The 72,089-nt window shown below is 42.0% G+C and overlaps 1 protein-coding gene across 6 annotated transcripts; it reads left to right on the plus strand.

Annotated features, from left to right (window-relative positions):
- Positions 1-2,583: 2,583 nt before the first annotated feature.
- On the plus strand, positions 2,584-53,261 carry CD47 (CD47 molecule). 6 transcript variants are annotated; one of them, XM_083498722.1, is made up of 11 exons: positions 2,584-3,587; positions 7,550-7,903; positions 17,205-17,294; positions 26,288-26,389; positions 29,522-29,614; positions 30,402-30,497; positions 34,558-34,650; positions 38,088-38,119; positions 45,453-45,477; positions 46,118-46,149; positions 49,601-53,261. In XM_083498722.1, the coding sequence occupies exons 1-10, from the start codon at positions 3,539-3,541 to the stop codon at positions 46,141-46,143; spliced, it is 960 nt and encodes a 319-aa protein (XP_083354848.1). In that variant the 5' UTR covers positions 2,584-3,538; the 3' UTR covers positions 46,144-46,149; positions 49,601-53,261. The 6 variants fall into 6 exon arrangements, with proteins under 6 accessions (XP_083354848.1, XP_083354847.1, XP_083354845.1 ...); XM_083498721.1 differs by having other exon boundaries at positions 46,118-46,145; XM_083498719.1 differs by lacking the exon at positions 46,118-46,149 and having other exon boundaries at positions 45,453-45,481.
- Positions 53,262-72,089: the final 18,828 nt, after the last annotated feature.

Genomic DNA, 72,089 nt, shown 5'->3' on the forward strand with positions numbered 1-72,089 from the left:
GTTTTTAACCTCCCTTTCTATTTGAAAGATCACCAAAGCTTACAGTAGTGATGATGATGATCATGATCATGATCATGATCATGATGATAGGTTATGAAACATGATAAAACTACCAACAAACCAAACAATCAATAGAGACCAAAGTACAGTAGCAGATTGCCTAGTAAAACAGCAGCAGAAATATTGGTCTATAAATATGGCATTCCACAACTGTGGCACTGTGACTAAAAAGGCTGTCTTGGAAAATGATACACCAGTGGCATTTAACTCCTAAGTTAGCAAAAATGTATAGGACAAGTTCAAATACTTGCTGGAAATGTAAAGAAAAAGAAGGTACCTTTGATCATATGTGGTGCACTTGTAAGGTAATAAAAGCCTTCTGGGAAAGGATATATAATGAAATGAAAAAGAAAGCTTAAAATAACTTTTGTTATGAAACCAGAAGCCTTTTTTATTAGGAATTACATGAAGCGACATACCAAAGGACCAGAAGAGACTTTTTATGTACGGAACAACAGCCACGTGGATGCTACTAGCCCAGAGATGGAAAGAAGACAAAAGTCCCTACCAGAGCAGATTGGCAAACTAAGCTGATGGACTATGCCAAAATGGCAAAACTGATTGGAAAAGTCAGAAAACAAGAGAACATTTTTTTTTATATTAAAGAATGGGAGGGGATATAAGTTACAGTACTTAAGTGACCATTGTAAGCAGATGGAAACAAGAGTAGGATTTTGATTCACTTGTAGTGTAAAAATTATTATGGACAATGTGGTTTGATAGAAATTTTGGAGTAGGGATGAATATGCAGTTGTAGATGTTTAAATTGAGACTCCATGGGGGGATGGGGGGAAGTCCTGAGATTCAGAGAATCTCTTTATTTAGATATGTATTATTTTGTTTATTTACATGTTGTATTTGCAAAACCAATAAAAACAATTTCACGGGGGGGGGGTTAAAAGGCTGTCTTGGACCCACCTACTATACCTTGGGGCAGGGGGACAGGATGGGACATGGGACAAAGCTTCTGATATCAATCTGAGTTTTTGGGAAAGTGCGTATTGGAAAAGGCAATCCTTATCATGACTGTTTCAGGCTTTAAAAGCCCAAACCAATGCATGGAATGGACTCCAAAACAAACTGAATCTAACGAAGGTTGAACAATATTGGGTGTACGTCAGTGAGGATAGGGAAGCTGTGGCCCTCCAAATTTTGTATGTACTATGGGTTGCCCTCTCCCTGATCTCCAGCTGGGGCTGATGGGAGTTGGAGTACCACAATGTCCAGATGACTGCACTATCTAGATGACTGCAATGTCTAGATGCCCTTCCCATTCCTGGCATGCAGGGAACTCCTGTTTGTATTATGGCAGTTACATTCTGAACCGGTAGAAGTTTCTGAGCACTCTTCCGAGTGAGCCCCATGTGGAACATAATGCAGTACTCTTTTTTAAGATGTCACCGTGACATGAATTACAGTGGCCAGCTTCGTCTTCTCCAGGAGGGGCGAGGCAGGAATATCAGCTCTCCGGGAAGAGGGATTGAAAACTCTGAGAACTGTAGCTCTCTGAAGGGAATAGGGGTCTCCTGACAACTCTAACCCTTAAGCAGACTGCCGTTCCCAGGATTCATTCAGTTCCCAGGACACATGGATGTCTCCAGTGATATAAAAGTTGCGTTAAATGATGCACTTTGATGCAGATGTTGCAAGAACGAGCTGGGTATACCTGCCCTGGCATTGCCCACCCCTTGACGCACCCCGTTTTTGCCCTTTCCACCGGAATAACTTCCATTAGTTATGCTTGAAAGGGCAGCCAGAGTGTTCCTGGCTGGAAGGGTTGGGAAAGAAGATAGCTTAGCAATGACTATATCGTGCAGTGTAATTAGATTTGTCTCTGTGTACTTAATTTACATTTTATGTTATGGCTGCAAAATGTCATTTGTGCGCTTTTGTAAAATACCCTGGAATTATATGGTTCCCCACCCCCACTTGTTACGAGAACGGGGCTTAAATGTTAGAACGGCCTGAAACTTGTGCGGTGCAGCAGATGACCAACAGTCTCCACGTGGCTGAGTAGCATCTAAATGAGCCCTAATTCAGCCTTGTAAATGAATGCACAGAAGTTACAAGCCTGCTGGGGGGCGGGCGGGTAGAGGAGCAGGAGACAGCGCTGCCCCTCCTTCAGCAGTCTGCCGCATGTCCAGGCTGAGCAAAGAGGATTCCCTCCTCTAGCAGCCAAATAGGTTTCTGTGGCACAGAGCATAGATGGAATTTGCCCTTCGCGCCCCAGTCCTCCCATCTGCCTATCTGCAATTCCATGCTCTCCCCTTCCTACCTACCAAGGCTACTAAGTAAGTGCCTAAATGCAAGGCTGCCTTAATGGACTGAAAATGGTGTGCTTGTGTTATATGACAGTAACAATGTATCTAGGGAAAGGGACAATAAAGAACACAAATATCCCCATTATTTTGGTTCTGATGTTCCGCAGCACAACCTGGTTGTTTTCAATAGGGGGGAAAAAGTATTTGTCAACGGGCGTAATAATTCCCCACATTTAACTTCAAACGTTTCAAAAGCGTTGATTTAATTAAACTTTATTGATGATGATGGAGTCACAAGGCAGCAGGCAAAGCAAAGGTAGGCGAATTGGATGCGAGATTTAAAAGCTCTCATATTCAATCTTAATTTCCCAGGGAATGATACAGAGCGTTATTAGGATCGGGCCACTGAAGGTCCAGAAGACGGGAAAACCTTTTATCAGCATATAGGCTTCACGCAACTTTTTCCCCCCAGTGTTGAAAACGCTCGGCAGTCCTTCCCGCGCAGGCAAGGCAAGAGGCAGCGCCTCGACCAAGGCGATCTCCGCAAGCTGCGCGGAACAGCGCCCGTTCCCATCTCGCCCCAGGCTGCATCCACATAAGACGGGCGAGGCGGTATCCTTGACGGCGCCCGCCTCGCGCAAGTTTCCGTGTGACTCAGAATTCCTCCTCGCTTCCTCGCCAGTTGCTCGGCGTTGACTCCGAAGCTGGCGCGCGGCTCGGCGCGCTAGAACCGCCCAGGACTCCGCCAACCGCCGGCTGGGAGACTCGGGAGAGCGATCGTTAGCAGCGTCGGCTCCGAGGCGGACCCACCGGACTCACCCCCACCCCAAAAATCAACCCCGTCTGGGCAGCAGGTCCCGCTCGCCCTGGTCGCCTCCGAGCCGAAAGGGAGAAGGAATTTGGGGAGGAGCGCGCGGCAAGCACCGGGCTCGGCTTCGCCTCTGTGGGGCCGCGGGCGCGGAGGGCTTCCGCTCTCCCCCGCCTCCGCCTTCCCCTCCCGCGGCGGAGAGCGAAAGCAAAAGCCGCGTGTGGCCCCGCCCCGCGCGCTGCGGCTGGAGGGAGCAGCGGAAGCTCGTCAGGCTGCGGGTTGGGCGACTCCGGGTCCCCGCTCCGGCTCCTCCGGCGCCCCCGCCCGCTCCCTCCTTCGGCTCGCCAGGAAGAAGCAGTGCGGCGGAGAGAGCGGCGGCGGCGGCGGCTTGCCCACCCCGAGGCTGGACATGTGGGCGCTGAGCGTGTGTTGGGTGCTGCTGGGCACTCTGGGCGCCGGTGAGTTGCCTTGGCTCTTTCTCTCTCTCCCCTCCCCCCCCTCCGCCCTCCCGCCAACCCTCCGCGGGGCGTTTAACCGCCCGGACGACTTTCGCCCCTCGCGTCAGAACGCGGGAGCTTCGCCCTGCGCTTTTTGCGCTTCGCAGGTGGAGCAGGTTCGGAGTAGTGGCGGCGGCGCAGTTCTCTCTCTCTCTCTCTCTCTCTCTCTCTCTCTCTCTCTCTCTCTCTCTCCGCCCTCAGGCCCCAGGGCAGGCAGGGGGTTGGGAGGGGGTGGGGGGGTCGAGGAGGGACCACCCAGGTGCGCGGCTGGCTGTTCTTGGCAGGTGGGAGCCCGCGCCGTCCTTGGCGAGGGAGCCGCTGCTGGTCCCACCAAAGTGCGCAATGACGGGCAGGGCTTCGCTTTGCGCCACGTCCCCTCCCTTCGAGCGAGCCCGCTGTTTAGGCGGGCGCTGGGGTTGATGCGCGCTGGGATTGGCTTCCCCCCTTCCCGACGCCTGACGCTTTCCATAAGCTCCGCTTCAGGATTCCTGCTGCTCGGAGCGTGCGGGGAAGCGGAGCCGACAGCAGGCTCTCGTATGTGCGTGTGTGAATGGGACTACGAGGTGGGAACTGGGGCGCTGGCAAGCCTGGCACTTGCCGTGCCTGGAACCAGGCGGGAGACGTGGAGGGAATGTCCCTTTCCCCTCTCCCCTCCCTCCGCCTGCTGGTTTCCGAGAAGCGGTGCTTCCGTGGCTGCTCTTAGGAGGGCCGGGCTCCCGCTCGCGTTTTCGCACCTCATCATCACCGGCGATGGCTGCTGCCCTTGAAAGTACCCACCTAAACGGCTGTGGCAACGGGTAATCCGTCTCCCTCTGTGTGGCTGCTGTTCCCTGAAAACTTCGGAGGACATGTGCACAGCAGTTAAGCACAGCTGTCGAACTGGAACGGGGATCCCGTGTGGAGAGAGGGGGATGGAGTGGGATATGGGGGGAGAGCATTCCTTCCCCCTGGGCTGCTTCCTTCTCAACATGCAGAAGTAATCTGCAGAATAATCCATGCTGGGCCTTTGTCGCAGCCAGTTAATGGGGTGGGGTTAACCACATGCCTTGGCAAGCAGCACACAAAAGTTACCAGCCTGCAAGAAGAAACATCTTTTTTTACTAGCCTATTGGGGGCTAGCAGAAGAGGGGCACAGAGAGCTATCTCTTTAGCACCATCCCACTGCATTTCTGTTCTGGGCGCAGAAGAGGGCCTGGCCTGCTCACTCACCAAATGGTATTCTGTGCACGGTACTTGACTGTAAAGCAGTTCCTTATTGCCTGTGGTTTCCTCCTCGTATCCTGTGGTTTCCACGCTGCTGGAGTTTGTGAGCCTGCCTCCAATCTCTTGTCCGTGAATTCCAGAGGTCACAGGCATTGGGTGAAGGAAACTCTGCTGTTGAGCCTATAGCTTTGGTGACCCTTCAGAGGACCCACATCTGTTGGTCTGCAAGCTTTCCAAGTTGCTGGGTTACGCAGGCAGTGCAAGTGCTCAAGTTACACAACATGTGCCGCTGTCAGCCACCTACAGGTTTAATAAATTATATGCATCAACCTTTCGGCTCAAGCACGTAAGCGGTCTGTAGTGTGTGAGAGAGTTAAAGTGGGAGTTTTGAAGAGGAACAGAAAAGGCTAAGCTGGGTTGCATAGAAGATGGGGACTAGGCTAGTTCAACATAAAGACCTAAAAGTTAATGATATCAAAATTGAAATCTGTAAACAACTAGTGGACCTGCTTTTCAGACAGCAGGTAGGACACCTTCAAATCATGTCAGCTTTCTGTGGGCAAAAATTTCCTACTCTGTTACAGGATGTAGCAGTGCCCACCAACTTGGATGACTTTTAAAGGATTAGGCAAATTCATGGAGGATAAGGGTTTATGTTCTGCTTTCACTGCTGGAGGTAGTATTCCTCTATATACCAGCTGCTGAGAATCATCGGTGTGGAGAGTGTTCTTGCTTTTGAGTCATGTAGGCTTCCCACTGGCATCTGGTTGGCCACTGTGACAATAGGATGTTGGACTAGATAGGCCTTCGGTCTGATCCAGCAGGCTCTTATGTTCTGACCAAGTGGTCTTGTCAACATTAAATACGAGAAAAGAAAATTAACAGAGCAACTTTGTCTATGCAGCTATGCCAAGAGACCCTTGCACTGGTGTATTTCCTGCATGAATTAAACTGCATCCTAATGGGTCCTGCCTGCAAAGGGGGGGGGCAGCCCTTTCATTGACTCATGTGGGGTCAATTTTAGTTGCACTTGAAGGTTTGGTGGTGTAAATTACACTAAGCTTTGTGCGTGGGACTAGGGAATTTGGATGCAGAGTAACTTTGCTAATTCATTTCTTTGCCCTGACATGCTCATTGCATACATTGGACATACCCCTTCTTTGCCCTTTTCACCAGCAACAACTTCCAGCATGGTTTTCTCTTAGCCAGTGCTAATAGTTATGTTTGGATAAATCATAAATGCTGCTTTAAGGTCAGCTCAGCCAGGAGTGGGAGGTATTCCACAACCCAACCTTGCTCAGGAAGAATGATTGGAGATTAGAAGTGCACCACCTGAGTATTTTTTGTGAGTATTCCCAATGTCTTTCTTCCAATGACCAAGGAATGGTGCTTTTAAGAGTTTTCAAATGCTGGCAGTTGAAGGGAAATCTCAAAATAATGCTTTTAATCTGGTCCAAGATTCTTACTATCTGTAAAGGCGAGAAGGGGTTTAGGCTGCAGCCCTGTCTACTCAGAAGTAAATCCACTTGAGTTTGATTAGCGTTGTTGTTGCTGCTGCTGCTGTTGAGTCATTTAGTCATGTCCGACTCTTTGTGACCCCATGGACCAGAGCACTCCAGGCACTCCTGTCCTCCACTGCCTCCCGCAGTTTGGTCAAACTCATGCTGGTAGCTTCAAGAACACTGTCCAACCATCTCGTCCTCTGTCGTCCCCGTCTCCTTGTGCCACCAACCTTTCCCAACATCAGGGGCTTTTCCAGGAAGTCTTCTCTTCTCATGAGGTGGCCAAAGTATTGGAGCCTCAGCTTCAGGATCTGTCCTTCCAGTGAACACTCAGGGCTGATTTCCTTAAGAAGGGATACGTTTGATCTTCTTGCAGTCCATGGGACTCTCAAGAGTCTCCTCCAGCACCATAATTCAAAAGCATCAATTCTTTGGCGATCAGCCTTCTTTATGGTCCAGCTCTCACTTCCATACATCACTACTTTACTCCTGGGGTAAATGGGTTTAGGACTGCAGACTTACTTTCAAAACAACTCTCTTCTGGGGAATTAGAATTATTTGAAACCAGGTGAGGCCTGTGACAGTACTATAGCCTTGGGGGGTCTCAATAGTTTAAAAACCATTGTAAGCCACAAGATGATGCTCAGGCCTATGAAGTGCCAATAAGTCTTTGAGTAGCTAATAAATTGACACATAGAATTGTAAATCTCTGAAGTGTAGAAGCTTTGTGAAACTATAGGACAGCAAACTTATATTGTCTGATATTGGTAAAACAGAGATGTTCCTAAGCTGAATATTTTAGAAACTCTTGCCTGTTTAGGCCCCACCTTCTCTCTGATATGATTAAGATGGCTTGACAACAGTACTGGCACAAAGCAATCACAACAAATAATTGGGAGTATGGGGGGGATTATCCCAAACATTGGAATATCAAATAATGCAGAGGAAAAACTGATAGCTGGCTTGTTTTCCCTTTCTGTGCTGCTGTTACCTGATGTTCTTCTGAGGCAGCATTAGTGATGGAGTAATTAACAAAAGTTTCCACAATTTTGGCTAATAGTGGCACAGTACATCCAGAACTGTTCTTAAGTGGCCCTCATTCTATGAGTTTGTACGGGGGTAGTCCTCAGCAGAATATACCTTCTAAAAGTTATCAACACTAGCATGGACTTAATTCTTTCTGTTCAAATAAGTAACAGTTGTTTTTCCTTCTTGCAGGTTCTGCCCAGTTGATGTTTAAGAAGATTCACAATGTTTCCTTTGATGTCTGTAATACAACCGAAATTATCATACCGTGCATAGTTACTAATCTACAAAGGTTCAAGAGAGATGAAATGTTTTTGAATTGGAAAATAGATGGGAAAGAGTTTTTTACTTATGATGGCTATGAGAACAGGTATTTCAAAAACAATACTTTTTTGAGTGTAGATCTACTGGATATATTGAACCTAACTGCTGGTGTTGCATCAATCAAGATGTCTCTAAAGGAAGCCGTTCCTGGAAACTACACGTGTATAGTAGTAGAAAGAAACAGAGAAGGAGAGCATGTAATTGAACTTCGATATGGTACACGTAAGTTATTTGTCTTGTTTTTCTCTGTTATGTATCAAGACTGGTGCTTTTAAAGGTCCATGTATAATTTATCTGGATTCTTGGGTGAATGACAAAGTAGCCAGGGGTCCACACATTTTAGTTTAGTAGCCAGCTAGAATTGGTGCTGACAATGGAGTCTTTCCCTCCCCTGAGACTTCTGTGGCTGCTAGAGGAGGGCAGGGTGGGGCTCTCTGTTGAGCTTTACAATGGGCAGTGTGCCCAGTGTGGCTTCTCATGCTGTGTCTTGCAGACAGAAGTCTCGTGTTGCACTGAGTTTTGGTGAATGTGTTTCGGCTTGCTCAGCACAGCACAAGAAACGTTCCACCAAATCCTCTATGATTTGGGAAGAGCTTTGCTGGAGGTTGGAGAATCTGTTTCTTGGTGTTCTGCTTCCTAGAGGGCCAGGATTATTTGTAGCTGGCAAGCAAGTTTGTTGGGGTGCAAGAAGCCATGTTGGCAGGTAGGTGACAGCGGATTTATCTGAGATGGTAATGTTTCAGGCATGCTTGAAGAGCTCCAAAAGGGTCTCCTCAAACTCGATGAATGGGCAATGGAATGGAAAATTACAGTGGTAATAAAGTACCATATTTTTTCGTCTATAAGATGCCCCCATGTATAAGATGCCCCCTATTTTGGGGGGCTCAGATTTAAGAAAATGGGGGGAGATGGCTCCATGTATAAGACACCCCCTAATTTTTGACATTATTTTTAAGGAAAAAAACCTAGTCTTATACACGGAAAAATATGGTAAGTGATTTTAATTTTATTTTTTGTCTGTGGCACAATGCCATTACAAAACATGGGATTAATGCAAGTACCTACAACCACAGATTGGTAGCAAATCTGAAGCTGTGCTAGGACAAACACCAGGGAAGCAGGCATAAAACAAAGCACTAATAATATATAACACTAATAATCATCAGTACAAACTGAGGTTAGGAGCAACATCAGAATACCATTGTCACTGGTCCTCTTTGCCACTTATCAGGAGGGGCAAGAATGTAGTGATGTCAGGGCTGTGCAGTCACACCAGTGGAACCAATCCAGTGCTCCTGCTGCTATGTCAATTCAGGCCTGACCTTGCCTTCACTTTACCTCTCCCCATTCATGTAAACTAGTGATGACCCTGCCAGGAGACTGTTTCCTCTTCCCGGCCAGGGGAGCCACTCCTGCTTGCATCTTGATTTTAGACAGTTTTCTTTTATCCTTGTGAATTGCACAGTGTATTTAAAGTACCTGCAGCCTTTGTTTCGTTACCAAAATCCAATGCGGCTCATAAAACGCAGCCAGTCTGAAAACCACAAAACCAAACAGTGCAGCAGGTTAAGGTGGCTGCAATAAAATATCATAAACCTTTTCTCCACAAGAAGGCAGCATGCACTGGGTTGCAGAGTCCCAATTTTCCCATATGAGGTTTGTAAACAGCACAGTGGATGGCAAAATAAGGAAGGGACAATATGTATCTCCTTGTAAAGTTGGGCTGGATGGAGGAGAGGTTTCAACCCCTCCCCCTCCCTGGCACCATGATTAAGATGAGCATTGTCCCTCTGTCATTCATTGGATGTTCAGTGTGGTAAGTGGAGGAGAGTCAAGCAAGCAATAGGCAAGGTGGCAGTGCCCACTTTTGGCAATGCTTGCTTCTGGTGGTGATACATCATTCAGGCTGAAGAGGCTTAGGCTGCTGGTTTGCATTCATGGTGGCTAGAATGGTATTTTCTCCCACACCGGGCTACCCCTTCCCTATACAATATAGTAGGTGAATCTTAAGAGGTATCCAGAGCAGTGTCTGGTTCTTTTTGTTGGATGAGCTTCAGCTGGTATGTCTCAAGGATGTGGGAAAGGTGCTTGGATCAATGCAGGTGGCTACATGTGTCCTGGGCCCTTCACATTGGCAGCTGTGGGATATGCTAGGTTGGCAAGAGCCAATAAAGTGAAGCCCAATCCGGGTAACACTGAAGCACTGTTAGCAGGTGGTTCCTTTGACTGGGTAGGTGGAATTTAAGCTGTTCTAGATGAAGTTGCGGGGGACATGGGTGGTGCTGTGGGTTAAACCACAGAACCTAGGACTTGCCGATCAGAAGGTCAGAGTTGGTCATGACTGGACCTAATGGTCAGGGGTCTGTTTACCTTTTAGATGAAGTTGCAGTCCCTACACCACAGTAGGTATTCAGTTCGGGGATACTTCTGGATCCACTACCATCACTAGAGGCACAAATTGTGCAGAGTGCCTTCATCATCTTTAGTTGGTGTCCCAGCTGTGACCCTATCTGGACAAGGATAGCCTAGCTTCTGTTGTCTACGCTCTGGTAATCTCTAGGTTAGGTTGCTGCAATGCGTGATATGTGGGTCTTCCTTGAAGACAGTTTGGAAACACCAGCTAATAGAGAGTTCAGGAACTGGATTGTTGACTGGAAGTAGGAGGTTTGATTGTATAATTGTACTGGCTGCCAGTTCATTTCCAGACTTAATTCAAAGTGCTATTTTTGTGCAGCTCAGGACCTCAATATCTTAGGCACTGGTTTGTCCCATGTAAACCTACCTGAACCCTATGTTCATCACCTGTGTATTCCTTCCAGTGGAGGTGTGCAGGGTTGCAGCATGAGATGGGGCCTTCTCGGCTGTGGCTCCCTGACTGGAATGTTCCTTTTAGAGAGATGTGCCTCACACTATCACTATTAGTTTTCTGTGCCAGGTGAAGATGTTCCTATTCACTCAGACATTTTGCTCTTAGTTGGTGCTTATCTTCTAGTTTTTAGTAAGTGAAAAATAAAATGAATAAAATAATCCTCACCATCTGTTTCCAGAGGCAGAATTTTAATGAATTTAGTTAGGCACCCAGTTTGAGACAAGCCATAGATATGCAGGGTGGGGGGGGGGGAATCCTCTTAAGCAGGGATGGAGGGCCTTGTTCTGTCCATTTGTTTACCTGGCAAACTGACCTAATTTTTAGCTCCTGTACAAGGATTGGAGCATAATTATTTTTCAGATTATCCACTTCTCGGAATTGTGCAGTACAATTTTTGCCTCAAAAAAGTACACAAATCCATTATAAAATGTATATTTTAGAATAAAATATGTTTAGAAATGTGTATGTTGAGATAAAATTTGTATTTAAATGTTTTTAAATGCAAACTTTCATACAGTTTTGTGGCTTTCTAAATAGAAAAGTCATAGGTTTACGTGGAAACTGGACAGAATGGATTTTTGAATGAATGGGTGTGAAATTGTCAGAGACTGGAAGTAGATTAATCACTACTTCTTAGGAGACTATGTAACTTTGCTAAATCAACAAGGCAAACTAATAGCATCCAGTATGAAGTAGAGTGAGGCAGAATATGGACAGTCTTTCTTCCTCTGGGAAACACAACTCAAATAATGATGAAAGAGGCTTTCATAGGCTAGTCTGTGAGGAACAGCCTAGCTGTACCAGGTGTGGGCAGGATGTCCTCCCAAATCAAAGTAGAACGAAGGCTTATGTTAAGTCTAATTTCATTTTTGTTGGAGTTGGAGATCAACCTGCTTAGGGATGTACTGTAGCAATGTCCCTTGACACCCTGAGTTGGGCAGCCACATTTGGACAAGAATACAATAGTCTGATGAAGAGCCTTTGTGCTGAGAGTGGAATTAGCAGAGGTAGAAATGTCAGACACCCAGGAAGCAGCCTTACAAAACACCTTCAACAGGTGCAATTGAGTCCAAACTCTTTGATACTGGAAAAGGGCCTCTCTGAGTGAGACCACATCCATCAGCCTCAGCCAGCATGGTCAGGGGTTATGAGAGCCATATTCCAACAAAATTTGGAGGCCTTCATGTTGGCTACCCCTGAAATACACAGGACTTGGCTAGTTGAATCAGTGGCCTCACTCGGTGTAAGGCAGTTTGATTATGCCCTTATGCTTATTCATTTCATATAATTTATGTACTGCTTGATTTTTTAAAAAACAGCAATCTCAATGCAGTTTGCAAAACAACAACAACCCAACAACAATAAAATTACCAGGAGAAGACTATTGAAAATAGCTAACCAAATCATAAATCAGATTAAAGCACATATAAACATTCTGCATGTCTGGGTAGCCTTGTATAAACAAAAATGTTTATCAGGTGCCGAAAGGAGTGCACTGGATGCATCTGCCAGATGTGAGTAGGCAGGGAGTTCCAAATGGTGGGTACTGCCACACTAAAAGGCTGATTTCTTACAAATGCGGAGTGAGCCTTATGGGGCACCTTATCAGTGCCAGTTCTGCAGATCTAAGCAGTTGAGTGGACATAATAAATAGGGTGTGGCATTCTTGCAGATAAACTTATCCTAAGTTGTGAAGGGTGTTCTATACTACTACTAATAATGCCTTGAACTTGGCTCAAGAACAAATTGGGGACCAGTGCAGGTCTCTGAATGCAGGTGTTATATTCTGGCAGCGTCAGTCTCACTCCCATCAGCAACCATCCTGCAGCATTTTGTGCTAACTGTAGCTTACAGGTCGAGCACAAGGGAAAGCCCCTCATCAATACAGACTGAAACATGTAGAGTGTTGGGTCCTTTCAGTGGGGGGGGGGGAATGCTCAGACAACACAGAAACTAGACATATCCTAAAATAGATTTTTTTTTAAAAAAGAGCCAAGGACCATACAAGATGGAATGCCATGATAGGCCATGTATTGGGAGAGAAGTTTCATCAGATTTCTTACCCACCTTTAGCCATAAGGTCCTTGGGTGCCCCTGGTGGGATACAGTGGTTTTTAACAAAAATGCTTGTTTGTTTGTTATTAAATTTCTATACTGTCCTTTATCCGAGGATTCCACAGGGCATCTTGCAATATAGAAACTCAAAAATGCAAGACATAGTGACAGATGAAACAATGACACCCACACAATTATAAAACCATTCCCACTATAAAACAAGTTAAGTTGTTCCAACTGAAGCAGGGCATTATAAATCCAATAAGAGAGGTGGGTACTATAAAACAAAATACTTCAGTCATCAAAGGCCAATATAAAGAGAGATGTCTTCAGCGCATGGCGAAAGTTGTTTGATGAAAATACTAGACATGCATGCCTCTGTGGAAAGCGAGTCCCACAAATTAGGGGCCACCGCAGAAAAGGCCCTCTCGGGTTGTCATTCCTCACACTTCTGAGGGTAGCGAGGTACAATGTATCTTGTCTGTATTGAGCTAATGTAGCAGCAGGAGCTTTACTCCTATGTATATGTACATCTTTCTTGTCCATGGATATTGCTGTTTTGGCTACAGGTGCAATGCAACTTGAACTGGAATTAAAATACAGGTTGATTGTTCTTTTGGTTCTTGAGTTTTAAAATGTGTTTATCATTCAATTCTAACGGAATTAATCAGGCAGAATTATGCACATTTGTAGAACTATGGGATTTGAGATTATCGCTTGTGGTAAATGTCTTGATGAGCGTTGAAATTGATGTAGAAATGTATATTCCTTTTCCCCACCCCCCTTTGTTTAATTTTCTTTATTGTTGAAACGTTTCCACTTCCAGTTCTTGACAACAAAATTGTCCTTATTCTCAGAAGTGATTTTCCTGAATCTTAAACAAAACGTACCTTTAAAATGTAATTGTAAAAGCTGCCCAAGCTCACAAAGGAAGCGCGATGCCACCTTCTGGTTAGAAAGGAAATGGCGATGATGCACGGGGGCATTCCTGAAAGCATGCTACACCAAGAATTTCAAGTATGCTCAAGTAATGGCAACTCAGAATTCTAATAGTTTTGTAATCAATTCTGGAAATTGAATTGACTCTAAAAGTCAATTTACATTTGGCCTGCAGCTTGTTTATAACTATTAGTTGAATTTTGGGATTTTGTTATTCAAGAATTCTGTGTAAGAAATGGTTAGATCAAATTATCCTACTCTGAACACACAGCGTTATTTCATTCGTAGATGGTCTGTAATTGCCTGCATTTGTATAATGTAGCTATATGAAGTGCAGAAGGATAAGCAATTTTAGCTGACTAACATGATAGCTCAATTTACCTTTAACAATTGACAGTGTTGTGTCACTGTATGTTTCGAGAGGAAACTGGAGCCACGATTCAGTTCTGACACCTATTTGGGGGCAGAGAAAGACCCTTCAGTGCTCCTTAACTGCAGAGTAACTAGCCATGAGCACTGAAGCATTTTTATACTAGTGGGGTCCTAGATGCCTGTAACAGTGACTCATACCTGGCCATTGGGCATGATGGCTGGGGCTGGTGGGAGCTGGAGTCCATCAATATCTGAATGGCCACAGGTTCCCCACCACTGCTGTAGATTCTCCTGGACTCTATGGTTTGTTTTTATTTATTATGAGTGTTTATTAAATTTGCATGCTGCCCTTCATCCGAAAATCACAGGTCGGTTTGCGACATAAAAATACAAAATGAGAACACAAAACACATAATAATAATAAAAACAACAACAAACCAGTAATGCCCACCCTTCCACAAACAAATCAGCCAAGAGAGACATTTCCCCTGCAGTAGCAGTGCCTCAAGTGCCATTTCTTCTGCTACTATTCCTAATGAATTCTGTACAGTGGGTTTTTTAAAGAAAACCAAATGGAAGCAGCAACACTGCTACCACCAGTAAATATTTTAGTGGGTTGCCCAGCCACTCAAAGCCTTTACAGGCTGGTTCTGGGTCCCAGGCAGCTTGTTCCCCATCTGTATTCTGAACTGCTAATTTGGATGGAATTGCTAATTCTTCTTTCAAATGTTTTTTGATGTAGCCTAGTGCAACTAAATTGCCAGCATGAACTGATAAGAATGAAGAACTGTCTTTTCAGCTGGGTCTTCTTAATTTTGAAAAAAATATGTAGCTAGATTTCTTTTAATAAAGTAAACTCAAGGTGGCTCCCAAAAAAGTTCATTAAAGACCTAAAGCACAGTAGAAGCAGTTCAATTACCAGAATGAGTTGCATTCAGTACAAAACCCCAAGGGGAATCCAACATAAAAACAAGGAGATTTAAATTTAAAACTCATATTAAAAACTTGCCAAAATCAAAAGGTCTTGACAGCTTGCCTTGAGCTTCAGAGATAGGGAACAAACCAAGTCTTTTTAAAGAGGGAGTTCCACAAGTTGCTGGATGCTAAAGTAGAATAGGCCATGTCTCACACTCAAGCCAGTTGTACTTCTGAATGTGGTGGGATGCATTGTTTGACCTTGAATGTTGAATGCAGTGGGCATACAGGATCGTATGGCAGGATGCCAGGGATGCCTTGGTCTCAGATCTGCAGAGGCAGATTCTTTTGGAGGTAGCTCTATGTAGCGTGTGCTACAGTAATCCAGTCTGGGCGTGGCCAAGGCATGTATGTCACTGGCTAATCTGCTTTATCCAGGAAGGGACATAAGCGATACACCCCCTGCCATAGTGCTCCTAGCAATAGCTGCTACCTTAGTGTTGAGGAACAAGGCTGGGTCCACAAGCTCTCCCAGCCTTGTGACCTTATCATTCCAAGGGATGCAAGAAGATGACAAATCTCTATTCCCAGATCATGCAGATGTGTAGAACAGACTTCTCTACAGATGTGTTACAGACCTTTCCATATTCTCCACTTCATGTATTGTTGATAAAGGCCTCTGCAAGAACATTCATTTTGCGGCCCTTAATGAGCTGTAGACCTTTTGTCTGTATGATTACACTCTTTCCACCAGTTCCTTTGCATAATTTTGGATGTTTCATGTTCCCGCTTTTCCATGTTTGTTTACTCTTGCAACTTAGAATCATAGAATAGAATCATAGAATCATAGAGTTGGAAGAGACCACAAGGGCCATCGAGTCCAACCCCCTGCCAAGCAGGAAACTTGCAAGTGCTAGTTCAGTTCTGTTGTGGCCTTTAAAGTAGATGGAATCATAGAACTGTAGAGTTGAAAGGAATCCCGAGGATCATCTAGTCCAACCCTCTGCAACGCTGGAATCTTTTGCCCAATGTGGGGTTCAAACCCATGACCCTGATGTTAAGAGTCAGGCTCTACTGACTGAGCTAGCTTAGATGTTGTTCTCTCTTTTTTTGTCACTGCCGGTTCTTCAGTTTAGATAGACAGATAGATGGATGTATGGATGGATGGATGGATGGATGGATTTAGCCTTTGAATTGCGCTTAATGGCTTTGCTGTGGGACCTGGCTTGTACTAAGAATTTAATGCCACAAATAGCACTGTTCATAACTAGTGAGTAGCTGACAAGCTGCTGAAGTGTACAAGCTGAATCTGCTCCTGGGCATGATCAGTTTGTTCCATTCAAGAAGTTTGATTCTTTCCTGCTTACATGCATGGCCAGATTTATTCCATTTGAAGGAAGTAGTCATCACGATCTGGCAATAGCAGTTGTAGAAGTTAGGTCATGTTGCGCTCCTTCAATCGTCATTGTGTTTCTGCTCAGTATTCTTGCGTTTCAAGGAATGGCCTGATCAGAAGTAATTTTTTTTTTAAGTAAGCATGCCAAAGGCTAAAATCCATTGCAGTGTTTTTTATCTAGGGTTTTGCTTTTCTTAGCCAAATAGCTTTTCTTGGCTTTGCAGAGGAAATGTGATATTATTTTTAGATTATGAAGTTCAATGTAAACTACCATGGTAGTATAGATTCTGTAAGTATTTGGGATGGATAAGAAGCCACTGTGGTACAACTTGTTCTGAGTCTCAATTTGTTAGTATATTGATCCAGATTTAGGCATGAATTAATTGACTTTGTGGTAGACATGAGATCAAAGAAGAATAAAAGTAACAAGTTCCTGATAACTTTTTAATAGCATCTTAAACGTGTTTCAATTTCCTTTGATAATAGCATACTTGAAGGCAATCAACAATTAAACATTCATATTTTTTAATGTGTGTGCACATATTTAATAACTTTACTCAGTTGTACTAGTGGATGGCATATAAAGATTTTTGATGTAACCTATCAATAGTCTGTTCCATGTCAAGGACTTTTGGAATGTCAAAATGAAACTAGAGAATAGTTTTCTAATGCTAAGCCTGTCCCCCTGGAAATGAGCCAATCTGTTGAGATGGAGAAGCTGTTACATTTAAGATACTGGGTGTAGGGAGGGATGCTCAAGGGAGAACAGTAAAAATACACAATTCTATCATTTTATGAAAATGAAACTTAGAAAGATGACAGTTTGGACTGTGAGTATTTGGTTCCTCCTGTGGTCTCCAAAGTAAACCCCAGAGCTAATGTCGGGTCAGTATATTAATTAATACAATAAGACTTGCTTGTTTTGTGTTGCTAAATCAAACTAAAATTTGTATTTTTTTACTATATTTTTCTTATAGCATTTTGGTTTCGACCAGTGGAAAGTTTCTTAGTCATTGGTGCAGCCATATTGGCGGTAGCATTGTTTTTGCTACAGGTTGGCTATGTTGGTAAGTACTAAATTCTTTATTCCTTACCAATGCTGAATAGTATTTTATCGTAAAATGCTTTGCATGTGCCCAACAATGGAGTAAAAAGAAGTAGTAGTTAATGCATTATGTTAAAAATAAATGTGTAAGATTTCATAGTATGAGCAGTTTAAGTAGCTTATAACATTTTCCATTCTTGGAAAATTACCAGGAATAAAAGATTCCATTGTAATTAATTTCAAGTCTGATGCCCTTTAATATGTGAGTTCCGTTGATGGTGATCAGTACCTTTTTCTGATGATCTGCTGTAGAAAGGAAACTTGTGGTTATCGATGACTGCTTGTTCAACATCTTAGCAGTACAGTGAACACAGAACACACTTTGCTTCTTTCTAGAAGGATTATTATTTTGTAAAAAAAGAAAGCTAGCTCCGAGTCTGGGGGTCCTACCACCTGTTGACCCAATACCCCAGTCTCAGTGGGCCTGGCTAGACTTGGAACGTTGGAATGGCTTTAGCTTGAGGAACTGGTTTGGCAACCTTTCTGTCCCACCTCCACTCTTCATTGGGGTATTGGCTCTGTGAGCAAGAAATAGCTGACTGCTCCTCCCTTTCTTGATGTTCCTCAACTTGACCATTTAATTTTGGGGGAGTTATTTCCTATGTCTGCCTACAAATCAGTCCTACTGTGAACAACTGGATTGAAAAATAATCTGAAAATAGGTACTTGCACAGCTCATACCCCAACTGCATCTTGCTAGGAGACTTCCTAGACTGGTGTCTCGTTCATCACTACAGGAAACAGGATGCAGTACTTGATCGGCCTTTGATCTGACCTAGCAGGGCTCCTGTTGTATTCTTAGTGCTTGAACTGTACAGCTGCGGATAACATTTCAGTAAAGGCTTAAGCAGCACTAGCAAAATGCAGGGTGTGACATGGAGGTGCCGGGAGATTTGGGATCTTTCAGACATGTTGAGGGGAGTCAGGGGAACAGAAAATTCATAGCAACCATGTGCTAGACATCTAACCTCAGAACTTAGCATTTCATGTTATTGAAATATGAATATAACAGGATTATTCCAGTGACAAATACGAGCCAGAACAGTGTTGTTGTTGTTTAATTGAATCCCAAGAGAAGTGCGGAAGCAACAATAGATACGGTGTCGCTGATTGCATACAGCCACAAATTCTGGTTTTGTAATCCTTGCAAGTGACACTACCCAACAAAATGCCCTATGCAAGTAACGGTCAGCTAGGTGGAGATACAGAAGACTGACAACAAACGCCCACGCGCCACTTCATGCACCACTCGCCCTAAAACAAATAGTAACACAGTGATGCCTCAGAGTGGTATCATTGCGTAAGTTCGCCTGGAGGTTTGAGGTAGACTATTCTCAACATGTGGGTGACACCCAGCTCTGTTTCTACTCCACATCTAGTTTAGGTGAAGCAGAGGAAATGCTTAAATCCAGTGCCTCGCTGTGCTAGTGGGCTGGATAAGGGCCAACAAATTGAAGCTCAGTCCAGAAAAGACTGAGGTGTTCATCTTGTGGTTGACTGGGTTGCACTCTGCTGAAGGATTATGTTTGCAGTCAGTTGTTTCTCATTGATTCATCACTGTCAAGCACTAGTTGTTTGGTGCTACAGAATGCTTAGACCGGTGTTGTCTAGACAGAGATAGCCTTGCTCTGGTGATTTCCTGGTTGAACAACTGTAGTACTTGGCGCTGCTTTTGAAGGTACTGCTGCTAGTTTACTAACTGGGACTGGGTACCATGATCACATCATGCCCTTGCTGCTTTAGTTGCACTGACTGGGGCTCTGCTGTGCTGAAATCTGTCTTCCATTCTTCAAAAACAACCACCACCACCCCCGCAAAACCAACCCCTACCACTGTGAAATAGGCTTCTAGGGTGCTTACTTTTTTGCTGCATTTCTGGGGTGATTTAGAGTTTCTTAATAATTTTGGTGGGAATAGGGTTGAGTGTACCTTATTGTTGTGAGTTGCTTTTTTAGGAAGTGCAGTCACCTGGTGAGGTTGCAGAATGCAGACCACTGGGGAGACTTGTAGGATGAAAGTAAGCATGCTCACAAACCTCAGCTGCCACTGTGAAAATAAGGAAAGTGCAACAGAACTCTTGTACCATGCCTATTTCCCCCCTTTGATTTTTGAATGCAGTTTATTTTCTTATTAATTGCTATAGAATAGGTTTGGTTTTTAGTTTGGTTTTCTTAAAGGAGGAGATATTTTCAGCACTTGACTAATCTCTAGCTCCAACTAAAAGGACAAAACCAGCAATTAGATGAAAACCTTTCTTTCTGCATGGGATAATTGAAGCATGGCCTGCCTCTGCATACACCTTCCTATGCCTTGCAACCAAAGGGCTTCTGTGGGTGCCCTACCATCAGAGGCAAGGGAGATAGCTACCAGGAACAGGGCTTTCTCAGTGGTGGCTCCCAGTTATGAAAAATTTTCACAAGAGAAGCTTCCTTGACATTGACTTCATTATCATTTGGGTACCAATCAAAGCCTTTTAATCCTTTGTGGGCTCCATGACTGTTTTTCTTCTGTTTATTGGTGTAAAATTAGAGCAACCTCTTTAGTAAGTAAATAATCAAAGTTTATCGCTCAGGGCTTGTGCAGACACACATACATAACAGTATACATAGCTCAAGACCAAGAACAGAGCATCAGAATACATGGTACATTGCCATGGTAGGCTAGTTACAAGATTTCCCTCACAAAAACACAGCAGTATAGATTAACGCGTGATCTCCAGAGATCGTCAATCACTTTTGCTTCCCCATGGGCTATTTTTAAAAATTGGCAGTCCTGTATGACATTTAAAAATCTGTAGCATCCAATAAAAATGGAGTGATGCTTAAAGGGGTGTTACTTCTTTCCTAGCAAGCATTCTTGCTGAATATGGCAGACTGTCTCTGATTGAACAAAGGCCTTAGAAGTAGATCTGGTTACTCCACCATTCTAGGCAATAATTTATGCTGTACTGATTACTGTACTGAGTTGTCCGAATAAACCCACACCAATGCTCCATATAGCATCTGGGGAAATAATTTACCCTTGTAGAGCTCTATTAAAGGACAAGAAGAAGCTCTTTGATATAAAGCTTCAAAGTTGCTGTAAAGAGAAGGTTACAGGATGGGGGGGAGAGAGATTTAACTGAAAGAACTGAATTAAAGACATAGATAGAGTTGCAGCTTTAATAGTTTTCCCCCCTCAGTTATTCAAACTTACTTTAGCTAAATTGTATTTTTACACTGAGTCCTATTTTAAACTGCTGTGAGAATTTTAATGAATACCCATACTAAATAATAGATTAGTATCATTCGGTGTCCAGTAAAGTAACTTTTGGCATGGGGAGACAGCCAAGGCCGATCATCATTCCCAGATGGTGGAATACATTTTCCGTGAAGTGAAAACTTACTGAACAGCCATATAATAAGGCTCTCTTTCTGTATCTGACCTGCTTGGCAGGGGGTTGGACTCGATGGCCCTTGTGGTCTATTCCAACTCTATGATTCTATGACCTTACGAGCTCATTTTATAGTGTCCATTAATATGTTTCTCTGAATGAGCCAACGTTCCCCCACAGGCATTTAGTATGGAATTGCCATGCTTCATTCACTCAGTGTTACAGAGCATCCACACAGCACCATCATTCATTCATTGTCATCCTGGATTTTCCTTGGGTTCATACGGAGTACTTGAATGGAAGGAGTACTTGAAACTTCACAGATGTATTTACCTTTAATGCACTCTTCAGTCTTTTCTAAAGGGTGCAGTTTTTCCATGACAGACAGGATAACTGACCCATGCACACCTTGGCACACCATTATTATAACATTTGTGTTGAGCACCATTTTTGACGTCATTTCTAAAACCCACCTTAAAAAAAAAAGTGAAAGAGAAATATTCCTATCACCCCCATACTGCTGTGGAATTATTGCAGTAGAGTGCTGCAGCACTATAGCTGTATTATAGCTAATAAATTAGCATTACAGTGGTACCTCGCAAGACGAAAAACGTGCAAGACGAAAGAGTTTTCCGTTTTTTGAGTCGTTCAGCAAGACGAATTTCCCTATGGGCTTGCTTTGCAAGACGAAAGGTCTTGCGAGTTCTTGCGAGTTTGTTTCCTTTTTCTTAAAGCCCCTAAGCCGTTAATAGCCACTAAGCCGCTAAGCCGCTAATAGCCGCTAAGCCGCTAATAGCCGCTAAGCCGCTAAACCACTAATAGCCGTGCTTCGCAAGATGAAGAGACTCACGGAACGGATTAATTTCGTCTTGCGAGGCACCACTGTATAGCATTATGGTGCTTATAATGCTATACCTCTTTTTCATTAAAATATTTATGTATGAGTGTATGCATTCATGTATATGGGTTTGTGATCATTAAATGATCAGTTTTAAGAAATGAATGGGAGTCATATAATGGCATCCAACACAATGGTTAAACTAAATGAGTGCTGAAGTCCCCACACATAGCAACTGGGTCATGCCCACTGGTGCACAAAGAACATAGCAGGATGAACATAGGAAGAAAAGAAAAAGGCATAGTTGCAGGAACCCAAGTAACAAGAAAATAGATGTGATTACTGAAACATAAGCATGTGCAAGTGTGTGTGTGTGTGTGTGTATCAGATACAAAATATGAGTTATCCAATCAATGCCTGCTGCATAAACAGCAGTGAAGTTGTTGTTTTGTAGTTGTTAATTCAGTTTATATACTGCTCTTTATCAAAAGATACCAGGGCAGTGCACAACATTAAGAACACATTATGGAGCAGCAATAATAAAAGTATAATAAAAAGCATAACAAAAAGTATAAAAAATGATAATAACAGCAACCTCCCCAACCCTGCTTTAACAGGCCATAGATTATTTAATGTCTAAAGGCCTGGGTAAAGAGGAATGTTTTTGCCTGTTGCCTAAAGACATGTGGTGATGGCACCAGGCAAACCTTTCTGGGGAGAGCATTCCACAGCCAGGGAGCCACTACAGAAAAGGCCCATTCTCATGTTGCCACCCTCTGGACCAATCAGGGAGGTGAGACATAGAGAAGGACCTCCAATAACAAGTACAGGGTCCAGGTCAATTTGTATGGGGAGAGGTGATCCTCAAGGTGTTGAAGTTCTGAGCCTGAGCCATGCAAGGCCTTATAGGCTTTGCAGGGCCAGGAAACTAATTAGAAGCCAGTGCAGTTGGAGCAGGATTGGTGTTATATGTATGCTCAAACATACATATGTTCTGTTGAGCATTCTGCTCATTGAATTTTGCACCAGCTGAAGTTTCCGAACCTTCTTCAGAGGCATAGCTGTCAACTTTTCCCTTTTCTTGGAAGGGAAACGTTTGACAGCTATGGTCAGAGGCAGCCCCGTGTATATTGCATTGCAGTAATCCATCCTAGAGGTTACCAGAGCGTAGGCCACAGAAGTTAGGCTATTCAGATAGGGGTGTAGCTGGGCCACCAGCTGACAGAAGGCACTCTGTGCCACCAAGGCCACCTGGGCCTCAAAATGACAGTATTGGATCCACAAGCACCCCAAGCTACTTAAGGATAAAATGGAGTATAACCCCTTCAAGAGCAGGCAGTCTTCTACCTATCCAGTCTAGCGAACCACCCACTAACAGTGCCTCAGTATTATTTGAATTGAACTTCAGTTTATTGGCTCTCATCCAGTCCATTATCAAGGGAAGACCAAAAAATTCAGAATTTTCTCTTGTTTTGTGCTTCTTCAGAAACCAGTTGAAGAAATATTTGTGGATGGCAGCCATTTATCCTCTTATTCTTTCTTTCCAGACCCCCCCCCCGACATACTTTATTCCTATACATTGAGATTCTGCTACATGCATTTGAATCAATCCTAGAGGGTTGTTACTCCAAGAATGAAGAGCCCAAGTGAAGGGTTTTCAGTTCATAGGCAATGCATGGCCTGCTGCTGCTACTGCTGCTTATCTGGGGAACCCCTCCTTTTTTGCTATGCACATAGAAAAAAATGCAACATTGTACTCCTAATAATGTGGAAAGTCGATTGTAATTCTTTTTGTGGCTTACAAAAGAAGAGCAATGATTGGGTAGTGCTAGTATCCATCTGTTTGTCAGTTGCCTGTCTCTTTTATTTGCAGGATTTAATAGGTAATATTTTCGTTCAGTTTGCTTCTGAAAATTCCACATGCCCTTGGTACATAATGTCGAAGCACTTGAGAGAACGCAAATTGTTATTTATAATACTGTGTAATTTAAAATGTCATTCATAGGCCAGTGCCTGTTGCAGTGGGCATTGTGAACATTGAGGGAGTTTGCAATGCTAGATGTGGATCTTCAAAGCTTACTAATCACTTTGGATACAGTATATATTATTAAGCTAAAAACAGTCCCATTGTGCTGGAGAGTACTTACATCTGTGTGATGTAATGTTTCTTGGGGATGCTAACCCAATGCCTGTAGGCATTATTTCATGGCACGCTGATTAAGTAAACATTCGACAGAGTAGCAAAACAGAGCATTTCCAATTTATTGCTGTGCTGCAGAGGTAAACTGTAAGACAGCTACTGCTTTAATGTATCAGAAAACATGAGTATAGTGAGAGGTGATTACTGATAGCTGTTCAGCTTTTAAATGCTGCTCTTTAGAATTCTACTTGCAATGTTTCTTTCTCTCTCACACATACTTTTTAAAACACGGAAATCATGCTGTGCCTTTTTTTTTTACCACGTGCAACATCTACAAAGATGATTCTGGAACAGAGAAACGTACCTGGCAGTTTGTTAACAGTGCCTAGGGCAGAAGAGAGCACAGCTGGTGTTACTGAGCGTACAATTTTTCTAACTTCTTTTCTTTGGAAGGCTCCCAAAGTGCTGTATAAACCTATGAACCATCAGTCTTTGAAGCAAACCACTTCTGTAACTTCGCTAATTTAACTGGGTGTCTTTAAAAAAAAGAAAAGGAAGAAGACTGGCATGTTCTGTTGAATAGGAAGGAAGAATTTAGGATCTGATCTGTCTCACACATGAAACTAACAGCAGATGAATTGAACTCTATGCAGAGCACTTCTGATTTGAAATAGAATCTCGGAGAATACAGCAACATGTAGACAGAGCTGTAGATTTTACTTGTGGCCAGTATTGTATGGTACAGGTGGAGTGTTTGCTGCTGGGAGGAAGAGGAGTGCAGGAACGCAGCATCTCTGAAGTGGCCTCCTATTAACACGACAGAAAGTAGTAATGGGGGCAGGAAGTCTTGGAGCGCATAGTTGCAGTTGTCCCTTTGATATTGCCAGTTTGAGTCGCTCAGAGTTTTACAGGTTGTGTAGATGATTGTTACAGATTTCACACAGCCGATCCTGAATCTGCTATTGTGTGAACCTTGAGTGGAGGAGTTGGAATTTTTGTTTCAGTTAGAAGTGTAGGATGAATAATGTGTGCCAGTAGTAGAAAGGGGCAGGCAAACCATTTGAAATTAACACAGAGGCATCTAAAGCAAATGAGAATGTTCATAGCAGGACATAAATATATGGCGGCAGCATGGAGGGGAGTAGTGTTCACATGGAGGCAGCTATTCTTTTCAACATATTCTCATAGAGCGATGGAAAGCCATCGCCCCACTTGCACGTGTGTTCAAAGCGTGTAGCAACAAAGAGACCAGGCTTTAAGGAATCCAACTATCCCTAATTGGATGCAATAACAGAAGCCAACATTTCTGTCAGGGGACTGCTATCGGAACAGGGAAGGGAGGCAGAGGGGCAGTTGGGATACAGGGAACCTCCAAAAATCTTGCAAAGCAGTTCCTCTTCCTGCAGTGGGGAAAGCCACACCTCCAGTGGGGAAGAGGGGAAGGGACCAGAGGATGCTGCTGGGAGCCCCAGCGCCACACCCCATCAGTCTGAGGGTGGGAAAGGCCACACCTCCAGGGTAAAGGGGGGGAAAGGGCTAGAGGATGCTGCTGGGAGCCTCAGCCCTGCTCCTTGCCAAGCCGGCCAGGAGGGAAGCATGCCTTTACCGTAGCCCACCTTGCGCAGAGGTGTGAAACGCAAAGAAGGAAGGAAAAGGCTGGGGACGACTAAGCTCTTATGCTGGGGGAAGACCCGGAAACGACCACTCCCGGATTCTGCTAGTGACTGAGGCAGACATGAACTTGTGGTTCTGCACTGTAAATAGTTTTGCACCGAAATAAAACCTGCAAAAGACAGGTCAGAGTCCTGACTGCTTACTCACGAGCAACCACCATTGCCATACGACAATTTCCACAAGCCTAAAAATACATTTTACAAGCTCTTAGAATTGCAGATACCATTTCCGCGATCCTCGTCTTCCGCTTCCGGTCTTGCCTCTTTAAAAGCCTTTGGTGGAATGCAACCAGTTTGCACTAGGCACATCATTCCCATTTGGCAAATACATATGTGGATGCTTTAGATTATGCATAAGTGTACAAATAAGCACCGTAGTAAATTCTGAAGTGCAGATGCTCTTTATGACAACTCCCACAGCCCGCCTCTTATAAGACTATTTTACAAATAGTCTCATTATTTTCTGGGAAATTGATTGGTCATAAAAAGGGTCTTTTTCAGAACAATGGTGGTATTTAGCCCTTAGTCATGCAAGCTAGTGTAACTTACCTTTCTTCTGATTAGCTTACTTGGTGGGTTTCTCTTTGGGAGAAGCTGATTTATTTGGCATGCAGAAGATTGGCAGGTAGCACCCCAGAAGATAATCACCTCTGTTGTGAAGTAGGTGGTAGTGCCTCATCCTTGCCTGTCCCTGCTTCACTGCACCTTGTAAGTGTGGTATGGAATAATTACAGCAGCATAAACATGTTTATGTAGTTTTATTTATAATCACCGCTGTCCAAAATCACTTGACGAAACGTTCAGCATTTATATTCTGTTGATGCTTTTTATTCCAGTAGATCATAGAATCAGATGAAATGTAAAAGCAGCATATTTGCGTTTAAGTACGTTAGTGTTTAAATTCTCGTCCCCTTTTCATTTTTACTTAAAGCTGTGAAGTTTGAGATGAGTCTCCTTAAGAAGATCAGCTTTGGTCTTGTAGCACTAATAGTCATGATTATCGTTGTGCCTGGTGCTGCTCTTTTGGTCAAAGGTAAGTGTCAAAAATTAATATCATTACTACTTTCCATCCTTCAGTCTGAAGGTTCCAAGGGTTGTACAAGATTAAATATCACAGAACCATAAAACAATAATACAGTGGTACCTTGGTTCTCGAACTCAATCCGTTCTGGAAGTCTGTTCAACTTCCAAAACGTCTGCAAACCAAGGCGCGGCTTCTGATTGGTCAAAAATTAAAATTTAAAATTCGGCTTTGTAATTCGGAATTTATGTGATATGATTTAATTTGATGTGATTGGCCTGTTAATAAAAATTATTTTTCTTAAAAAAAAAAGTTTGCAAACCAAGGCGCAGCTTCTGATTGGTCCCAGAAACAATGCCAACAGCCGAAACAGACGTTCGGCTTCCAAAAAGCGTTTGCAAATCAGAACACTTACTTCTGGGTTTGCAGCATACGGGAGTTGATTTATTTGGGAGCCAAGTTGTTCGGGAACCAGGGTACCGCTGTATAGTCCAAACAGAAAAAAACAAAAATCAGAAATGGCAAAGCAATCATGCATCCAGGACCTCTCAGCCTGCAACTTAGGCCTGGGGAGACAAGTATGTCTTCAGATGACATTTAGGGGAGAAACAAACCTCTGTGGGGAGGGAATTCCACATCCGTAGTGTGCCACATTACTCTGCCATGATCTATGGATATCAGTGGTACCATGAGCAAGTCATTCAGATCTTAAAGCATGGGCTGACCAGTAACAAGGGAGCTGGTCCTTCAGATAGATGGTTATTAAGTAGAGCTAGAGCTTTGTCTACCAGTGGGTGCACCTCAGATTGGTTCCAGTAGCAGGCAGATAGCCAGTGCAGATTCTGGAGGACAGGTACAGGGTGAGTCCTTTAAAAGAGGCCCCGTGGATACAGAGTACACATGTTCCATGGGGCCTCTTTTAGAAGACTCATGATGCCACTTTGCAACATCTGTCAGTATCCTGGCTGCCATGCTGTATACCACCTGCAGCTTCTGGACCACTTTTAAGGGCAGCACCACATGGGGCATGTTGCAGTAGTCTATTGGAGAGGTTGCCACAGCTGGTGAACCAGCCAGATCTGGACATAACCACTGAAGCTACTTGGGCATCAGTAGAGCTCCTTCAAGCTTTGCAGAAGGTTTTATATGGGAGATGAGAAACCTGTTCAATTAAGGAAAAGGGGAAGTTATTACCTTCTGCACAGGGAAAGGAAAGGAAGCTTGTAGGCCTCAGATGCACACTTAATCTAATTATTATTATTATTATTATTATTTAATTAATTTATACCCCGCCTATCTTGCTGGGTTTCCCCAGCCACTCTGGGTGGCTTCCAACTGAATATTAAAAACACTATACAGCATCAAACATTAAAAAACTTCCCTAAACACGGCTGCCTTCAGATGTCTTTTAAAAGTAAGATAGTTGCTTATTGCCTTGACATCTGCTGGGAGGGTGTTCCACAGGGCAGGCGCCACTACCAAGAAGGCCCTCTGCCTGGTTCCCTGTAACCTCGCAGCCAGGGAACTGCCAGAAGGCCCTCGGCGCTGGACCTTAGTGTCCGGGCTGAACAATGGCACACATTCCTACCCCTCCTCCAGATTTTGTTAATGCTAGGAAATAGTTCTCTCCAATTCACAGCTCATACCAAGTAGAAGTGAGAGAGACAGTTTAACCTAATAGCACCTAGATTTGTATGCACAGGGCCAGCAACACTGGTTCATTTTCTGGTGCTCTACTTGGATCTGATTTAACTTGTTTGTTTGACTTTTATTTACTAAATTAAAGGGGGGGGGACTTACTAATTGTATGTGTTGTATAAATATTTTTTCTAGTAGCCAAATATTTAAATCAAAGTATTCGGTTAGCTAAAAAAGTTAATAAAGCATACTTATTGTAGTTTAAATGCTACTTTCAAACAAGCCCAAAGCTTCATTTTGTTTTATTTAACACATGACAGTTCAATAGCATGCTCTTAATAAAAGTAAAACATAAATGCATCAAAATTGCTAACAGACTAATTTTAGCATGCCCAAAGAGCTGTGAATTGGAGAGAACAAAATCGGGGGGAGGGGCAGAATTGTGTGCCACTCTCAAACTTGAACAATCTGTGACTATACCAGATTGTGAACCGTGAGCCTAATTCTCTAAGCGATGCTTTTCTGCAACCCCTTTTAATTTCCGTGCGGGATTTCAAGGACAGGCTTTTTATTGTTTGCATGCACTCACCTTCTTCCTATTGTTAATCCTTTTCTTGTTCAGTATAAATTAGTCATGTCAGAAATAGCTAGGTGTGGTAAGATGACTGAGTACAGTGGCCTTAGTTTGTTTCTGCTTTGATTTCAGATGTGGGGGGTATTTGGCCACCTAAATGTTGCTGAACTACAGCTCTCATCGTCCCCGGGCACTGGACATAACTTGCTTTGAATGATGAGAGTTATAATTTAGCAACACCTGGAGAACAAAAAGGTTCCCCACACCTGCTGTATTTCTTTTGCTGTGCAAGCACTGTGTGTAAAAGAATATGAGTTAAGCTAAGCGGCTGAGAGGGGGCATCACATGTTCCAAGAAAGGCCTGCAATCTCCATTGACAAAGTTGGTAACAGTTAGAATCTTAATCTGAATGTTAGCTTTTCAAGTAAAAGAGCACCTTCTTTCTTATTTAGTAGTCTTGATATGAATACTTTTGTTATGTGAATAGCTTGGGTGGTTCTGGAGTGCTGTTTATTACATCCTGTTATGGAAACAGTTCTAGTTTCCTCTTGCAGAGGGCATTTAAGTAGGTCACCTTCATAATTTTCTGCCTCATTTAGGATATGGTAAACACTGTTACTTTAAAGGGGTAGGACTCTTGTGATTGTATCACTTAATTTTTATTTTCCTTGAGGCTGTCCAGTCCAGTACTGTTCCTTTCTCAAGAACTAGTAATAAATGGTGTATTCCAAGAATACAATGGGTAAAATAATATATATTTATTTGGGGCACAAATGTGTTGGGGTGTTCTTTTCGTCTAAACCAATAGCTTTATGGGTTGCAGGATTTAAGAGCAAGGGGTAACGTAGAGTCTAGATCAAAGTAACACTTGTCTTGCTTTTCCTGAATAGTAACTGTTCTTTTCTTTTTTTATTTCATTTGGCTTCTTGCAGAGGGCTTTACATTAGCATCTCAATTTGGTCTTGGCTTAGTTGTACTCCCTACTATCCTTTTGGTGCCACCTCTCTTCTTTGTGTTTCAATCAGGTGAGAATCTGTTACTTTACTAACTCATGAACTTGTTTTCATAATCCATTGTGGTGTGGGGAGAGGAAGCAGAAAGGGAAGAACCCCTTAGATTTGTAGGGTTGTAGATCTTTTTAACAATGCTAGCTCCAGCCCTGTATTGGAGAACCTCTGGGAGAAATTTTAGCATTACAGTCGTACCTCGGAATTCAAACGGAATCTGTTCCAGAAGTCTGTTTGACTTCGTTCGGAAACAAAGGTGCGGCTTCCGATTGGCTGCAGGAGCCAAAATGTTCGAGTCACAAGGCGTTCCTCAACCAAGGTACGACTGTATTGAGGTGTAGCGTGTGTCTGCGTTGTGGCATTTCACTGCAGATGCTGGAGAGATCAAACTTTTGCTTCCTCCTTTGCCATTCACAGAAGTGTGGTGTTACTTGAAGCCAGTAGATAAGTTGGCCTCATCTGCCAATGTTCCCTGACAGAGACAAGAAGCTAAGCTGCAAATATTGTTTAACTTGGTAAAGATAAGTGGATGAATCCAATACTCTGATTAGCTCCGATATAAACATGTGTGCACCTAAGTGCGGAAAGTTAGCTGGATCGAGGAATGCAGCTACTTGTCTTTGGTATATCATTTCTGTTTCAATATACAGCGTTGTATGTACTGTGATGTAATAAGATACATGTAGAACACGTTTACACTGGTTTCAGTTGCATTTCAGAAGGTGTTTACTTTGTTCCATTTTTCACTTATGTATCTTTTTGGTTTTGCCATTCTTTTCTCAATAACGTATGATTATTTCCCCAGTTTTCGAGAAGCCACCGCTCTTTGCAATTATTCTGATAATTCTGAAAGCGCTTGGATATTTAATTGCTGTGGCAGGTATGGCTACAAGTTTGCCAGGTGAGCAATGTATTTTATTAAAATTCTTTACATTTTTTGTTCTCTAGAAATGATTTACCCTTTATACTATCAAGGGGAATCAGCTTGCTAGCACACTTAACAAATATCCTACAAAGCAGCTTGTCTGCATTATGAAATGCACAAAGGGTTTGTGAAATCCACACAGGGTTTTATAGAACAGGGATCTATGAGGACTTGGAACTACTATTTTATCTCTTGAACAAACAATTGCCTGAAGGTTGTTACCTTCTAATTAGAATGACTATGCCATGTACTGCTGCATTTTGTAAGTAGGATCTAAAGGGTTTGCATTAAATTGTTAACTTTGTAATACTGCATATCCTAAAGATTCACTCAGAGCTACTGCTGACCTTTTTTTAAATTGTTTTAATTTGTGCCCACAATCTTAGTGTGTGTGGTGTGTTTGTGCACCCGCCTGCGCGCGCACGCACACACACATAGTTTTCACTTACTGCAGCAGAGAAAATTGTGAAGATAAATCTTTTCACATTTAGATGCATTTCTTTTTTTAAAAAAATATATTTATTACTTTTATAGATTGCAAAAAAAGAGAAAAAAGCAAGAAAGGGGAAAAAAACAAAAGAAAAAACAAAGGAGAAAAACAACAAGAAAAAACAATACAATACAATATATAAACAATACAAAACACAACCTAAACTCAAAACTAAACACCTTAAACTAGGCTAAACAAACCCCACTCCCTATCCTTAACCATGAATAGAACAAAATAAAAACAATTTAAAAACATACATTGTCTCTTTTCCATACTCTATTTTTCATTTCCTTGTTTCCGCGACCTCCTCACACCTCCCTTTTTGTGTTCCACTTCTATAAATTGTTTCAGCAAATCCTTTCCATCTTTCTCCATTTTCTGTGATATTGTAAATAACGTATTTTTTTAAACCTTATTTTCCATTAAAACTAAGATACTTATATGTACTTAACTCCTTATAACATTTCTGTTAAGCCCATAAAAAATAAGAAAAAAAAATCATTCCACCATTTTTCTATCACTCATTAGTTTTACCAGAAGTCTATATATAAACTTTAAATTTTCCAATCTTCTTCCACCATCTCCTCTCCCAGGTTTCGGATTCTGCCAGTCCTTTCCGTCAATTCCATAAAGTCCATCAACCTGGCGATCTTATGTCCGAGGCTCTTAACTCTTTTCTAAGTCCCTTCTGCAGATCTTCTTCATTTGCTTTAATGCTAAAGAGCAAATCTCAGGGAAACTCCAGCCTGTCCAACCTTTTCTTCCTTCTGAACAGATCAACTAAATTTCCATAGTTAAAGCTACAGTCCATGAAGTATTTCCGGATATATTTCAAAATTCCTCCAATTCCAAAGGCCCCCAAAACTTCAATCTCCTCCAGGCCTAAGTCCATGTCCCAAAAGTCAGTTAATCCCTGCATAAAAGGCTCTTTCCAACTTTACTTCTTTAATCCAAGCCGGGATCCATTCCTCGGAGTCTGACTTTTCCTAGATTCAATCATAGAAGGCCTCAACTTATAATCCTCAAATTGCTTCTGAAAAACCACAGATCTCACTTGTATTATTTTATGTTCAACAACAGCAGCATTCTCCTTCTCCTCCTTCTCCTCCACCATTTGTCCTGCCAAAATGGGTTCCTGTACCAAGTCCTGAATTATTTCTATATTAGTGTTCGCTTTTTGACTCAAGTTGATCACTTTCTGTTCCAAATTATCAACTTTGAAAGTCATGTCATCCATCTTCTTATGAAGCTGTCCCAGCGAACCGCTTATCTTGCATAAAACAGTCACAATGGCCTCTCCTGTCAACATTTTTAAATAGTCCAAGGTCGCTCTCTGGTTCTCAGACTCCTTATCTGCCACTGGAAATCCCCCAGTTATATCCTGTAACAGTTTCAAAAGCTCCCTCTAGAGGGAAACAGTCTCCACTTGTATCAATTCTTTCAAGCGCAACTCAGGCATTAAAGATAAATTTTCAGTTACTTTTCCTCTTCTTTAAACGCAGAAGGGGACAATGGAAACAGTATCTTACTCTTATTTAGCTAGCTGTCAAATCCGTTCTGTCAAAAGCACTCTCTCCAAACGTCATCTGGCAGCCCGTTCCCAGGTTCAGAGCAGTGGTAATTTAATTTCTTCACTCTCTCCTGCAGGCTCACTAGATCCAAAATTTCCCCCTCTTCTCCTGCTTCCAAGGGGGTTTTCGTATTTTAAAACCGGTGGAAATTTGATCCTTTACCAAAAGCTTTCAAAGGCTTTAACTTGTAACGTCTTTGCTTCAGTCTATTTACAAAAACGGGAGGCGGACTTCCTGTTTATAACCTTCCCGTTTCAGTGCCGAATTAAAGTATTTAAGAATCCAATTTTCCGTTTTACTCACGAGTAGTTGTTTAAGGTCCAATTGTCCACAGGAAAAAGTCAGCGCTCTCCGGCAACAGCAATGCGGCTTCACTCCGTGAAAGAAGCAGTCGATTCAAAGCACCGCGCCACTCACCCCACGTCGCTCCGGATCCCCAAAACAGGGTTTCCCCGCTAGTAGGGGATGCGCAAAGGTGCCAGCCGAATCCCACGTCCACAGGCTTCTCCCACCTGTGGTTTTTAATGGGTCTCCGCCTCGCTGTGACGGTTCAGACCCTGTTTTCCACGGAGCGGATTCCTCCCGATTGGAGGAAATCCGCCATTGCCAGAGGCGCCAACCCGGAAGTTTAGATCACATTTAGATGCATTTCTTTACTCTTAACATCATTAAACATCAGCAAGATGACAGAATGTGTGAAATGACTGAGTTTCAAATATTTAAAGGTTGTCTTTCTAAGGGTGGCCAGACAGAAATAATAATAGCACACTAGACATCTAAATTTGCGGTGCTCTTTTGGTGGGGGCGTGGAGATTGTGCTTAGATTTGAGTTTAGAAAAAGCTGCCTCTGTGAAATTACATTTATTGCAGCCTTTAAAAAAAAGAAAGCAATAGAGCTGCTTTTTTGTGTGTGTGTCCTAAAACCTTGTTTGAATAAATTATCTTTAACTGCAGGCATCCAGTCTGCAGCCCTTGCCACTGCTCTAAAGCAATATTCAATGTTTGGCAAATAAAGCGGCAGTAGCTCTGTTCTAATGGCTCTGTATGCTCGCCTCTTATCTTTCTTATTAGATAAAGGCTAGTTCAGGGTTGCAGTGACTCCTGTGGATTGCAGATACTCATTTGAGATCACAAAATATCTGAAAGGAGTTTGATTTTGCTATGCAGTTTCTAGTCTTTTCCTTTGGCATTAGTGAGAGGTCCACCACCACACCACACCACACCACACCACACCAGCACACAAAATTTGGGGTCTCTGATTAATGAAGAGGAAATTGATGGTATGCATTCTTAAATTTCAGCAAGATTACTAAGCTTTGTGTAACTGTGTGTCAAAGTCATTGCATAGAATTTTGCAGAATATTTTTTTTAGGCTCACGGTGACTCATTTTAACACAAGCCTATTCAACAAGTCTTCGACAAGTGTATGAGTTCTTTGGCATCCAGCATCTAAATATTTCCTCCACACTCACCATTTTGAGTTTAGAAATAATTGTGTTTGTATTGGGGGGGGGGTTCCCCCTGTCCTAGATGGAAGTAACATCTGTTCTTCAGTCTCCTGTCAATAACTTCCTTGTTAGTGAATAATATTTTAATTTCACTAAACTGCATATTATCAAAGATGATGTTTGTGATCCAGGTTTTAGCATAAAACCATTGAAATTATGAGTCTTAGAGACCAATGCTTGCAGAAAATTAAAATACAGCCAAGTGTATTTGTTTGCTGTTGGTTTTTGACCCACAGTTCCTTGATATTTTTCTGCATATTCCTTATGGTGGTTGATGCATGTAAAAGATACAGCAAAACCTGACACTTTCTGACACTTTCTGACAACTAATGTGACAATGTGCACATTGGTGCAAGATGTTATGGCTGTAGATATTTTCCTAAGTGTTGTAGTTACACTGCCAGACCAACTCAGAAAATAGAAACAAAAATGCTAACCTAAATACTCCATTTTCTCTCTCTCAACAGAATGCCCACCAAAACAAACTTCTGTTGTGATTGCAGGCTTAGGAATTATTGATATTGTAGCAGCAATTGCTTTCATTTATATGGTTGTTATTGGTAAGTACTATTTACTTAGAGTATACATGAAATGCTTTATCTTAAAACCAAATGAATATTCAAACAAAGTTCTTGTTTAGTGCCATTTCGGAGAGGATTGATCAGAAGATCACAAATGCAGGTTGCCTTGTGTATGAGCAAGGGGAACCCTCACATCCAGGGGCCAAATGCAGCCTTGCCCGTGCTTCTTTCCAGCCCTGAGGACTCTCCCCAGGTTACACTGCTCACAGATCCTGTTCTGTACCCTCATTGAGGGCTCTTGACTGGCTGAGATGTGTCCTTGAGCTATGATAATGCCCCTTGCTTGCTTGCTTGCCTGGATGGAGGATGTGTATGTGGGGGCATGTAGATAGAAACTAGTGACTTCCATGTAGCTTGAATGTAGCCTCCTGTACAAAGGGAAGAGTTGCATTCTTTGTTCCACCTCTGGCTCCACCTACTTTTTGCCTTGGGTCTTGCCCACCACTGGCGTGCAGCCCCCAGAAGGGAAAGTGGCCCTCAGATTGAGAAAGGTTCTCCATTCATGGGGTGATATCATGCAGAAAAAGTTCCTTTACTACATGAGTAGATTTGGGGATGGCACGTGGGGAGAGGAGAGGGAGGTGAAGTACCATTGTGAAAACAGAAATCCTTGGGCTAATGGAACTACTTTGCTGGATATTGCACCTAGCCTATCAGATAAATATTTGGGGCACTATGTAACATTGTTTTGAGGGAGGGATGGAAGTTGACAGTGGATCTCACTGATTTGTCTCTGTTTGCAAGGGTTATATTGGGCTGTTTTTAAGCCCTGTGCCATGAGTACAATGAGCTGCCTTCCATGGAGTTTTGTGGAGCCCATAATTCTCCTTTCTTTCAGAAAAACTTTTTACGGGAAATAGAAGGTGCTGATGTTGTTCAGTAGGGGCACATATCCAGCAACTGAGTTCTATAAGGCATCTTCTGATGCATTCTAATGCAGATCAATATTTTTGGTCTGGGGGATCTATTGATAAAAGGAAAGCAATCAGCAATCAAACTTGGGGGCACATAATCAGGTCCCAGGCTTACTTGAAGTAGAACTTTATTCCAACATTGGGCCCCAGATGTTGTTAGCCTACAACCCCCTTCATACCTGACCATTCAGCTGGGGATAATGGCAGCTGTACTCCAATATCCTTTTGGAGACTCAAGACTGGAGAAGCAGTATGGCTGCATTGTAAATGAAGGGAAGGTGAGTTTGCTGATTGGAGAGAAAATGGGATGGGGTTGGATAGGCAGTTATGTTGACTATGTATACCTGAAAATATTTGGTCTGGATTTTCTATATGCAAGTTATGTGGATGAAGAATGTGAGGGTTGCTCTGGCACAAATGCTGGTTAATAGGTATTTGAAAAATAAACGCAGTCTTGCTGAAAGGAAAGTTTGCAAGCTAGACAGTAATAATACAGCTGTGTGTATCTTGCACATAGGCCTTGAAGTCTTTGAGCTGAAATAATAGATATCACATGGTTAAAGCTATCCAGAGAAGCATGTAACTTGGCCCATGGATATAACGGGACTTTCTGATTCTTAGCCCCCACCCCATGCACAGTAGCATCTCTCTTTAAAACTATACCTTGGAGGCTGCTGTTCAGAGGAAAAGGTTAAGCCCTTTAATGTTTTTCTAAGCTTTCCGAGTGCTTCAGAAGGAAGGAACGCTTCTGCAGTTCTTTCACAAACTTATTGAGGAGGTAAACATGAAGAGATTGGAACTGCATTCACACAATCTATTCCAAAAGTGTTTTGCGTACGTAGCTTTTTGTTCTATGTATCCATGTCCCACAGGTGCTTCTGATACAGGTGTGAAGGGAGAGGACTAGTACTGTGTAATTGTGATCTTCTCGGCTGGGTCATGATTGACCCAAAGCTGAATTATGCGCTGAATTGCACTATGACCATGATTCCATTGTTTTGTCTATGTTTGTGTGTGAGAGTGCATCTTTTTTTAATTTTTAGTAAACTTATGTCCTGCCTTTCCACCTGAAGACTTCCAAAGGTGGCTAACAACATAAAAATTTTAAAAAGCAATTATCTGCTGATAGTGATAGATACAAGAGCTGAGCAGACTTCTGCTTTTTGGAACCACTTTGTGTTTTGTACTGGAACTCCAGCCTATATGTCCACCTCTAGTTAGTGTTAAAGGACCATGGTTCATTGTATGTCTAAGAAATTGTTCTCAGTGACAGAACTGATGAGGTCTCACTCCTTCAACACAAGGGCACTCCTGGTTCCTTGTTAGCTTTCTTCATTTCAGCAGCCTAATTTAGTTGCGGGAAGTTGTTGCTACTGTAAAAATAAAAATTGAGCACCGGAAACCCTTGCTAATCTAATGTCAATTGCCCATGAATCTACTAGTACATTGTGCTCTAACTTCTAACCATCACTGCTTTAAAACAGGTAAAGTGGGCAGCAGCAGGTTTGTTTTTTATTTTATTTTTAAGCCCACAGCAGCAGCCAAATAAATTAAGAAATGGCAGTTGGAATAAATAAGTCTTTAAGAAGTGGTGAAAGACCGTTAGCGGTGAAGAAACAGCCAGGGACAGGAAGGAAGGAAGGGAGAGGAGGATAGAAGAAGAGACAAATATAGTCACACATTGTAAGATAAAAGCCAAAGTGAGTCTCCCATGGCAGGTGTGTGTTCTGCATCTGTAAAAGCTGAAGGCTACTGCTGTGGAATCCATGCATGCATGGCTACGAACTCTGCTTCTTGGCTTTGGGTCGTAGAGGTGGAAAGTCCTGCATGTGTACCATTTTCATCCTGTATACTGCATTCCAATAGCAAACATGAAAAGGGAAAGGAGGGACATGTGGTTTTAACCAAAGATATAAATATTGAAGAAACATTCCACACAATTTGTGCTTTGAACATGCACTCCTGGAAAGCTTGCAAGAATGCAGGTCTGGGCCAAGAAAGGAACTTTGCACGAGCAACCAGAAGAAAAGCTTTGCTTCTGTCACACTCCTGCAATGTTTAAAAGATAAGCATGGGAAAAGCGAGGAGGATGAGACCGAGACACAAGTTAAGAAGTAGAAAGGAAAAGAGAACGTATTAGACAATGGCCTCATTGCAGGTAATGCTAAAACCATGAATTGTCACATGCTTCCCTCTTGCCTCTCCTCCCGTGTGATTGGAAGGAGTTTGCTAGCCTTTACTTTCTGTTTCACAGCATCTTTCAGCAAACATCACGTACCAGTAGGAGGCGCTGGCTTAAACAAGCTGTGCTTCATGTGCAACAACTGAAAGTAAATGCTAGTAGCCATGTAGGAAAATGGCAGGAAGGGGACAGAGCATGAGTCCAAGGCTTTGGCTGAAATTCTTTCTTGGTCGTCTTATGTCCCTGCATAGTGGTGATTAGATTTGTGTGCTTTGAGTATCCAGTAAGAAAATGTGCTATATTTTTACTTGTAACCATAGGTACCAGATTCAAAGATCATCAGCCTCCAAAGGTAAGCTTAAAATTAATGCGTACGGGGTTGCTGGATGACTCAGGTGATACATAATGTGATTCTGAATCTTTCACAATTGGTTTGATCAGATTGGTAGCAAGTAGAATCACGGCAATGAGAATTCTTGCCATTTTAATAGGTTATGTAGACATGCAACCCTGGCTTTGCCTCATTATTCATTCAACTCTTTATTCATTCAACATCTTTTCCCATCTCCTTCATTATACAACGAGTACAGAGTGGAGACTTGAATTGCAGCTTTACCACTCATACATTGGAATTGTTAAGAATGGGAGAAGTAACCTTTTTTAAAATAATAAAAAAGCTAGAAAAATTTGAAACATTTGAAAAATAAAATCAAGGCAATGCATTTCAGGTAACTGGTATACTACAGGTTTGAACGGTGAAATGGTAGTAGATTAAAGCCTAAAGATTAAGCTCAGGCCCCAGTTCAGCACTTCAGAGAGTAGTGCAATTTGACTCTTGATTCCTTCAGAGGCTGCTCAGTTCACCTCAGGTCCCAGTTTCCATTTGGTGAAACCAAAGCTTTCCTGGGTTCATTTTCCTGCAAGGACAGCTTTTACAGTTTTGGAGTGGTTAAAAAAAGAATGAATCCAATCTCCTCTACTTTGTTGTGGTAAATTTGTTAGGGGATACTGTGTCTCTTCAAGAGATATGTGCTTCCCTAAAGGTGAAAACCTGCCAAATTTCAGAAACATAAATGCAGGGGGTTTTTTTGTGCTAGGTGGCTTTTAAAGGGATTTGCTTTTCTCCTTGTGGTTTTTGGGGAAGTTATTTTTGTATGAAAATGGCATACTTTCCTAGGAACACCTCAACAGTGCAACATGCAGAATTTCAGAATGATGGGTGCTTGGGCTAGGGGGATAAGAGGAATGAGGTGGGGACGGGAAGCCCTGCTTCAGGCTTATGCTCTGCTCAGTTGGCCCCAGAAAGTCTCAGAATCGAAGTACAAAGCTGTGTGTGCGTGCGCCAGAGGCCAGCAGCACTAGAAGAACTAACAAGAACAAGGATATTTATTTCTTCGGCATTCCAACCCCAAAACACTGCAGTTAGAGTCCACTGGTAAAGGACCATTCCCTCCAATTAAAACCCAACCTTGTCAGTCACAAAGATATTCTCCCCAGCTCCCCCCTTTCTTACTCTGATTTTTTAATTTTCTTATCAGCTTGGGGGGAGAAATTTGCTGGAGGCCCATTAAACTACTCAAGGTTATTCAGAGGGGCTCACTTGAGCTCAGCTAAGTTTCCAATCTTTCCAAATTGTTCTGATTTGGATCAGGATTTGTGAATATGCACAATGCTAATAAGCCCTCCTCCCTATTCTTTTTTTTTTGGGGGGGGGTGCTTCACCATTCCTGCAAGCTCCTTATCAACTGCGACACTAGTGTTGGCTACTTTCTAATATAGAAAGATCAGCCCAGAGAGGGATTGGCAGGAGGCAGCGTGGCTCTCTTACCCTTCATCCCTGCTTGATTATATAGATGCACTGTCACTCAAATATGACTGGAAGGCAAAAAGATGCTGCGCTTGAAGTTTGTTGTTAGACTGTTTCTCATGAGCAGCGGATCGGTTGGTAAAGCTGTTTATTCACTGTGCCACTTTAGACTGCAGATGGGGCTAATATGATTGAATGCTCTTCTGTCAACAACAACAACAAGAGCCCTGCACAAATAAAAATTAATGAGAATCATTCTAAACTAATCTTTTCCCTGACATGTGAGTTCTTTTGGCTGATGGTTGGGGGTAGCAGGTGGGGAGGAGGAACATGGAAAAGCATTCAGTTTGGTTAGCTGCTTGAAGTGGTACAATATATAAATGGATTTACCACCGCTTTTGCTATGTTTGACATCTAGGCCTGCTTTTTTTTTTTTACTCTGGTGTATACCAATGGAACTGGGATATATATATATATATATATATATATATATATATATATATATATATATATATATCTATCTATCTATCTATCCTGAAAGCACACTTGAAAGGTAAAGTGAAACGGCAGGTGCTTCTAATATTTCTTCATCTGTCAGACCTGAGCCCTTGCTTGAAGTTTCATTTTCTCCCCCTCTGGCAGTAGGAGAAATTGATAGCCATACAGCTACTGTTAAAAGGAGGAGATCCAGTCCTTTTCCCTGCAAATTGTAAAATCCGTCTGTGCAGAACGGCCTTTGATCTATCATGTAAGCTGCCTGGGTTGCACTTCACACTGTTCTGGATATGTCAGGTAGCAAATAAGACACCTGCCCTATGCCCTAGTGCAGACCTAACATTTATGCCAATGGGTAGGAGATCAAGAATGTACCTTAAGCTTCCACACATCCTCTTTCCCTGTCCCATTAGGCCCTAACCGCACTTCTTTTACAATGGGAGTTTTCAGACTGGCTGCAAGGCAATCATGTTAACCATGGTTTGTTTATTGATTTCTTTTTTTAAAAAAAATGTACAGACATTCTCTCTCCCCCCGCCACATGCGTGTCCTACTCATGCACGGCCGCTTTTACATGGGTTGCTGTGAAATAAAGAAATAAAATGATTGAAATGACACGCCTTCCCTCTCTTGGAGCTGCTGCCTGCAAGTTGCTCAGGTGCTACTGCCTGGGTCACCTTCCCTCGCTTGGTACTGCTGCCTGGAAGTCACTCTCAGCTGCTCACTCACTGCGATGGGAGGAATTGGAGGGAAGGCTGGGAGCAGCAGCCCCAAGCAAGAGAAGGCACACTGGGCAGTGGCCCCAAGCAACTTCCAGGCAGCAGTTCCAGCAGTGCACGTGAGTCTCTCCCTCCCCACCCCATGTGCCCTCCCTATTAAAGTTGGGTGCTCCTCCCTTTTTGCGATTTCATTTATGTGCACGGGGGCCCAGAACATAACGCCCCACATAAGTGGTGGGATGCCTGTATACACAACCCTTTGGTTAAAATCATTTGAGGTGCATAACTCTCAATAAAAAACAGTAATAAGAAACCCCACAAACAATTAAAAGGCGCTGGGAAATGCAACTTTTAATATAGCCAGCAGAGAGAGAAACATATATGCAGTGAGTAGTTACAATCCTGGCCTTAATTTTTCCTTGTCTCCACTGCAGATAATACACTTTGACTACTTTGATTGGTCTTTTATCAACTCCTTGCCAAATTTAGTACACTTCAAATGTATTTTCCAGGTCTGACGAAGTTTTCCTGAAACCCTGGGGTTCTTTTTTTCTTCTCCATACCAGGCAAAACTTATTAGTATTTTTTTTTTGCCAGTTAGTGGTTATTTCAGAAGATACTGGCAGTGGTATATTCAAAAAATAAAAACTGTCTTTGAGACTACTGTAATTTCTGGGGCAGACCTTTTCCTCATGCAAAATACGTTTAAACATCATGCATAAGTTTTTCATGATTAACTTTAGTTAGCTTTTCCAGACTTTGCATAAATACTTAATAGGGAAATCTCTCCATTAAATCAGATATTTTGTTAATTTTTTGTTTGTTGTCTTATCTAAGTTAAAACAACCCACCCAGTTTGTAAAATTAATTTTGTAACAGAAATCACATTAAATTCCTTAATTGGGTTCAGTAGCTTCTCGAAAGAGTTATTTGAATAATATATAAATAATGCCACAGCATCTGCTTATGAATTAATTTAAATATCCTACTGTCCCATCTTAATGGTACTGCCTGCCTGCTTAGACCCTGACACTTTGGCTCAAGGCTCAATAGTTAGGGGGAAATGAATTTGATTTTTTTAAAAAACATTTTTATTGAATTTTCACAAATTTTTAAGACCAACACAAAAACACAGACAAACACAACACAATACAACACAAATAACAGGTATAATTTCAAATCATTATTTTCTTAACATCTTTCCCTGACTTCCCCTCACCTCCCCTTCTTGTGTCCCAATTCCAATAGCTAACTCAGCAAGTTCTTGTCCCCATCTTTTACCTTATTAATATTATACTTAATTCATCTTAATTAACCAATTTTAACTTATAAACCTCCATTTAAACAACAATACTCATCATTTACACCCTTTTCTAAGGTCGACCCAAGTTCCCTTCCACAAATTTCCCAATTTTTATGTTAATTACAAAACAAAATAACAAAAAGAAAGCATATAATTGTACACCCTTTAGATTCCAAAACTCTCACCCCCCCTTTCCCGGTTTCGATCCCCAAAAAATATCCTCAGTCTATCAGTTATCAGCCTGGAGACCTCACGTCCGAGGCCCTCAAATCTCTCTCAGTCCCTCTCTGCCGGTTTTGTTGGTAGTCCTTTATATTAGACATCGAGTCTCGGAGAAGCTCTGTCCCAATAGGGTCTATGTTTCCTCCAACCAGACCCCCATATTCAAAAGTGGAGCCCCAATCTTGTTTCTTATTCCTTTTAAGTCCAAATGTCCCAAAAGCTCCAACTTTCGCCTTGATCAAATTTGTAATCCATAGGTCTTCAGATCTCCCCATAGGGAGATCCCTCCAATCTTCATTCTCTGATTCAGACCAAACTCTCATCATCCGGGTCTTGTTTTTCTTAAAGTCCATCTTTGTAGGCCTCTGGCTCTCCTTTTTCATCTGCAAGATTTCAGCTCCTCCTTCCCACTCCTCTGAAACAGCACATGTCTCTTCTTGTTCAGCTGCATAGGTTTCTTGGGTCAAGTCCTTGACACAATCAGCAATTTTGTTTACTTTGTAATTCAAAGTTGTAACATTTGTAGCCAAAGCTTCACTCTGACCTTGTAACTTTCCCAAGAGAAAAAACATTCTATCCAGTTCAACCTGTATTTTTCCACCTGCAGCCATTGTAATGTCTCAGAACCCCCTCTAGAGGGATTCTAGTTACTTAATATTCCTTCCAACTTTAATCCAACAGTCAAGTTAATCTTCTTTGTTTTCAACAATTTAAAATCAAAATGTAGCAGAAATAACCAGCAGAAATAACAGAAACCAAATTTTTCCAACTTTGACAGCTTGTTTGACAGCTGTCAAACTCTTTATGTCTCCTCAACAGGCTCTCTCGCGGGTCACTCCCGGATCCCGGGGGGTTGCACTTCAGCTCTTAAACATCAACTCTTATCCTCCAGCAAAATACTTATACTGCCAAGTCGTGAAATTAATAATTTTTATCCCATGAAAAATGATCTCTCGACCTTAGTTATCCAATTCTTGCTTTAATTTGTCTACTTGACGGGGAGACGGACTTCCTTTTAGCGCCTCCCCCGATTGTGCCAAATTCAATAAGAAAGAAAATTTTTAGTTCCAATTTCCGTATTACTCACGGGTTGTTGCTTTTAGAGTCCAAATGATCAAAGAAAGAAGTCAGCTCTCTCCGGCCATGGCATGCGGCTTCACTCCGTAGAAGAAGCGGTCTACTCTCAGCACCACGCCACTCCCCGTCCCCCGCTCCGCAGCCTTTAAAAAGGCTCCTTCGCGGGTCGGGGGGCGCAAATGGTGCCCACCGAGTCACCAAGTCCACAGGCTTCAGCGCCTGTGGTTTCTAAGGGTCCCCGCGTCGCCGCCGCGGCAAGACCCGTCCTCTACGGAGCCAATTCCCTCCGGAGCTCGGAGGGAATCCGCCATTAGTCGATGGCGCTTGACCCGGAAGTCAGGGGGAAATGAATTTAAAAATAGATAGGGTAAACTGAACGTACACAACTAACTGAGACAGAAGTATATGAGTTAGTATATATCTTCAATATTCCTGTAGAAAATTTCCCTTCGCTCTATTCCAAATAGTCAAAAGCTTTTTCCATATATATAAAAAAACCCTCTATGGTTTTTAGACTTAGTAATTACATGAATTATATTCAAAAGATTCCTTATATTCATTTCTAATTTATGTTTTTCTTAAATAAAACTTAACTGATCTTCTGCAGTATACTTCCCAATGATTGTGTTGCCCAGATTTTAAACTCTTGTTTTAAAAGGGTGATGGGTTGGTTAAGTTTTGACTCCAGAAGCATCTTTATCCTTTCTTAAGGATAAAGCCTATGTTTTTGGAAAGGTTTGTTCTTGCATATCTGCATTTAATGCCCCCAGAAGAAGATATGACAATGCATTTCAAGAAAATATTATGATATTTAGTACCAAAACCATCTGTTCTTGTTTTAGTATTATTTTAATTCAACAACAGCTGTATAGAGCTCAATAACTGTAACTGGCCTTTGAGGATTTTCAATATCTGTTTTTGTTAAACAGGACCGTTTAATGTTTTCTAAATAGGAACTTATTTTCTTTCAAGAGGGAGAATCTGAGGGCTACATAACATTTCCTTAATTCATATGCAGTGTCCTTTGGCTTTGTATCAGCCCTGCCCCTGTTCTTCAATTGCTGAACCATGTTATTAGATTATTTTACATACATAGATGAAAGTAATCTCTTTGGCTGGTAGCCTTCTTGAAAAAATGCCTTGAAGAGTTTTGGGTGCAATTGATTAGGCCAATTTGCTTTCTTGGGACTTCTAACTTGCCTAATTTTGTCTTAAACAAAGGCATATTCTCCTGCCCCTAATTGTTGAATTTGATTGATAAGATCCTTCAAATCCCTTCCCCTTTTGTTATTAAATAGGCCACACTATGTTATCAAGACACTCATCACTGATTTTGAGGCCTTCCAACCAGTGACTATAGTAGTCTCAGAAGAATTATTAATTCAGAAATATTTCTGCATCTTAGCTGTCACAATCTGATATTGTAGTAATAAATTCTTGACTTGCCAACAGCTATTTCCTGATTGGGTCTTATCACATGTCTGCTCTGTTGTAATGAGAGCATATCTTCATATGTGTAAGTTCATAGGTACAGGAGAAGTTGAGAATGGAAGGATGAGTAGATAACACAGCGTTGTATAAATACTGGGAGAAGGAATGCTTAATGTTCAGAAGCCTTGGAAAGAAAAGCCTACTTTTAAGGCTGGGGCCTCATAAAACATCCTCTTTGCTCCAGTAGGCTCCAAATGGAGGATTAAGTGTACACTCATCATTGCACTGGGATCTACACTCCATGTATTCTTTCTCTCTTGTCCAAATCAGCTCCTCTGGGAGCTAAGGGACTAGCAATCTTGCAGTTTTGGGGAGGGGGGATGAGGCTGTGAGCCAACCTGTGGGACACATTTTCTCTCTGCTCTTGACTACATGTTGTCATTACTGGCCCTAGAGCTAACAGCCTGCCATTAACCTAATTAATGTTCTGCTGTTTCTTGTATTTGTTTTGTAGAATCATTATTTATTGTATATGTCAATTAGAGTCATTTAATTTGGGAGATCCAAGCCTAGACATGAAGACATTTATATTTATATATATACACACATATATATTTTAAATATTTTACAGAAAGCTGTCGAAGAACCACTTAATGGTAGGTAGTAATTGAAATTTTGATTTATATTCAGGGACTTGGTTTTTGTTCCAGTCCAAAAATTAGCTTTTGGGGCTGTATAAAAAAATGTATACAAGATAATGAAAAAATATTCTTGACCTTAAATTATTGGTTTTCCATAGATCTCTTATGGGTATTAGAAAATAGTTTATGGCTCTGTAATTCTTGGTTTATCTGGACCTTTTCAAAGTTCAGATGGCTTTTTTTTTTTAGGATAAATACCACTTTGATCTTATAAATTCATTTGCCAAAAGGAATTAGTTTCTTAATGAAAGATTTGTTCCTTCTGAAAAGTAGATATGAGTTATCTTTTGCATGGGGTTCACAAGTTTCTAGGGTAGTGCTTAGCAAAACTTGGGTTGTTTTTTTTTGTGTGTGTGTTTTTGCCTTTTGGTCTCTGATTTCCTCATTTGATCCAACTGGTATGGGGGGAAATCCCACTGAATGCTGATGTAGAATCAAGAGAAAGGCTGGTTGTGCATCAGACTCTCTAATTTCTTTTCCATTACATGGAACTCTTGCATGTCTTAAATTACTATATATTTTAACACTGTTTCTACTAAACTGCTGTTTACTCCTTGCTTCTCTAACTACTAACGTTTTGCTTGGTTTTGCAAAGATGCGAAAGGAGTGATGTTAGAATGATGGTAAGTTTTGCCTGTATTTAATAGCTTTGCTTTTCAGTAGGGCTATGGGATTTTTCCTTTGTTTTGATTTTTCCCCTTTTTCATGAAACAGGAGGCACACTTCAAAGCATTAGCATTTCTAGTTATTAGTTTTTCTAGTAAGACACAATCCTTGAATATTTCATCAGAAATAGTCCCTGAGGTCCAGTTTTTCTAGCTATGAAATAAGGTGTGTGTGGGTGTCTCCAAATAGTGGCGGTTTATAGTCACTTTAAAGCCATTGGCAAACTTCCTTATTTCCAGCATCTTTACAGATTTTAGTTTTGCAGCTGTGGCTCCATAAATCCATTTGCTGCATCAAATAGCCCTGGTCCCTTATTAAATCAGGCAGGGGGCTTTGCAGTCCACAGATTGCCCTCCCAAAATTTCAGTCAATTGCTGAGCCCCAGAATGCAATGCAACGGAGAACAGTGATAGAAAGGAGCTTCTTTCTTCTCCAAAGCCAATAACAATACGAAGCAAATCTCCTACATCTTCCCCAGCCCCTTTGGCAAATGCGGATGACTAGGGAAGGAGTCAGCAGTGGGCACAAATATAGGCTGGTTACTGAGCCAGGGTAAAACTTGTAGATGTCCGTTTGCCTCCCTTGAGAGGCTCACAGCCTTGTAGCAAAGAATGCAATTCACAAATAGAACATACCGTATTTTTCGCCCTATAGGACGCACTTTTCCCCCTCCAAAAATGAAGGGGAAATCTGGGTGCGTCCTATGGGGCGAATGCAGGCTTTTGCTGAAGCTTGGAGAGCGAGAGGGGTCGGTGTGCACCGACCCCTCTCGCTCTCCAGGCTTCAGGAACACATCCGCAGCGTGGGGAGCCTTGCAGGATTTCCCCGCAAGGCTCCCCACGCTGCGAATAGCAGCCTGCCGCCCGGCGGGTGGGGCGCCCTGAAGCAGAGCGCACCCCGCGCCAGGCAGACATCCGCAGCGTGGGGAGCCTTGCAGGAGTTCCCCGCAGGGCTCCCCATGCTGCGGATAGCAGCCTGCCGCCCCGCAGGGGGGGGGCGCCCTGATGCAGAGCGCCCCTCGCGCGGGGCAGACATCGGCCAGCCCCACAAGCTCGGGGGACAGCAGGGAGGCGCAGCGCCGCCATCCCGCTGTTCCTCGACCTGGTTCTGTTTCCCCGACCTGCTTTTGGGGGGGAAATAAAGGGAAATTTTTTTCCCTTTATTTCCCCCCCAAAAAACTAGGTGCGTGCTATGGGACGGAGCGTCCTATGGGACGAAAAATACGGTATACTAATGGCAAACATATTATCTGAGTGTGGAGCAAAATTACGACACCCTCACACAAGAGGGTGTCCCAAGGTTTGAGAGAGAGAGAGAGAGAGAGAGAACCTGAAGAGGGGAATGAGACAGAAACAGTCCAATGAGTACACAACATGCTAAATGGCTAAAGTATATTGAGTGGAGGAATTGGATTGGAACATCTTGAAAGAAGGTAGGACTGACTGACTGGAAAACTGAATGAGAGCCTTCTACTGTGCAAGGTTTGCTGCAGATTCCACTTGGCTGTGAATGGCCTACAGGCAAAGTTGCCAGGCACACACAGGGTCAGGGGGAAGAGTTTCCTGCAACATTGCTTAGCTGGTGGTCAGGAACCCTGACCATGAACACCCCTCCACACTGCAACATTTTGAATTGTCACTTTGTTCCTGTTTTTTAAATTACTTTCCTTCCTTTATAAATAAAGGCAAAATAGTATTGGTGGTGGATGTGATCAGACAAAATGGTATTGGTAGTGGATGTGATCAGTCTGTTAGACTAATGCTTACTAAAAATACTGATTTTCCTAATTTTGTTATTAATCCACAGGGAATTGAGCAGGGTGGGAAATAAGTGTTCATGTTTTACATACTTCATTAATCTCTGGCTTGCTATTTAGTTCAGTGGCTTCTGTATTAATCTTGATTTCATGGGAATCGAGATTAATTAATCTAGGACTGCAACTGAACTTGCAAGTAATTAGGTTTTAGTCATTCAAGCAATTCATCAATGAGATAATCATGAGTGTTTAATCTGTTTGTTCCAACTGTTTGTGCATCTTCTTAACACTAGATTCAATGAGAAAGTAAGTAAAATTCATTAAACCCCACTTGTACTGTGTTAAAGAGTCGATGGGGATACTTGAAGTGTAAAATAAGAGGACATTATTATTCAATTTATATCCTACCTTTTTTGCAAGGAGCTCAAGGGTTCCCCCCTCCCCGTTTTTTTCTTCACAGCAACCCTTTGATGTAGGCTAGGCTGAAATACTCAGTCTGGACTTGACAGTCCCCTCATACTCTCTCGTCAGTACTTTGTCTTTATATTCCCTTCAGTCAGAAAACAGTTCAACTACACAAAAATTATGCTCTGTGACCCCAATGTCTTGCTGATTTTTAACTAAGAATGAGCGAGTCCAAATGGAATGTCCACTGAAGATCTGCCACAGTTTGACCTTTTTGGTTCCACTATCCTGTCTTAAGAAGCTGGTCTCCAGTGTCAACTGACATCATGGAAAGTCTTGCAAGGCATATAGATACCCCTTTTATTAATTGTTTTTAGCCTAACTCTTTCTTGTTACGCTAACTGAGGAACACCTTTTATGCTCCAGGTCTCTTTTAGAAGTAAACTGCCAATCTTTTTGTCTCATTCAGAACTATCTACAAATCAAACCCTTTTTATAACAGAACATCATTCATTCATGTAACCTGGTCATGTCACTGTTTCTCCACATGGACATATAAGCCTTGTACTGACATCTCATTTGCACATAACAGTAAGCCGTGGTTAAGTAAACTACGGTTTATTAAACCGTAGTTTGACCATCCAAACCCACCACCTTAACTATTGTTTGTTTGGTATCAGCAAACCACATCCTCAAGCCATGATTTATTGTTGGCTTGTGAAACTTGGTTTGTGTTAAGGAAGGCTTGTGAGTACACCAAGCCATAATTAACTCTGGTTTGTTTAGCCACCCCACCCAAGATGTTTGCCAAGCTACAAAGGAATAGCTAGAAAACATTAGATCTTTACAGGACACCCTGGAGAGCCACTGGCAGTCAGAGCCAGATGGACCGAACACATCATGCTAAGCCATGATTTGTTTGGCTCTCCAGGGTGCGCTGTAAAGATGTTTTGCATCACATGACAATTTAACTGGAGATGCTAAGGGTTGAACTTGGGACCTTCTGCATTCAGTCTTATACTTCAAATACATTTGCACATCCTCGAATAGGTTTGTGGAACTGAAAATAGCTGCAAAAAACAATTGATGCTGATCTTTCATAATGTATATAGTGAATGGCTATTATTCCTATCTCAAGCAACCTACCTTAAGTTCTGAAGGCACTCGCTCGATTTATCAGATTTAACTGTTTGTTTTTAAAGTGTCCCAAATTTCAGATAATAATTTTGTGGTTTATTTTTCCCTTCCCAGCAAAGTAAAGCAATCTGGCAATGGACATGGAAACAAGTGGAGAAAGACTTTTGTTGATACACCGTGGCCTTGATGATGCACTACTCAAAGAAAAAGAAAATCAGGAAATTAGTTGTTTTGCATGTGTGGAAAAGTGCTGTAATGACTTATGAGGTAACTTTATAGTCACAGGAGTTGTGGTATTGTTTAAAAGAGAAATGAGTGTATGCACGTGAGTTTATTTTTATTTCTCTCCTTTTTGGTTAGATGAGGGAAAGACTACAAAGGACTCTCTCTCTCTCTCTCTTTTTTTACCCACCGTTTTGTGTCTCTTTAGTGCTGCACTGTTGAACTGCCACTTTTCATAAAGACCAGACTTCATGAAAGGACTACTTTGCAACATAACAGTGTTTGGCACATTAGCGCCTTTCTGTCCTGGGCCAATTTCTGTGATGCTATTCTTACATGAAGTAGCACTCCTAGCCTCAAAACTGGGGAGCAGTGTTGAAGGAAGGGAAGCAGAAGAGTTGCTCATGAGTCCGCAGTTCTCACTCTTCTTTTTTTACTTTTTAAAAAACTTTTTGTACATATAACTGTTCAGTGCTAATGTATTTGCTTGACCTTTCCCAACCTAGTTGTCCCTCAAGTGTGTTGAACTACAACTCCCCCTCAGCACAAGCCACACAGCCATGCTGGATGTCGCTGATAGGAGTCACATTCCAAAACATCTGGAGGGGTCCTGGGTTGGTGAAGGCGGATTTATATTACGAAACAAATGGTTTTTTTCCTGGTAGCCTGCAACATGGCCAGTACCAGCCCTATATTTAGAAGAGGTTAAGCTTAAGCTAGCATTGGTATGACTGAAAGTTATTGCAGGGTCACAGAAGATAAATCAATGGGACCACTTATACAAATCTTTGTACTGCATGATAAACGATGCTATTTTTTTCCATATTGCTATTACAGACTGACCTGGTTCACATTACACAAAACAGTGGCCAAGTGCAATGACCTGGGTATGCAGGCTCCCAGGGAGGAGACGATAGCTGCCTTGCTCTTCCCTAGTTGTTTTGCTGCAGCATTGCGCACCATGCTAAGACATGGTGTGGCTTAGCATGTTGTCCCATCTCAGGCTTGAGGTTCAGTTCTGCAGGGCAAACTGCAAACCAAGAACATACTTTACCTGCAGCTCATCGTTAGTTTTGATAAGAGTTAAACCACGAGCCTGGGTTAGATGGCATGGGGGGTCAAAACATGGCTTAGCTCAATGTGGTCCAGCAGCAGAATGACCAGAGGAGGGTAAAGCGGCTGTGATCTCATGTTCACTCTAAGCCAGTTTGGCACAATGTGCAAAAACAGCCTAATTCCAATCTTACCTTTTTGACATTTTCTATGACAAATACAGAAACCATATTCAAATGAGAAAACTATTTATATTAAGCACTGCTCATACCCTATGTGGTGTGAATGTGAGTGGATACATTACAAGATGAACAGATATTGTTTGTATTATAATATTTTTGAAAAACGATCGTCATTAGTCTTTTCTAAATAAGAGCCTGGTTTCCAACTCTCTCAGATGATCACAAAAGTCCCATCCACACACTTCCTGTTAGTATTCCTGCTGTATATACTGTAATTCTTTGTGTGCTTTGGTGATCAGTATTGTAGTCAAAGTAACTTTCTCTTTTTTCCTATTCTTTAATTAAAATGCTCTTTAAAATTAAGGACCGAGTTCAGCTTTCGTGGCACAAATCCCAATTTCTACACTGCTGAATGTAGTAGTCCTTTAATGTTCATGAGGCTGAGAATCATCCCATAACACTTATGCTAATTAAATCCTATTTCTTTTCCATCTCCTGCAGTTGCCAGAAACTTATGCGCAGAAACAGGAATTGTTCTTTTTTGGTCTATAGATTGCCAGCATTCCAAATTAAGCTGCAATTTTTTTGAAACTATGATTTCTGTGATCTCGTCTTTCAGTTATTTACATATACAGGATTTATTATTTATTTTTATTAAATTTTGTATACTGCCTATATCCATAGATCTCAGGGCAGTTCACAGTATATAATTACAATATAAAAACACACAAAATACATAATAAAAAAGGACAGAAACAAACCAATAATCCCCTCTTCATTCAAGAGGATTTAAGGAACTGTATTCCTGTATCCATCCCACTAAAATATTCTGTGTAGACTCCATTCAAGAAATTGCATTAAAAAAACATTGTGTGCTCTTCTGCACCTTCCCATTAAGAATCTATCCACTTTAAATATACTGCAAGATTAATTGTATTGAAACATAGCGTTCTGAGCCCCTAAATTGTGGAGTCTCCCTTTTGTAAGTTCAGGACCATTCCGTGAAATGCTCTCTATTAAAATGTTCAGTCTCCTGATAGCCCTCTACCCTCAAATAAACTGTGTTTCACATCTACATAGCTAAAATGTTTTGTTTTAATCTAGTTAGCTAATTGTTACTACCTGAACAACCACCATCACAATGAAGGCTGAGAGCATAGACTTCTTGAGTAGCTGAAGGCCTGATGATACTAAAGGCAAGTTCCCCACACCTGCACTCATTGCCCCATTCAGTACAGCAGTTAATGAACAAAACATTTGCCTGAATAAAGGGGCTTATTAGAGAGCTCTGATGCACTTTGGTTCTCATTTTTTAAATGGCTGTGCTCCCTGGGAGCAGGAATATCATAGATTGCCTCTGATTTTGAATATTTGCTTTGCTTCTTTTTTTATTATTACTCTGGTAGCGTTGTTCAATGCTCATATTCCTGCATTGGTTTCCAAAATTTATTCTTAGATTTCTGGGTACTATTGTTTGATCCTCTGATAACTACCAAACTGGGTAAAAGGGCTACATTCTCATGTCTGCCCCTAACTGAGGTAGGTATTTGAAGATCGTAAATATTCATGTAAAGATGGCAGGATTAGGTGGTAAGCTTGTACATTGGCTTTAATTCTTAAGGTTTGGGATCTTGGATCTCTCTTTCTAAAAATTAAGATACTATTGTGCATGTGTTTGAGGTCCGCCATCCTGAATGCAAAACAAAATTCAATATATCCCATTAGTTGGTGATCAGTCCACGTGTTCCGTAGCATCGTAGTAAGTTGATTCATTGCTGATGCATCTCATTTCTGGAGCATGCAGAAAATGAGAATTCTGCAAATTCATTCCATGCTATATTTGAATTTGAAGTCTAATCCTGCTGTTTGCCTTGCAAGACTATATGATTTTGTTTGAAAAAGCACTAAAGACAACTTATGTAGCCCACAAACGGGTAAAGCCAAATTCTTTCCTATAAATAAATATTCCTTCGTCTTACAGAAAGACTTTGATTCTGATTATGCCCTTTTGAGAACGTCATAACATGTACAAGAGGGTCCTGTGCTTTAAATTTCATACGGCCGTCATTCAGAAGAGAAAGTTTTCCTAAACTAGTCCTTTATTTCCCCCGATGTTTAAGAAACCAAAGTGGTTATGCCTGTTTTAATACTTGTGATTGGGGTTTTCTTTTTCTTTTTGTATAAATATAAAGCCAAATCTTTGTTGTTTGACCATTTGGAAAAAACTTCAGTCTTTTAAACATAACAGTGTGTTTTTATTTATTGAACATAGCTTTGTAAATCAACTATATAATTAAAATAAAAGTGTTTTAATTTTTTGAGGGTCTTTCTCCTTGCGTTCTCTAAGTTACTAACAATTATTTTTAGGCCTGCTAGGCTACTTTTCTTTCAAATTAACCCTGAAAAGTTTGTTGCAAATTGTTACTAATTCAGTTTTTCACAGTATGCTTAACCATGCCCCTTTTTCCATTGAAAATATATTAACATTAAAACAGAAATGTCAGTGACACAGTTTTCAGCCAGTGAGTTCAATGCTATGTTCTAAATTAGCATATTAGCACTAAATGTTGACATTTCTTTAAAACCATGCAAAGAAAAAAAGCTTAAATAATTAAATTTCTGGGAGCTAGTGTAAATATAATGGAAATAACTGAGCAAAATGTAAAATGCTCTCTTCTATGCTGTGGAGAAATCATGGTGAGATTCATTTTAAGACATTGAAGTTGGTAATGTATATTAATCATTCAAGGCATGTTATAGCCTTATGGGGGGGGGGAGTTGGCTAACTTTTTAATTACTTGACCTGAGAAACGTCAGCAAGACATATGAAGGAAAAATTATTTTCAGATCAGATGCTTGTCAGATTCATACTTTTTAGCAGTTACTTTTATGGCACATCCCTTCTCAGGTTAAAAATTATTCAGAAGCGCTTCCATAAAAAGCAAGTATTTTATTATGCCTGGGACATTTTGGTGTTTTTGTAGGCAAGGTTTGAGGAGTTCATATAGTGACAAGAAGGTCTGTTTGGGCGGGGCATACTTTATTGGTAGGAAAATGGAGAAGGCAAAGGAGATTTCAAAGATAGAATGCCTGATGCTAACAGCTGCAGATCCATTAGCATTCCAGTTTTAAATAAAATTTAGAGTCTGATTCACCTCATGCTTCAGAATATATTGTTTGAGACTGAACAATTTATATGTTTTTCAAGGGAAAATATAAGCTATGTGACGTGTAGGTGACCTTGTAACCGAAGCAACACAGAAAACGCAGGTGAATGTTTCCTGAACTTCTCCATCCTCTTGGCATTTTAGTACAAAAGCTTCCTTAGAATTCTAGATTTTAAAAAAACAACACAAAAATCCTTTGCTGCCAAGAGCAACAAAATAATAAAGCACATATTGATGTGTTTTATTCATAAAGGTTCAGCCCAAACTGTTTCTAACCTTCTGCTGATGTTTCCCTTTCTCCCACTCCCTCCATTTTTGTTTTAAACTTGACTGTCTTATATTGCAACTTTCTGAATTCCCACTTCACATGCTTACATTTTCTGCCTTTACTTTCCTGTCAGGCATGCAGCATTAGCTTTCCGATATTACCATAAGCATACATTGGGCTTGGTTAATCCAATAAATCATTTATTTCATATATTTATATGTCATTTAATAACAGAACAGTTTCCAAGTAGTTTACACCCCCCCCCAATTAATAATGAAACTATAAATTATTATTACCGTATTTTTTGCTCTATAAGACTCACTTTTTCCATCCTAAAAAGTAAGGGGAAATGTGTGTGCGTCTTATGGAGCGAATGCAGGCTGCGCAGCTATCCCAGAAGCCAGAGCAGCAAGAGGGATCACTGCTTTCACTGTGCAGCGAACCCTCTTGTTCTGGCTTCTGAGATTCAGAATATTTTTTTTCTTGTTTTCCTCAAACAAAAATTAGGTGCGTCTTATGATCTGGTGCGTCTTATAGAGCAAAAAATACGGTATTTCTCCAGCCACTCTGGGTGGCTTACAGCATATCTGAAAACATAAAACATCAAGAGTTAAAAACCTCCCAAATAAAACAATAAAATTCCCAAAAAGCATAAACTTGACAGCACATTTTTAATACAGCTTGAGAGTCAGGGAAGTGACTAACTAGCCTGACTACAAGTCACCCCTTTTTCCGAATGCTGCTGCTTTCACGCTAGACCTTGCTATGGCTATTGTTGGCTGCCATATTCAAGGCTGGGTAGGAGTTTTTCCACTTGACAAATTGGCACCAGCCACTTAGTTTTTGCCCACCTCTTAGAAGTCATCACTACTTTGTGAGGTTAGGCATTGGGTAAGCCTTAGTCTTGGCTGGAGGGGAGGTTGTAGCCTCTGCTTGCCCTCCTTGGTTAAGGGTATCCCATTAAAGGGATCTGTGAGGAGTTCCTTCTGTTTGACACCCAGATGGGAGCTAGGGCCACAGAACTCCAGCAGGGACCCCTCAGGGGGTACCCCTATTTGATGTAGCTCATAGTGTTGCAAAGGTTACCTGGATACATGTTCAAGGTTTGCTCAAAGACTACAGACATAGCAATTGGAGAAATAGTAAAATTTATTGCTGATAGCAATAGGTCCATTGGAGTTCTCTCCCAAGGACTGGAACCCTGATCATTTGTGCTCTGGGCTTATATACCTTTTTCCAGATAGCGTTAGGCATTACATATTCATAAACTGCAGCAAAATTAAACCAATAAGCTTGAACACCACCCTTCCTATATCCTCCTATGTCCATATAAAGATTACTTCTGCTTTCCATATAATTGCTCATTATTTTAGTAATTACTCATATACTGTTATCAGCAAGCAAAGCAAAAATCCCCGCTGGGCAGACAAAGCCCCCAAACCCCCTCCTGTTATCAGACAACCTGTGTCCTATGTGGAAAGCACCCAACTTGGACATCCTGTTTCACTGAACATTGGGTTATGATGACCGTCCCATGGCTATGATGGATGTCTTCCTTACAAACTGCAAGCACAGCTAAATGCATATATGTTTGCTGCTAACATAGCAATAAGGCTAAGAGAAAGGCACAGCACTTGGCTTTTTAGAATTAGGCACTTTTGGCACTGTAAGGTAAAGTGAGGCACAACAATATATATAAGGCACAATGATACAACTATGCTTTCTTTAGGGGGCCTTGCCACAATAGCTCCTCGCCCATGATGTGGTTGACCCTTAGGCAGACTCCCAACAGACAGGCTGGAGTTAAATGAATGGCTTCACCCAACGCCTACGCCAAACTACATCTGTAACCAACAAAGTTGTACCGTATTTGAACCCCCCTAACACTATATGCTGCTGTCTGGTCTGCTTATTTCATTACACGGGGAGCAACTGGGTCTCTGGGCCTTGGCATGCAATTAATTTTGTTTTCCCAATGTTTCCTTATCTGTTAATTTCTGTATTGTATTTGACTTCTGTGCAATGCAAAGCCGCTGCTGGGAATATAGCCAAATATGGCACAAGTTTAGTACTCATTTCCATGTTACTTGTTTCCAGAAAAAAAAAAATCCTCTTGTAAATAACATGGAAATGAGCACTAAACTTGCACTATATATTTACTCAAGTGGCTTTTATGTTGTGTGAAAACTCAATGCAGAAATGAACAGGGAAACTTCAGGAAAACCAAATAAGCTGCCACATGAATACAACCTCTGTGATCTTCAGCCTTGAAAGGCTCTTAGCACGTTTTTTTACAATGATACGACATACACACTATACCAGGTATAGGAAGGTACAACTAAATATCCTTCTGTGAAGGGAACAGGCATTTCTTGCCTCCCTTTAACCTTTTCCTTTGCAGTCCCGTGTCCCCCAAAATCTGTTGCTGGGGTTCAAGTGCCCCTTGTGAATGGTGATGAGCAAGACACTTGATGGAAATCACTTCCCCTTCTGTAAACAGAGGGGCAGCATAGGATCCAAGCCAGGCTTCCTCAACCTCGGCCCTCCAGATGTTTTGAGACTACAATCCCATCATCCCTGACCACTGGCCCTGCTAGCTAGGGATCATGGGAGTTGTAGGCCAAAAACATCTGGAGGGCTGAGTTTGAGGAAGCCTGATCCGAGCACATATATTTAAAAGGAACAAAATACAGGCAACAATTTTAAAAATCAAACCTGCCCAGCCTTGGTCAAATCAGATACTAGCTTTAGTTAGAAAAACGGGGGCAAATTATAGAGTTTCATTTTTAGAGGTATTACATAAGTGATCAAATAGACTTTTGAGTAAACAAGGAAAGTGATTTCGTTTTTTTAAAAAAGCCCATTTCGATAGAGATAACTTGGGAACCATGTTTTGCAAGATGTACACTTCATTTATTCTTAATGAAAGAAATTAGAGAGTGTTCATAGTTTAAATGCCTGCCTCATCAGAACTCGTGTGTGCCTCAGCAGGTAATGTTCAAATCCATTTGGAATTCTCCTGCTCTTCTTCATTTCCCCAAAGGGGAAAAAAAAATCTTATACTTGAAGATTATGCTAAAAGCATGAAAGCCTTCTTTCTGGAGGTGTCAGTTTCAAAACCATAATATTAAACTGGTATTGCCTTTGTGTGTAACCACCATTCTCACATGGCCCACCCAACGTTGCTGTAAGGGATCATTGAGGTCACATCCCTTGGTACTCAATTAAGCACAATTTTACTACATGCAGTGATATATCAAAACTCGGGAAGAGCTGAGAACATTTTCATCAGTATTGTTACTAAAATAAACCAAGTTTGAATTTTGAAAGCACTGAATCTTCCATAGAAACTGCATCTGTAAGACAGCAGAACACCCCCCCCCCTTTATTGAGCATGCTGAATAGCTTTTTCATGTTTATATGAATGCAGAAAGTTGTTAGCTGCATTTGCAGGAGAGGTTTGGCATATGTCAGTGTCGCACACTACATCAGTAACAGTAAATCAATGCTTTAGAGACCTGTAAATTCGTATGCCAATGCACAGTGTCATCCTGTGGATAATAGAGTGACCTGAGGTTCAAGTCAAAGCTTGAATGTCTAATGATGTTTTGCCATTCTCTGCTGTTCAGCAAAACGTCAGGAGGAGAAGCTGTTAACCAGAACAGCAGATACATAAACTTCCAGATCTGGCCTAAAAAGTGTACCCCATTTCTAATGGGGTGATGCTGACATCTTCCTTGTCTTCTAAAGCGCCTCTCTGGTAACAGTGCTGGTGGGAAGTTGGTTCATGAAAAAGATGTGATGATGGCTGCAGAGTGTACCCTGATTTTAGCTGATGTGAGCAATTTATCTAGATTGATGGAGCGAGTGAGCCAAAGCTTCACTGGCTGACTACCTCCTTTCCTCTTAAGTGAGAGCATCCCTAGAGCGAAGTTCAGCTCACGGGAAGTCCACATCCAACCCACATTTTCCCCTTCACCGAGTACTGAATGTGTGATATGCACAGCCTTCCACCAGAAAGATGTATTGCTCCTTTTGTCCATTTTATCTCCATACCAATTGTATATAGTGTGTATAGTCTTGTTTGTTCAGAGCGTGCCTTGTCTTCCCTGTTTCTCAAAGGGAAAGATTTGTGTAAGCCGCAGTAAGAACTCCAAGGGGGAGGGACGGAGAGACTCTGTTGTTTGGGGTGGGTGGCTGTTTCCATCATGCTCCATCCTCCTTCTAGGAGCCTTCATAAAGGAGGAGCAGCAGCAGCCAGAAGAAATGTGAGCTGGATTCTGATCTTTTGAGGTGCAGAGAATGTTGACGAAACAGCAGCCTCTGTGAGGGAAGTGATAAAAGTCCATTGACTGAGGGAAGAAAGGGGAAAAAAAGACAGGGCCTAGGGACAGAAAGAGTTGCAGCACTCACAGGAGGAAACCTGAGGTTTGAGAGGGAACAAGAATGGCAAAATGTCACATGCAAATGGGCTACATGGAGTTGGCGGAAATGACTGGCAGAATCCGAGACCAGGGAGAAGAGTCGGTGGAAGAAGATTGGAAAAAATTTAAAGTTTATTTACAGAAATATTGTAAAACTAATGAATGTTAGAAGGATGCTGGAATGAAGTTATATGGCTTTAGCAGAAATGTTATAAAGAATTAAGTAAAGATAGATTGTTAATGGGTCAAAGGGGAAATTTAAGGTTAGATTGTGTTATAGAACAAAAATTAAGAAAGATGGAAAGGATTTGCTGAAATAGCTAATTGAACAAGAATACAAAAAGGGAGGTGTGAGGAGGTCGATGATACAAGTAAATGAAAGGTATATAGAGATATTGGATGTGTTTTTTAAATGTTTTTGCTTTTCTTGTTGTTTTGCTGTATTTTTTGTTTTTTGTTTTTATTTTTGATGTATTGTGAACTTTTTATTGTTTCTTTTTTCTGTAACTATTAAACTTTTAATAAATATCTTTTTAAAAAAATGTCACATGCAAAAAGGTGGCTAAAGGCCCAAGAAGCTCTAGATTTGAGAGAAGAGTGAAGGAGGCTCCGAATTGATAGAGAAACTCACACAGACCTTACAAGATGAGCTGTGCACTGCAGGAGTGAAAAGGCAATTAAGCTCTGGAGTAGAAGTTTTGGGATGAGCAGCCAAGGGGTGAGCCAGGGGTCTAGTACTCACATTCAGTTTGAACTAACAATCCAAATATTTGGCAGTGGCTTCCCAATTTATTATACCATTGCCATAGTAACACCTTGAATTACAGGCCTAAATTAGGTCCCCAGATGGCTTGCTACAAACACGTAATGAAACATATTTATATTAATTTTAAACAGAGAGCAATTAGTATAAAGGGAGAGAATGGAAACTCAAAGTTGAGTGTTATTAATTTAATATTAATAGGAATAGGAATACTAGCATTGAGAGCACAGCACTATATCCATGAATGGCTTCTAATGACATGTGAAAGGGTGATCAGCACAGCAGCAGTGAGCTGCCTATAAAGATGAACGATATCTCAGTGTCTTACTATATATATATTTCTATTGCTTTATGAAAGGCACTTTCAGGAAGGCATGTTTCCTACCTGTAACATTTCCACTGTCTGAAGTAGAAACTCTTGTGGTGTGCCTAGAATTTATGATTCAGTGTAGGCAAACTGGAGGCTTAAGGTTGTAGTGGTGGCAGCATATAGCCTGGGGAAGGCAGGGGGCAGCTGGAGGGGAAGGAAGGCAACCTGCAGGAAACAAGTTGTGTTTTAAGAAAGAACCCAATGGGTTGCCTTCCTCACAGAACTTTTCCACCTATGCCCACAGCCTAATATCTACTCAATGCTGCAAGTTGTCTCCTTGGCTGGAGTGGGGCAGGGTATCTCAAGGAGTGTTAGAAACTGATATATGAAAGCTAGAAGCTAAATGGCACCTTAAGCCTAGGTTATGGGCACAATAATGGACTGTCTAGGCACACTTTTTTATAACAAGAATACAAAGCTGAAAATGAATGAACTGCAGCTAAAGTCTTATATTCATTTTTCACATGGTCTAGTGAAGACTTCAAAAAGCAAAGCCATGCTTCCCCTGCCTGCCCCCCTAATATTTTTAAGCGTGTCTCTTCTCCAGTCTTCAGAGAGTGGCTGGAAGGGGGGAGGCAGAAAAAGGTCCTCCTTTCCTTCCCCTCTGCAGTTTTATTCTGAAATCTTAGGCACAGGACTGTGCCCAGAGTTCAGAAACTGCTCACGTTAATGAAATTTCCTGTCGCAAAAGGTGTCCGGAACAATGGGAGTTTCAAACGCTGATCTCGAGAGACCAAGAAATAGCCAAAGCTCAACATAAGGTGTGAAGATGGGCAGCCCTTACTTAATACAGTGGTACCTCGGGTTACAGACGCTTTAGGTTACAGACTCCACTAACCCAGAAATAGTACCTCGGGTTAAGAACTTTGCTTCAGGATGAGAACAGAAATCGCATGGTGGCAGCGGGAGGCCCCATTAGCTAAAGTGGTACCTCAGGTTAAGAAAGGTTTCAGGTTAAGAACGGACCTCCAGAACGAATTAAGTACTTAACCCAAGGTACCACTGTATTTGCTATTTAAACCAAAGTTTATACAGTACCTAAAGTCTTTAATTATTTCCGTCACTCAGTTGCCTTTCCTCTTATACTGCCTAATATTTTTTGTCAAACTGGCATCCCTTATTCCTTTCTTTCCCACCCCACCCCCATATAAAATGCATAGGTTTTAATAGAGGGGGAGAATCTATAATAAATGCAAAAATACCCACAAACAATTTTTTAAAAAAATTCCTATGCTTTCTGGTGGAACAGAAATAGTGATTTATCAGTATGTATCAAAAGATCAACATTCCCTAAAATTAAATTAGGCCTGCATAATAAACACAGTGACCAGAATCCAATGAGTTGTGTGCGTGTATCCGGGTGTGTGTGGGGGGGATTTTGATCCCTGCGCTCCTGCCCTCCTTTGCCCCACCCTCACTTTGAACAGATCTCTCATATTATACATTGCCTTTGAAAGTCACTTCAGTTTCAAAAGGGGCTTGTCCAGTACATGCCATAAAAAGCTGCTGAGAGAGAAAGACAGGCTCAAAGCTCTTTCGGGTGCAAGGCACTAATGGTGTAATTTTTAAAACCTGTAACTAGTCTCTCCATTCAAAATTGATAGCCTTGAACCGTGCCACCCACAGCCTAATGAGCAGCATTAGACGAAGGGAGCCAAGCTGCTTTCCTTAATGCATCATGTGTTTGTCTGTGGAGGAAAGCTCTGCATTTTACAAAGTGATTAGTACCATCTATGAAGAACAAGCTCTCCTGGTGAATGCTCCACTGATCCATCTTCTTTTATAAAAATCACAAGAGATGTTGATTTCCTAGCCCCACTTGCATCAATACTCACAGTGCTGCAGAAAATACTTACCGTATTAAACTTCTCTTTATTAAATTGACTCAAATATGCTATAATTTGAGGAGGTTTAATAATTCAGCAGCCATTTATCAATATTTCAAAAGCTGTTCTCTGTAGGCAACGATGAACATGATTTGGTGACTCTGAGCCAAGCACAAATATTTGAAGAGTAAGTTCTTCAGCTGGAGAGGAGTGGAATTATTTACCACTGTATGACAAGGAACTGAATGGATGTTAACAAATAAGTGAAGGGTGAATATCAAGACTAATCCACCTGATGCTGACTGACGCACTGGGATTGGACACTCCTTGTTTTCAAATAGCATCTAATATAAAGACCTTTGTTACATCAAGGCTCTCTGCTGTTCCTCCAGCAACAGAAGTGGTTGCATTAACTTCTGCTCCGATAAAGGATTTTCTTTTCAACGTTGCTTCAACAAAAATGTTAACCCTCTATTAAATGCTGGGATAGACAATTGCCTAGTGTTGCCTTCTGGTCAGGCAAAGAAATGTGTGACAAATATGTTGAAGTGTTTATTGCCCCAGCTTCTTTTCATTTTTTAATATTAGTATCTCTGGAAGAAATAAATGGCATGGGTCCCTCCCCCCCCCCGGCTCCACAAAACCATTAAGCTGGATTAGGCTCAAGGTTTCTTTCTCTGTTTCTTGTGTGTTAAGTGTTGACATTTTACCAGCATTGCAGCTTAAAAGTTTTCATTATAAAAAAAGAAAAACAAGCTAAAAAAAACCAAGATATAAAAGGAAGCTAAAATCGACCAGATTCCAACAAAAAGCCACAGGCAGCACAGAACTACCTGCCCAGCAGACTGTCAGCTGTTGCTCTATCTTTTAAATCCTGAGCTGAAAATCTGTATTAATAAAATAATAAGTTAAAAACTTGCTAACTCTTACTGTTAATGAGGTTTGTTATTATTTTATTAATACAGTGAAGTGAAGGCCCAAGACAGGTGTTGATCATCATGTGAGCTGCGCACAGGTGGTCTGAAGCGAGCTACTGCCATTCCTGTGGAGCCTCCTTTTATTGAGACAAATATGCAAGCCAGGCAAATACATTTTGGGCTGTGACCTTTACACATCTTCTGTCCTGAGATCGTGGGGTGGTACAAAATTATTTTGGCACCTGTTCCACAGCGTCATTTTCCCCTTGCACAGTGTATGACGAAGGAGACAAAAGGTCTCAGGGACAAAAGGTTACAGACAGGGCACCGCAGACTACTGAGACCGCAAAAGGTCAGGCATAGGGAACGATGTTCCAGACAGCTGTGGCTTGTCTGAGGGGGAGTTTTTCCTGCACCCCAGGGTCACGCGTGCAGGCAGACTGTGGCTCCCTGCTGGTGGAGAGTGTGCTCCCTCCGGAGCTCACTGTCCACTCCACGATATCCCTACAATACAGAAAGTGATTGGCTAGTTGTGTGGTGCAACTATCTATCTATCATCTATCTATCTATCTATCTATCTATCTATCTATCTATCATCTATCTATCTATATTTATATACGCATGCACATTTTTAATGTTTTCTGTCTCCTGTTATTTTACCTTCTCCAAACACACAATTTATTTCCATCTTCTTGGGGCTGTCTATGCTAAGCATGAGTGATGCCCTGAGTAATAAGCAGTGCTGTTTTTCTAGCAAATGGCAATAGCGCCCAACTGAGAGGTGCCGGGACAGTTCTGGCAAGTTCTGGCTGAAAAAATGCCCCGGTGATAAGGGCCACAAAGCGCAACTCAGTTTCGGAGCCTTTCTGTTGTTGGAGGGCCAACACCCATTGCATGGTACAGAAACGGGGCAAGTGGAGGCAGGGTGGCAGCAGGATAGAGCAGACAAAGTTTGAATGTACACCTATTATATTGGCTGCCATGTACTGGAGTGTGTGGACCAGATTCCATTCTTACTCTCAGGCAATTAGAAAACAAGATGTAGTCTGGCACTGGAAGCTACAGAAGAAGGTACATTATTCATCACCCTAGGTAGCACCTGCTGTTTCCTGGTCTAGAATATTAAGGACACACAATTGACCATGGAAGAAGACTGCCCTTTCACAAAGCCTGTCGGTTCCCTTGCAAATAACAGAAGTTCATGCACAGCCAGCAGTTCCACGTCTGCAATGTTGTTTTGAAGTGAACAAAAAAAGAAAACGGCATCACATTATTTTGTAAACTCAACAGCAACAATAAAAGATTGGGACTGCTGGTGTTGTATTGATTGCACACAGATAGAGGCCTGAGATTTTGAATGCTAATTGTCCTTATTCAATGCTGAGTGTGCTACTTTAAAATGAACAGTTGTACTGTTCAATTACTTGCATTTGAGTGTATTTAAGGTGATTTTGGTGCAGCTAAATTACATGAACAGCACCATGAATGATAAACTGACTTGCATCACACAGCTTCATTTTACTGGTTTATAGGGGTAACTGTAGTGATTCAACTGTCAGCCCATAATAATTAGTTGTTTAGTAACTTTAGCATGGAGATGGAGAAGTGACACAATTATTGCACATTCTTGACTTTTCTTGACTCTCCATTATTATTTTTAAATGGGCAGTTCTTATTTAAATTGATGGATCATTCCTCTGAGCTTGTATCAAAATGGCAATAGAACATCAAGGATCATAAAGTTTATGTCCTTCATAGTTTACGTTGGTTTTAATTTTAATCTAAAATAAATACTGTGGTCCATGAAATAATAAGGTAATGTTCCTACTACATCACTGGTTTAATATGAATACTGAGCTGTTAGGTATCAGTAACAGCAAATTATGGTTTCCACTAGTGCACTATTATCACTGCCATGCTGAGCATTTAACAGGCCACTCACTGAACTCTTCTAAGAGTTTGCCATATCTTGTGCATCATATGCCTTCTGCCAGAAGAAGATTTGCAACAACTGAGTTTGAGCTAGTTGCAGTGCTTTTTTGCAGCCTATAATACTCCTACTTCACTCCCTTTTTTCTGGTAGACTCAATCCCCTTTAGCTGATGCACAGACTAGAATCAAAGAAACACATCTATATAAGGCTTAAGAACACCGGAGGAGCTCAGCTGGATCACATCAAAAGCTCATCTGGTCCAACATCCTGTTCCTCACAGTGGCCAACCAGAGGCTTATGGGAAATCCACAGGAAGGGCATGAGGGCAAAAGCCCTCTTGTTGTTCCTGAGTATTCTGGGATAAGATGTCTCAGATCGCTAAATACCATGTCCTGTGTCTTTATTTCCCAAGGGGGGAGGGGGACTTGCCACGCAAGATGTCTCAGATCGTTGAGGGAATATATAGTCATCATGATATCCATCATTTATTTAATCGCATTCTATTTGTATGCCACCCATTTTAAAGCCTTCTGCATTCATGGACATCATATTGTAACAGTGCTGCATGAAGGAGGTATTTATTTTGTGTCTCTGAACATCCCATCATTCAACTTAATTGGGTTCTAGTATTAAGAGTATCATTTTATACTCTTTTTATCCATCATTTTATATACCTCTATCATTCCTCCTACTAACTTTTTCTACACTGAAAAGCCACCCCCCCCCCCATTTATATCCCACCTTTTCTTCCACCGCTGAATCTAAGGTGACGTAGATCTTGTTCCCAAGTGGTCACACATCCGTTCACTGACCAGATCGCCAGCCTCCTTAGCTTCAGAAGTGTCTGCCTTCAGACTGAGACCTTTCCTTTCCTTTCCCTAGAGAGAAGTTGCTCAAACACCCTGATCATTTTGTTTGCCCTTTTCTGCACCTTTCCCAGCAGTACATTGCCCCTTTAAGAGCTGCAGCAACTAGCAATGTACACAGAATTGCAGTTATGGCCGCATCGTCTAATTTGATAAAGACATTAAAATCTTGGCAGCTTTCTTGGTAATCCCTTTCTTAATTATCCCCAGTATGGAATTTACCTTGTTCACAGCCTTCACACACTGGGTTGACATTTTCATTGAGCTGTCCATCATGATGCTAGCCACCTCCAACATAGATTCCATCAGCGTATACATGGCTAGGAGTTTTTGCCCCAAAGCATATCACTTTGCACTTGTGTACATTGAATCACATTTTCCATTTTATTGCCTGTTCACCCAGTTTGGAGAGATCCTTTGGAATCTCTTAGCAAACCACACCTCTCCCAAATAATTTGATGTTGCCCACAATGTTGGCCACCTTAACAGAATATAGACTTAGTTAAGAACCACAGTTTCATTTCAGACTTGGGGAACCCTGCTACTTACATTCATCCCTTGCGAGAATACATAATCAACTCTGCTTATTGTTGCTGTTTGTTTATCTATTTCAAAACTTTAGATACAGCTTCATAATGACAGTTGCTAAGCAGTTAGCTAAACAACAAATGCAATACAGTGGTACCTCAGGTTAAGTACTTAATTCATTCCGGAGGTCCGTTCTTAACCTGAAACTGTTCTTAACCTGAAGCACCACTTTAGCTAATGGGGCCTGCTGCTGCCACCGAAGCACAATTTCTGTTCTCATCCTGAAGCAAAGTTCTTAACCTGAAGCACTATTTCTGGGTTAGTGGAGTCTGTAACCTGAAGCATATGTAACCTGAAGCATATGTAACCCGAGGTACCACTGTACTGATATATTTATCTAAGTGGAAGTTGCTGGGAACCATAGAAAGAGAGAGTGTTCATTTCAGTCCTGCTTATGGGTTATGTATATGTAACCCGAGGTACCACTGTATGTATATATAACAAACAAGGAAACAGAGCAACTACAATATAATACAAAACTACAAGGCAAGGCAATATAAAGCAAACAAAATCCACTCAAAATAAAACCATAGCAGCATATTTTGAAAGCATCTTAAGAGTCAGGGTTCTCTTCCTTCTTCAGCCTCTCTCTTGCCAGGGCTCATAATATAAAACAGTCACCCCACTAACACATACACATCACACCCAAAATCTATCTTGCATCCACACAAATCATACAATGCTACCCATTCAATATCGCTCACCCCAGTCTACTTGCAACACTTCACACTCATGCACCCAATCACTCCAGCATCCTTCCACTCAACTAAAAATCTATGGCAAAAACACCAGGATCCAGCCAAACTGTTCACTGTCAAAATTGCATCAAAAACAAAACGAACTGCCACCCTTCAATCAGAAAGATGTAGGGTTCCCAACATTAATTTGGCTCTCATCCTGGTTGCTGTCTCCTACCACAAGATTCCATCGTACCATCAGACATTTAAGCAAACACAAGAAGCACTAAAGAACCACTTCAAAGAGGGTACCCTCGTTGCAATCCCAAGTTCCCTTCGCCTCAGCACTGCTGTTATTGTAGCAGTCTAACTGGATGGCAACCGTCCACAACAGCTTCTACTCACTTCGCAACATGGTTCTGTTCCAACATGACAACACTGAGAGTCAGTGGGACTACCAGGGAGCAAAGACAACAGGTGTTCTTACCTCTCTCCCCTGCCCTTGCTAACTTCCACCCAGTCTAGACGTTTTACAGTATTAACACTAACCGTTTGTGCTATTTTGTGCTGGTGCTTCAGAGAAATATGCCAAGGGAATGCTGATGTCTTGGTTGCTTTTCCTAATTAACTAATTAATTAGAAAAGGCCTATGCCATCTTTCTGCCAATCAATCCTCAAGGCGGTTAACACCAATAATTATAGACTGTTCATTTATACATGGACAGGAGCAGAGGTGTACAGCACACAAACATGGGTTTAAGGGTTGAGATGAGGGACCCGCAGTCTGCCAAATATTGTTGGATGACAACTCCTATCAGCCCTTTGCCAACACTGCCAGAGGTAAAGGTTGATGGGAGTTGCAGTCCTGAAGTATCTATAGGGACACTAGTTCCCCAGCTCTGATACAGAGCAAGTCAGCTCCTATTTAGCAACTCTGGCAAATAAATTTCCATGCAAAGCTATACAGAGAGCAGAGGGGGAAAGACACACACATGACAAGGCAGATAAGCAGCCCCAAAATAACACAAAACAGCACTCCCACCCAAGCTGGCAGCCAAAATGGCCTGAATGAGTTTTGTGTCACTGCCCCACCCCCCCACTATTACGATGATCAGTCAAATGCTGGATTTAAAGCCAAACAACACAAGCCTCTCATAGAGAAGAACCTCTGGGTTCAATAAAGGTATTGTTCTGCTTCAGAAGAGATTTGCACAGCAACATAAATGCACTGTGTCCAAATATCACCCCAGCTTTCAGCGCACAGTACACCCATCCAGTTTGCAGCACAGTTAATCAGTGCTGCTATTTGTCTCCAGAGTTACAACTGAATCTTCCGTTATACTGCCCTAAATATATCTCCCTTTTGCCACTCTAAAATTAAGACAGATGCCATCTCTGCCTTTTGCTCAAGGTCTAGTTTGATTTACCACTGAGAAAACAACATTTAGTTAAAATGCTGGGTAGATTTTCAACTGGCTGGAAAAGGAGGAATTGAACAAGGTGGTTTGTTTGTTCAATATAAAGCATGATAGACGTGCAAACTCCTTACACCGCTTTGCGCTGTTTAACATGGGAATCATGAATTCCAAAAAGGGTGAAAGACTGCATTGTTCCTCGGTGAGTAGGGCACACACTTTGCCTGTATATGTCCCAGGTTTGATCTCTGGCAGGGTTGTGTGAATGACCCCCCATCTAAAACATTGGAGAGCCACTGACTGTATAGGCAACACTGACCAATGCTTTGACAATGCCCCTGGTCCTGTGAGAGCTTTCCATAGACAATCCTTCCCCTCTCCCACATCAGTCAACAGGTCCTGGCTCCTGCTTTAAATTGACAACTGGTGTACTTTTTTGTAAGTAAAGAAGTGGATATTTATTAGAGCAGACTCATGGTACAAACTCAAATTAGGTTGTCCTAATGAGTTTCCCTGCCTACCTGCCAAGCAGAGGCGGCGAATGCCCAGTTACTGATGAGAATCCCTTTCTCTGCAGAAATTCTTGGTCTGAATACAGGTGTTCTGCCTAAGAGGAGCAAGCTGCCTCTTTCTTTCACTGTGCTGCCTCTCCCTCAGCCAACCTTCCACTCTGACACAGCAGAGTCTTCCTCACCCTCTGGCAGGGATATGGCCTCCCCAGTCTCCAATGGATTACTGTTCTTCACAGGTGAAGGAGAGGCAGCCTCTGGAACACCTGCCTCATCAGCAGATCCTGGTGCATTGGGGGGGGGGCTGTCAAAAGGTTTTGCACTGCTGTCTCATTCCCTCCCTTTCCCATTCAGAGTCCATTTCCTCAAGTGTCTCCCACGCCTGGTCTGAATCAGACTTTCATGACACAAAGGCTACTGGTGTTTCTGTCATAGTCTTGTTGCTGAGCAGCAGCATGCAGAACTCAGGCGAAGTGAGAGGCCAGCCAACCAGAAGAGTCTCTGAGATGTACTTGCCTGGAGGCAGAGGCAGCATCCAAAGCCAGGCCCGGTCCTAGGGTCAGGTGAACAGCAATCCACGAGGTCAGGCAGTCCAGGGGTCGGGGAATCTGATGATCATGGGGTTCAGGGTCAAGATGAGCAAGCAGCAAGGTGGAGCCAGGAATTACAAGTGTTGCTTCCAGCATTTGAATGCTGCCGGAAGCTCTGCTTAGGAAGGCTAAAGCCAGTTGGGTCTCATCAGGGCCTTCTCCTCTGTGTCCTTGAAGGGTGATCAGCTGTAGGTGGATTCACTCCCCCTTCAGGCTGCTGTTCAGCAGGAGAAGCTGACTCCTGGCCCATGACAGTTTCATGTGCTCATAGAATCACCAAAAAAGGCCCATCGTGAGCATGAAATAGTGGTAAAATCCTACCCATAATCTGTCAAATATACCTTTAGCTAACTATCTTTTAATATTAATATGTCTTGGGGGGGGGTTGAATGAGGGACTCAGACAACTGTGTATTGCTCTAAAGTTAGCAGTGGTGGGGATTGTCCCATTTGATGACATAATTAGGACCAACATTGGTTCTAATATGGCCCATGAACCAGTTTTCTCCCAGCCATGCCAATTTGCCCCACATCTGACATCATATGTGACATCAGGTATGATGCAAAGAAACAATCAGGTGCCTTAAAGTGTACACTCCATTGTTCTTTGGCAGGTAGGCTTGTATTTGGCATATTTTACATTAGGCACCCAATGCAAGACCTGGTCAGATTGGTTTCATTTGGGAGCTCCAGGTAAGAGTTCCTGAGTGCAGCCAACCCTTCCCTAGCAAAGCAGAACTCACTCGATTGATGATACCAGCATAGTTCCAGCCAGGCTGAAAAGGAAGAAAGGTGATTGGCAATTGGGCAACCCTACCCACATGTCAAAGTGGCACATGGGGTGCTGGGGGACCCAGCCTTCCAATCAGATCCTACTCCCCACACCGAGTTAACATTTCCATACTAAACTGTAAGGATTTCTCACAAAACCATTTTGGGAAGGGTCGTAATGCAACTTCAGTTTTGCAAACTGTCAGCTTGTGGTCATCACTGCCCATGAGGTTGGCTGGGAGCTGGGATGGAATGAAGGTCCAGGCCTGTAGGGACTAAGTGCTTGATGTGCACCAAATGCCTCTTTCCTCAAAACTGTTTTGTGGGCGCATCATAGAGATTACAAGAGAGAGATTGCAAAAGAGGTTTGTCCCACCTGCAAAATAACTGGAAATAAGCATTCCTTGCATCCTCTCTAGTCTAGTGCCTTGATTCTTTACAAAGAGAACATTATTGCACATGTTTATTTTTACTCTTTACTTCTGATGAGGATGATCAAACTCTTACGTTAATGTCAGGGCAGCAGACGGCACCCGCAACAAGTGTAATATGCTCTCACAGCCTTTGGAACAATAATGTTTGCTGGTACGTGTGTCGGCTGAATTGTTAATACTAGTTGTGACAGGGGGTGCAGACAGTGGCACCCCTAATATAAAGCAGGCTTAAGCTACTATGCTCCAGGCCTCAAGACTCTGGGGGTCTTATTAAGACATCCCTCAAAGTTGAGTACTTGAAAAATGGCAACATGCCCTGGCAGATGTTTCTCCAGAGATGCTGCTGTTGCTGGCTCTCGCTGCTAGTCTTCTTCATACCTTGAAGGGACAGTGGGTCAGGTGGCTCTTAAAGGAGAGATGACCTTGACAGCTCCATTCACCATCCCTCCTCTCTGCCTTTTGTGGGACTGATGAAACTCACTGAAGGAGCCTGGGTGTAAGGCTTTGCAGCAGAAGGGACAAAATCCAAGTGAATAAGCAGAAAGCAGGAACAGGAGAGGCAGGCAAGCAGTGTGTGTGTGCAGGGAGGGGTCTCAAAGGTGAGGCAGGAAGCCATGTTGGAAGTAAGCAATGATAAACAGAACATAGGTTCAGAAGCAGTTCACGGTGACAGAGCAGCAGCACAGCCGGAGGTTGCTGGAAATAAGATAAAGTTGCCTAGTGACTACTGCAAGAATAACACAGAAAAGAAAGGAGCACAGTCAGGAGTTGGGGAGACTAGTCAGGCCTACTGCAGGTGTGTGGGAGCAGCTCTTATGTACAATTCCAGGGAAGACCCAGGTTCAAAAGGGCAGGGAGAACTCTGACAGGTGTACATGAGAATTATCCATCCCTGGGATAGCTCAGTTGGCAGAGCGTGAGACTCAATCTCAAGGCTGTGGGTTTGAGCCCCATGTTGGGCAACCCTCCTGGAGGGTTTTGCCTGGTTGGACTGTGCCCTTGAACTCTGAGCATGCAGCTTGCTTTGCTGGACAAGGAAGGCAGAGAGAGGTGTGTGAGTAGGATCTAGCCTACTACACAGGTAGGTAAAGTAAAATCCACATTCATTTCTCTGCCAGCTTTTGCCTCTGGGGCTACCTACCACTGTCAGTTGGCCCCCAGAAGGTCATCCAGAAAGGAATGTGGGCCTCTGGCTATAAAAGGGTTCCTGCTCTAGGGTTAGAGCATCAACACTGTTTCACTGATACATGATACACATGTAACCTATGCTAATGCAGGAATATTAGGATTTTGCCCTCCAGGGATGCATACATGCTTTTGGAGGGATGTTTTAACTATAATCAGATCTATCAGCCATCTTGGTGGTGCTGCCTGGTTGATGTTGACAAAGGATGGGGCCCTTTTGGCAGCAGTTCACCAATTGTAGGCTGCTCTCCATGGTGAGGAGCATGTCTCCATCATTATTGACTATCACAAGGACTTTAAAAACATTCCTGCTTATCCTGGCAATGTTGAAATCACTGGTTGAGATACAATTTTAAACTATTTGCGCATATATATATATATATATATATATATATGCATGCATTTACCAGTGGGATATAAATAAATAACAACGTATGGACTTAG

Source organism: Podarcis liolepis (genome assembly GCF_965112155.1).
Source record: "Podarcis liolepis genome assembly, chromosome: 4".
NCBI lineage: Eukaryota > Metazoa > Chordata > Lepidosauria > Squamata > Lacertidae > Podarcis > Podarcis liolepis.

Coding starts and splice junctions, on each gene's coding strand:
- CD47 (XM_083498719.1), top strand. CDS start 3,539: ATGTGGGCGCTGAGCGTGTGTTGGGTGCTGCTGGGCACTCTGGGCGCC. Junction 17,295..26,287: donor GCTACAGGTTGGCTATGTTG/GTAAGTACTAAA, acceptor TTTTACTTAAAG/CTGTGAAGTTTGAGATGAGT. Junction 26,390..29,521: donor TGCTGCTCTTTTGGTCAAAG/GTAAGTGTCAAA, acceptor GGCTTCTTGCAG/AGGGCTTTACATTAGCATCT.